The sequence below is a fragment of the Ovis canadensis genome, chromosome 15 (genome assembly GCF_042477335.2).
Source record: "Ovis canadensis isolate MfBH-ARS-UI-01 breed Bighorn chromosome 15, ARS-UI_OviCan_v2, whole genome shotgun sequence".
Classification (NCBI taxonomy): domain Eukaryota; kingdom Metazoa; phylum Chordata; class Mammalia; order Artiodactyla; family Bovidae; genus Ovis; species Ovis canadensis.
In genome coordinates, this window is record NC_091259.1 from 8237451 (window position 1) to 8298398 (window position 60948).

At 38.3% G+C, this 60948-nt stretch overlaps 1 pseudogene; it reads right to left on the minus strand.

Annotated features, from left to right (window-relative positions):
* Positions 1-37045: 37045 nt before the first annotated feature.
* On the minus strand, positions 37046-37959 carry LOC138421041 (olfactory receptor 9G19-like; annotated as a pseudogene).
* Between the last annotated feature and the right edge of the window lie 22989 nt (positions 37960-60948).

Sequence of the window (60948 nt, forward strand, 5' to 3'; positions counted from 1 at the left end):
TTTCTAGCAGGATTTGGGAGGTAAGAGCCTGTTCTTAAAGCAAATCTCAGAAGTACTTAGCAGCAGCAGAAATGAGTGTGTCACTGGGAATCAGCCCTTTGGGAATTCAGTGTAACATTGTGGGATCAAAGAGCTAATCGTGTGTTTCAGACATTTTTCATATGTTCTAATTTATTATTTGCCCTGAGAGTTATGTGGAAGGCAAACAATGATTTCATGTTCACATTTTAAAGATGGTCTTATTTTATGTTTCTTTTTATTTTATACTGAAACTTCCTCTTCTTCTAAAATCCAGAGCTCTTAACAATGTCCTTCCTAATGGATACCCATATTTTGGGCAAGGTTAGGCATAAGCAGGACTATGAAATAGACAAGGTGTTTGGCAATCAATTTATTGAGGATCTTTTATGTGTGGAGTACTTTCCCATAGGCAATGTAATTGATTCCTCAAAATGACACTTGGAGGTAGGGATGCCCTCCTGCTATTTCAGCTAAAGAATCAGACGCTCCACCAAAGGAACAGTAAACACTATGCCACCTGGCTAGACAGTGGCAAGATAGGTTTTGAATTTTTGCCTTCCTATAACCTATTGACTAGTTGTTATTTTTCTCTTTCTTTTTTTTTTAATTTTTTTAAATCCAAAAGTGTGATAACACATATACAGGAGACTTGGGAAATACAGAATGAAGTGACATATAGTTCCACTATATTTTATAATTATTTTCAAGCTGTAAAAATAAGATTTTTAGTTGGAATTTTAATATCAAACTCTCAAAAATTAATAAAATTAATATATAGGAACATAGAAGAATATAGTAGACCTGAAAACACCATGAACAAATTCAACATAATTAAGATTTATACAATTTTAACACAAGAGTAAGATACAAGTTCTATTCAAATTTCCATAGACTATAAACGAAGAGAACATATCCAGGGACATAAAAGAAGGTACAGAGTCTGTTTTCTTATCACTGTATAATTATGTTAAAAATTGATATCAGAAGATATTTGAAAATAGCCCACATATTTTCAAGTACAATGTGACATTAGCATATAAGCATATAAGCATTTCCTAGTGTCAAGAAAGATCTTTGACTTAACCATTGAAAGCTTCATTAAAATTAGAAAACTGAAAAAATAATAGAGGGTACAAGGCTTGGAGAACTGCACTCTGAAAGGAACATTCAGGGACAGCCTCTAGTGGACTGACAAAGTTTATTATCCAGCTGCACAGTTTTATGGTCTCAGAGAACAGAGCACAAAGCAGACTTGCACGTAGCCTTTCTCGATAAACAACAAAGCATTCAAGCATAAGATACAGTTCCCACCGCCCAAGACATAACATAGCTTTGGCGAAACTCTAAAGGGAGTCTTATCATGAAACAACAGTCCTTGCTCCCAAAAACAGGTGGTCAGAAGGAAGCCTTCAAATGCTTCAAGGCTGGGTGTATAGCACTTCATTATCCATTCCCAGCCTCAGGCACTCGGTGAACGCTCATAACCGTTTGTTATAGTCATTCCAGCTTCCAACCTTCGTCATGAGTGGAGCAAATACATTTTCAGTATTTGCTCAAAGCCTTCCAACTCCTCCACAAGAGGGTAATTGCTGAGAAGAAAGTGTTTAAATGAGAAATGAATGTCAAAGATACTTTCTAAACCTTTTTCAGTTGTGGGAAGGGAAGCTGCCTTTCCTCAACCTGAAGTCAGTTGTCTGCTTTCCTTCTCTCACCTTTTTTAAAATCCTTGTTTCAGTTTCTTTCCAGTCAGTGCTTTCATTGTTCTCCTCTGGCTCATGTCAATCTTGACACTAGGAAATGCTTATATGGAAGTATTCTCAAAGGATGCTTTCTTGCCTCGACAGAACTCAGTTTGACATCCATCCTCCACTCTGTCTAACCACTGTGGCCCATCCTTGGCCGACACACAGTTTTCATTACCTACTATACTTCTGTGGCTACCACTAGACTGCAAGCTCTTATCTCATGTTTAATTAACTGTGATCACCACAATTTAGCACGTGCCCTGGAGATTAATATGTAATGAACAAACATTGATGGGAAGAATCAAGATCCCGCATGCCATGTGTGTCATGATGTGGCAAAAAAAAAAAAAAGTTAACAAATATTGATGAATAATTTAAGGAATGTGTGCAGTGTATGATTCAGTAAATATGCTGCACTTCTTGTCTTCTTGTATAATGATTCCCAGGTACATTTGCACTTATTGAATGCACAACCTCATCCCTCACACTTAAAATTATGTAGGGAGATGATGTGGCATGAGTCACTCTCTCCTTTAAAACCTTCAGAAAAAAAAAAAAAAGAAATGAATCGAAATAACTAATTGTGGGTTCAGTTCAGTTCAGCTCAGTTCAGTCGCTCAGTCGCATCTGACTCTCCACGACCCCATGAATCACAGCACGCCAGGTCTCCCTGTCCATCACCGTCTCACAGAGTTCACTCAGACTCACGTCCATCGAGTCCGTGATGCCATCCAGCCATCTCAGCCTCGGTCGTCCCATTCTCCTCCTGCCCCCAATCCCTCCCAGCATCAGAGTCTTTTCCAGTGAGTCAACTCTTTGCATGAGGTGGCCAAAGTACTGGAGCTTCAATTTAGCATTATTCCTTCCAAAGAAACCCCAGGGTTGATCTCCTTCAGAATGGACTGGTGGGATCTCCTTGCAGTCCAAGGGACTCTCAAGAGTCGTCTCCAACACCACAGTTCAAAAGCATCAATTCTTTGGCGCTCAGCCTTCTTCACAGTCCAACTCTCACATCCATAATTGACCACAGGAAAAACCATAGCCTTGACTAGACGGAACTTAGACGGCAAAGTAATGTCTCTGCTTTTGAATATACTCTCTAGGTTGGTCATAAATTTTCTTACAAGGAGTAAGCGTCTTTTAATTTCGTGGCTGCAATCACCATCTGCAGTGATTTTGGAGCCCCCCAAATTAAAGTTTGACCCTGTTTCCACTGTTTCCCCATCTATTTCCCATGGAGTGATGGGACCAGATGCCATGATCTTCGTTTTCTGAATGTTGAGCTTTAAGCCAACTTTTTGCTCTCTGCCTTCACTTTCATATAGAGGCTTTTTAGCTCCTCTTCACTTTCTGCCATAAGGGTGTCATCATCTGCATATCTGAGGTTATGGATATTTCTCTTGGCAATCTTGACTCCAGCTTGTGTTTCTTCCAGTCCAGCGTTTCTCATGATGTACTCTGCATATAAGTTAAATAAGTAGGGTGACAATATACAGCCGTGATGTACTCCTTTTCCTATTTGGAACCAGTCTGTCGTTCTGTGTCCAGTTCTAACTGTTGCTTCCTGACCTGCATACAGATTTCTCCAGAGGCAGGTTAGGTTGTCTGGTATTCCCATCTCTTTCAGAATTTTCCACAGATTATTGTGATCCACACAGTCAAAGGCTTTGGAATAGTCAATAAGGCTGAAATAGATTTTTTTTTTCTGGGACTCTCTTGCTTTTTCCATGATCCAACGGATGTTGGCAATTTGATCACTGGTTCCTCTGACTTTTCTAAAACCAGCTTGAACATTAGGGAGTTCATGGTTCATGTATCGCTGAAGCCTGGCTTGGAGAATTTTGAGCATTACTTTACTAGCATGTGAGATGAGTGCAATTGTGTGGTAGTTTGAGCATTCTTTTGCATTGCCTTTCTTTGGAATTGGAATGAAAACTGACCTTTTCCAGTCCTGTGGCCACTGCTGAGTTTTCCAAGTTTGCTGGCATATTGAATGCAGCACTTTCACAGCATCATCTTTCAGGATTTGAAATAGCTCCGCTGGAATTCCATCACCTCCACTAGCTTTGTTCATAGTGATGCTTCCTTTTTTATTTTTATTTATTTTTATTTTTTAATTTTTTTTTTAATTTTTAAAATCTTTAATTCTTACATGCATTCCCAAACATGAACCTCCCTCCCACCTCCCTCCCCATAACATCTCTCTGGGTCATCCCCATGCACCAGTCCCAAGCATGCTGTATCCTGCATCAGACATAGACTGGCGATTCAATTCTTACATGATAGTATACATGTTAGAATGCCATTCTCCCAAATCATCCCACCCTCTCCCTCTCCCTCTCCCTCTGAGTCCAAAAGTCCATTATACACATCTGTGTCTTTTTTCCTGTCTTGCATACAGGGTCGTCATTGCCATCTTTCTAAATTCCATATATATGTGTTAGTATACTGTATTGGTGTTCTTCTTTCTGGCTTACTTCACTCTGTATAATCGGCTCCAGTTTCATCCATCTCATCAAAACTGATTCAAATGAATTCTTTTTAACAGCTGAGTAATGCTCCATTGTGTATATGTACCACAGCTTTCTTATCCATTCATCTGCTGATGGACATCTAGGTTGTCTTCACATTCCAAATTGTGGGTAATCGGCATTAAATCCTTAATATGTGCTAGGCATTGGCCTCACCACTTTGGGTAGGTTCATTTCAGTTCAGTTCAGTTCAGTCGCTCAGTTGTGTACGACTCTTTGTGATCCCATGAATGGCAGCACACCAGGCCTCCCTGTCCATCACCAACTCCTGGAGTTCACTCAGATTCATGTCCATGGAGTCAGTGATGCCATCCAGCCATCTCATCCTCTGTTGTCCCCTTCTCCTCCTGCCCCCAACCCCTTCCAGCATCAAAGTATTTTCCAATGAGTCAACTCTTCGCATGAGGTTGCCAAAGTACTGAAGTTTTAGCTTTAGCATCATTCCTTCCAAAGAAATCCCAGGGCTGATCTCCTTCAGAGAGAGTTAGTTCAGTCAATTCTCACAAACTCTTTGGGTCCTTGGTATTATTATATTCACTCTCCAAAAGGGAAACTGAGGACAGTGGAGGATAATTAACTTTCTCTGTCATATTGCTATTAATTAATTGTGATATTGTGTTTAAACAGATTAATTGTTTCAGCTTCTTTACAACTGAATAATTATTTTATTTCCATGTCTTACCTATTCTTGTATCTTTGGCTGTGTCTTTAGATAAGTATGCTTCTAACCATAGCTATGTTCACAGTCACAATTGAGCTGCATATTTCCTATCTCCTGCACTATTTTTTATTCTGCAACTCTACTTATCTTATAAAGCCAACTTCAAAGCTGGTCCCTTGTGAAGCATTTCTCACTCTTCTCTCATTATACCTGAGATTGAATTAATCCCCTTCTGCTTTATACTTCTAATTTATTCCTTAGCACATTACATCCTCAGAGGAGATCCACTTTCTACTCATGTATTAGTTCTCCAGGGGTAGAGCAAATTTTACTTCATTGATGTACTGTGATTTCTAACCACATATTTACATACTACTGTTTATAATAGCCAGGACATGGAAACAACCTAGATGTCCATCAGCAGATGAATGGATAAGAAAGCTGTGGTACATATACACAATGGAGTATTACTCAGCTGTTAAAAAGAATTCATTTGAATCAGTTCTGATGAGATGGATGAAACTGGAGCCGATTATACAGAGTGAAGTAAGCCAGAAAGAAAAACACCAATACAGTATACTAACACATATATATGGAATTTAGGAAGATGGCAATGACGACCCTGTATGCAAGACAGGGAAAGAGACACAGATGTGTATAACGGACTTTTGGACTCAGAGGGAGAGGGAGAGGGTGGGATGATTTGGGAGAATGACATTCTAACATGTATACTATCATGTGAATTGAATCGCCAGTCTATGTCTGACGCAGGATGCAGCATGCTTGGGGCTGGTGCATGGGGATGACCCAGAAAGATGTTATGGGGAGGGAGGTTGGAGGGAGGTTCATGTTTGGGAATGCATGTAAGAATTAAAGATTTTAAAATTTAAAAAATAAAAAAACTAAAAAAAATAATAATAAAGGTGCTCAAAAGGTCTATAATTTTAAAAAAAAATAAATAAATAAATATGTAGTTTTGTAAAATGTACATTTTAAAAAGAAAAGAAAAAATAATATGAGTATGAAATACCATACTCCTTACAATCTATCACCTCTGAAACCCCACAAATCTTTTCACAATGTCATACCTCCATAGGAAAATTAAGAGGTTTGAACTTGTATCAGAGCAATTGCTTGAGAAGCTTATTAATATAGGTAATCTACAGAAAGTCTGTATCAGAAAGTCTCATGTAGGATACTGGAACCTCACCTCTAACAACTACTGTGTGATTCTAACATGTATGTTCCCTGAATCACAGTTTAAAAATGGACAGTCACAGTGCTTCCATAAACGTGATGGTGGTGGTTTAGTCACTAAGTTGTTTATGAATCTTGCAAATCCATGGACTGGAGCCTATGTGGCTCCTCTGTCCGTGGTATTTCCCAGGCAAGAATACTGGAGGGGTTGCCATTCCCTCCTCCAGAGGATCTTCCCAAACCAGGGATTGAACCTGGTTCTCCTGCTTTGCTGACAGTCTCCTACATTGAAGGCAAATTCTTGTCCATAGACATATGACAAATAAATGAACAAAGAATAGTCAGATCAAATGAATTCTCACACAGTGTTTTGAGAATGGTCTACAGCAATGATAGAATGGTTCATAAAGAAAAATAATTGGTTTCACATAGTTCGTATTTAAGTTGCTAAACACCACTCCATCTGTATAGACAAATTATTAATACAACATCTATAGATTTATTAGCTGTTTTCACTTCTAAACTAGCGCTGAGTCTTTTATTCCTTACACTCCAAATGTTTTTATACCTTTCCCTTTCTCTCATATATCATATTTTTTAAACTTGCTCCAATATTTTTATTTCAAAGTTAGTCAGAAAAGCTTACTTTAGTTATATTTTAGAAATATGTATTTTTCAACCTATAGCTCCCTACCTTAGCATTTGAAGTACTTAATAGACATCTGTTGAATGCACTAATAATAGTTCTTGATATTAGGTAATGATTCTTACCCATGAGGTACTTCATTCCCTGTTTGTAAATGGGAATAATATTGGTTCTGCTTTCTTCTCAAGTCATTGTGGACATCAAACTCCTCCAAAATATATTTATTAATACATAACACATCATGTGTTTACTTCAATGTCAAAATGAACCAAGTTCAAAACCCCTGCCATTTTGTCCACCTTCCAGTGAACACAGAAATATAATAATGAAATAAGCACATCTTGTTTCAGATGACACTGATATAAAGGGAAAGACAGAAAATGGAGTCAGAGGAAAGGTGTTCAAAATTTAAACGGGAACATTAGCAATAGCACTGAAACATATACATTACCATATGAAAACAGATGACCAGTGCAAGTTCGATGCATGTAGAAGAGCACACAAAGCCAGTGCTCTGGGACAACCCAGAGGGATAGGTTGGGGAGGGAGGTGGAGGGGGTTCAGGATTGGAGGGACACATGTATGGCTGATTCATGTTGATGTATTGCCAAAACTATCACAATATTCTAGAGTGATTATCCTCCAATTGAAATAAATAATTTTTTAACATAAAAAATTTTCTTTCAAGAAAGAGGCAATGAATTCATATAAAGGTGATGTAATCATGCAAATGTGATGTGTTTAGCAACAAACTGATACAGAAAAAAGAAAAAGCCATAAAGCTATTTGAAGAAGGATATTCTACAGTAGGAAGGTTAAGGACCAGAAGCAAAGCAAGTCCTGTAACTTGCAGGAATATGTGCATGTATAGAATTCACACAGAGGATATCAGAAAATTATAGCTGAGATGTCCTCTGAAGCACAAATATTTCATTTTATTGAGAGATTGATTCATCTGTACCTATGAGACACTTAACAAGTTACTGGTGCTAGTGGTAAAGCACCCGTCTGCCAATGCAGGAGATGTAAGAGAGGCAGGCTCAATCCCTGGGTTGAGAAGATCCCCTAGAGGAGGGCATGGCAACCCACTGCAGTATGCTAGCCTGGAGAATAACATGGACAGAGGAACCAAGTGGGCTACAGTCCATAGAGTTGCATAGAGTCAGACACAACTGAAGGCACTTTGATATCAAAGATATCTTAGACAAAGCAAGATATCCCAATGTTCACTGGAAAAAAAAAAAGGATTTGTATTAGTGGTTATTTGCAGCTTCTCTGCAAGAAATGTCTAGCCAATAAATCAGCAGAAAGCAGGATATCTATTTCTATGCCAGAAGCAAGGCAGCTTAAGAGATATTTCCTATTGTTTAGCACCCAAGAAACCCCAGAGAGAATAGGTAGTAGTTACTAAAAGAGAAAATAATAGAAAAAGATCAGGATGTAAGAATTTCACATTTATAAAGACACAACTCGATTTGAGAAGTTCATTTGCAGAAGAACTCGTTGATGACATGTTACATATAATGATTGTCTATGGGATCTTAAATGGTGTTGACTCAATCCCAGTGGGTCCAGACATATCCCAACTGAAAAGGAACAGAAGAACTAAGTGATGAGATGCAAAAATATCTACAGACAATAAAGAAGTCATATCACAGCTGACCTGGCAGACAGAGTCAGACCAGAGTGACAGATGAACATCTGAAAGAGGTGTTTGTGGTTTTACTAGTTCACAACCAAGGAGAACTTCTGTTTGATGGAGGAAGAACCAGGAATGGGGTAGCTCAAGGACAATAGAAAGCTACAAATTTTAAAACCTGGAACTAGGGCATGGTACAATATAGACTGAATCCAGTGCTAAAGAAAATATACAGCATCACTTTTCAAAAATTATTAAGACAGAGCAGAAGATTGTACCTGATTTGAAGAGCTTCTGAAAATAGAGCCCTGTCAACTACACAAGCTGTATATCCATAAAGCCAGCTGTTCCTGAAACAGAGACCAGCAGATCTGACAATGCGAGTACATGGAGGAAGAAGGATAGAATCCTCACCTCTGCAAAAAGAAGTAGACAGAAAGGAAAAGAAGACAGACAAAGAAACTGAAAGCTTGGGTCCAGCTCTTGGGTGATTATCCGAAAGGGTCACTCAGCTCAATGGGCTAGTGTTCTAGATGAACTTTGTGGGCCAGTCAATTACAAGTGCCAGAAAAGAGATTTTGTTCCAGAAGAAAAAAAAAAAAAAAAAAGCAGAGGTAAAAGTAAGAGAAACGTTTAGCAAAATTCTTGGCCCCTAAGCTTCTACTTCTTCTTCTTCTTTTTTTTTTTTTTTTTTTTCCGAATTCCATAGAAAATTATGAAAACCTGTTGGAACTATAGATTCTCAATCAAGATCAATGTGCAATCAAAAAATCTTAAAAACAGCAACAAAAAATCTACAGAATATATAAAGGGCTAAGATTTCATCAGGCTACAAAGAATAAGAGCTCTTTTTTTTTTTCAGCATTAGTTTTTATTTTTTAAATTTTAAAATCTTTAATTCTTACATGCGTTCCCAAACATGAACCCCTCTCCCACCTCCCTCCCCACAACATCTCTCTGGGTCATCCCCATGCACCAGCCCCAAGCATGCTGCACCCTGCGTCAGACATAGACTGGCGATTCAATTCTTACATGATAGTATACATGTTAGAATTCCCATTCTCCCAAATCATCCCACCCTCTCCCTCTCCCTCTGAGTCCAAAAGTCCGTTATACACATCTGTGTCTTTTTTCCTGTCTTGCATACAGGGTCGTCATTACCATCTTCCTAAATTCCATATATATGTGTTAGTATACTGTATTGGTGTTTTTCTTTCTGGCTTACTTCACTCTGTATAATTGGCTCCAGTTTCATCCATCTCATCAGAACTGATTCAAATGAATTCTTTTTAACGGCTGAGTAATACTCCATTGTGTATATGTACCACAGCTTTCTTATACATTCATCTGCTGATGGACATCTAGGTTGTTTCCATGTCCTGGCTATTATAAACAGTGCTGCGATGAACATTGGGGTACATGTGTCTCTTTCAATTCTGGTTTCCTCGGTGTGTATGCCCAGCAGGGGGATTGCTGGGTCATAAGGTAGTTCTATTTGCAATTTTTTAAGGAATCTCCACACTGTTCTCCATGGTGGGTGTACTAGTTTGCATTCCCACCAACAGTGTAGGAGGGTTCTCTTTTCTCCACACCCTCTCCAGCATTTATTGCTTGCAGATTTTTGGATCGCAGCCATTCTGACTGGTGTGAAGTGATACCTCATTGTGGTTTTGATTTTCATTTCTCTGATAATGAGTGATGTTGAGCATCTTTTCATGTGTTTGTAAGCCATCCGTATGTCTTCTTTGGAGAAATGTCTATTTAGTTCGTTGGCCCATTTTTTGATTGGGTCGTATATTTATTAGGCTCTGCTGTGTTCCACAACTGAAAATGTACTCATATTTGTGAGTGGTCTGCTGACTGTTTGCTTTCCTGGTTCTTTTACATCTGTGCCAGGGCTATAAAATATTCCCAGGGAGCTCAAAAGAAATTTCAATAGATTTGTCATCTAGGAAATCAATTGAGGTTCAAATTCTGCTACTGAAAACATAAAGATTTGCATGTGCATATTTTGAGCAAACATGGTAAAAATCTATGGGCCTCAGTCTGAGTTTTTACTACAGCCTCTTCTTGACTAAGAAATAGAAAGAAAATAGATACACAAATACTTAAGTTTTGTTTGGATATGCATCTATTTTCTGAACATCTGATGAAGGAAGTTCACTGATGCTTCACTAAGCTGAGAAGCACAGCTCAATTTCTAGCAGAATATGGGAGTTAGGGACCAGCTCTTAAAGCAAATCTCTAGAGGACTTAGGAGCAGCAAAAATGAGTGTGTCTTTGGGATGCAGCCCTCTGGGAATTTACCAGAATATGCTTGGTATTAGAAAGCTAATCATATGCCTCAGTCACAATTTTCATATTTTTTAATTTACTATTTGCCCTAAGAGTATGGTGGATGGCACACACACACAAAAAGCGTGTTTGCATTTTGAAGGTCTGATTTCTTTTTTCTTTTATACTTGAAAGAGCCTCTTCTCCTAAAATCCAGAGTTCTTAACAATGTTCTTCCTGATGGACATTGAAGTCTGGGGCAGAATTAGGCATAAGCAGGACTGTGAAACATACAAAATGATTGGAAATCAGTTTTTGAGCAATTCTTGTGTGTTGAGTACTTTCCTGTAGGCAATTTAATTGATCCTTCAGAATAACGCTAAGAGGCAGAGACTCTCTCCTGCTCTTTCAGCTGAAGAACCAGACCCTCCACTAAAGGAACAGTAAACCCTGTGCCACATAGCTAGGAAGTGGCAGAGTGTGACTTGAATTCTTGCCTTCACATTCCCAATTGATTACTTTTTCAATTGTAGTTAGTTTCCATTTAAAGTCAACGTGATGCTTTTGAACTGTGGTACTGGAGAAGACTCTTAAGAGTCCCTTGGACTGCAAGGAGATCCAACAAGTCCATCCTAAAGGAAATCAGTCCTGAATATTCATTGAAAGGACTGATGCTGAAGCTCCAATACTTTGACCACCTGATGCAAAGAATTGGAAAACATCCTTATGCTGGGAAAGATTGAAGGCAGGAGAAGGGAACACGAGAGGATGAAGTGATTGAATGGCATAACCAACTCAGTAGAGATGGGTTTTAGTAAGTTCCGGGAATTGGTGATGGACAGGGAAGCCTGCATGCTGCAGTCCATGGGGTCACAAAAAGCCGTACACTACTGAGTGACTGAACTGAACTGAACTCACAGGTTGTCATCTTTCCTTCATCACTTTTTCAACTTTCCCTTAGTTTCTTCCAGTCAGTGCTTGTATTGTTCTTATCTTATTCAAGTTGATCCTGATAATAGAAAAAGCTTATGCAGAAGTCTTCTCGAACAGTTTGTTGTTGTTGTTGTTGTTGTTGCCTCCACAGAACTTGGTGTGACCTCCATCCTCCATACCATCTTACTGCTCAGGCCCATCTTTGGCTGATACACTCTATTTCCATTACCTACTAATATTTCTACTGCTACCACTAGAGTGCAAACCGTTATGAGCATAGACTATGAACTCAGCAGCTAGCACAGTCTCTGGAAATAACAGATGGACAAACATGTGTTGAATAATTTGAGAGTGTAATATGTATCTAATTCAGTAATTATACAGCAAATCCTGATTATCCCCTCTCAGATAACTTTGCATTTCATTGAACACATATCCTTACCCCTTAAAACCAAAACTCTAACTAGATGATATGCCATTGATCTCGGGTGACCTCAGCCTGCAGCGGCTTGAAGCGAGGCTTTGGTTCCCTGGCCAGAGATTGAGACCAAGTTCCGATGGTGAGAGCAGCAAATCCTAGCCACTTTACCAGTGGTCAGTGACACGTCCCTGGTTCTTCAGTTTTGCAGAAAAGAATTGCCACAGAGATTTAAACCAGTGAAACAAAATGTTTATTAGGAGGAAAAAGAGTACAGTACACGTGAATAGACACATGCGCAGACTCAGGAGATTTGTACCCTGACAGCGGTCTGAATCACTTTTATGGGCCATTTCTTCTGGGTTTTCTTTGGTCAGCTATTTTGATCTTAGTTTCCTTTGACTAATCATTTTTATTTGATATGGCAATACTCATAATGAAATATACCATGTTGGGTATATCTCAGGATCCTTCCATGTGTTTGTGTACCCCTCTCTTAGTCTAGATGGATTCTAATGAAGAGGCCTATGAGTAGTTGCACCATTTACTGTGAAATAATGCCCCCTCTCCTTTGAACTCCTGAGCATTTATGCACATAGATAGTCAGGGAGGTCTCCTTAACTTGAAGAATGAGGAATGTGTGGTCTTTTATCTCTAATCTGGGCAGGGCCCATCTCCTCTATCATCCTTGTTTTATGGAGTTCCTGTCCACAGGGGAGAAACTGTTCAGTCCGGGGCCTCTCTGTAGTATGAGTGACTCCTTTACCAAAACACACACACACACACACACACACACACACACACACACACACACACAGGAAACAAAACAAAATGGGAATAATTATTGACAGGTAATAGGTACTGATAGTTAATATGTGCCAGCATTAGGCTTAGCACTATAAAGAATTAGATCAATTAATCCTCACAAACTCCATGGACCATAATTTTTTAGTGGGGAAAGTGAGGCAAGTAGAGGGTAATTAACTTCCTGGTATAGGTAACTAATAAATTGTGAGGCTTGTATTAAAACAGTATAGTCAAGAGCATTTGATATCACTTCATTTAGGAAAGAAACATGACAAGCTTATAAAACACTATGTACTCTATGAGTATAGGAGAACATTTATTCAACCATCAATGTATTAATTCATCCTTATAATTAACAAGTATTTAGGGAAAACCTTCTTCATGCCACCATATGGTCAATCAAGAAAATGTAAGAGAAAGCCAAAAGACTGTGTCCTTAGAGTGTTTTTGCTTCACTATGGGAGTGATGAAGCATGGAGTTCATATAGTCAGATTTTAAATTATTAAGAATTAGTGAAATCATGTTGGAAAGTGGAAGGGAAGCAAGTAAAGCTTGCACTACTTAAGACTAAAACCTAATGACATAGTGATAGTTTATTAACTCAATAGATTTTTACCGAGAATAATCTGTGTTCTAGATTTGGGGATAAATGTTAACTTTAGTGAGCAGAAAGGAAATCGGATGGATTCCAGATGTGAAAATAGTACCACACCCTGTTGCTGGCCCTGAAATGTAGGGTCCCCTGAGCAAAGACCAGTAAGAAGCCTTACAGAGCTAACAGCAGACTTTGGCTGACAGTCATCAAGGAAACAGGACCTCAGTTCCACAAACATGAAGCAAGGAATTCTGCCCACAATGAGAAAAACCAGTTGAACATATCCAACTTCTGACCTGCAGAATTGTGAAATAATAAATTTGTATTGTTTTAAGTTACTAAAATGGAAAAGGCAATGGCACCCCCACTCCAGTACTCTTGCCTGGAAAATCCCATGGACCCCATGGTAAGCTACAGTCCATGGGGTCATTAAGAGTTGGACATGACTGAGAGACTTCACTTTCACTTTTCACTTTCATGCATTGAAGAAGGAAATGGAAACCCACTCCAGTGTTCTTGCCTGGAGAATCCAAGGGACCGGAGAGCCTGGTGGGCTGCCGTCTATGGGGTCACACAGAGTCAGAGATGACTGAAGCGACTTAGCAGTAGCAGCAGGAGCAGCAAGTTGCTAAAAATAAATAAATAATGAGCACAACCAGACGTGGACCTAGCCCTCATGAAGCTGACAATCTTGAGGAAAATATAACCATGAATGAATCACATAGACAATGTTAGGATTACAGTTGAAAACAGTTCTGTAAATTGAAGTTATATGATATTGTGAGAACATATCCTAAGAGGATATGACTGAGAGATAAGTCAAGAAAGCACTGAAAATGCAAAAGGATAAAATATAACTAAAACATGTATACTATCATGCAAGAATTGAATCGCCAGTCTATGTCTGACGCAGGATACAGCATGCTTGGGGCTGGTGCATGGGGATGACCCACAGAGATGTTATGGGGAGGGAGGTGGGAGGGGGGTTCATGTTTGGGAACACATGTAAGAATTAAAGATTTTAAAATTAAAAAAATAAAAAACTAAAAAAAATAAAAATAAAAACATAAAAAAATTAAGAAGTTAGAAAAATACTGAGAAATATCAAGTAATCTGGTAATACAATATATGTATAACAAAACTAATAGAAGACAGTTAATAATTAAAAGAAAATTAAAGCACAAAACTGTTAGAAAGTATTCCAAAGTATCAATATTTGCAACAAAATAAGAAAGTTAATGATTAGAGGAACTCATGGTATCAAGAAAAAAAAAGATATCATGTTTAGTGAAATGTCAGACAGAGAAAGACATATACTGTACAATATCACTTCTATTTGGAAATATAAAAAGTAAAACAACTCAGTGAGTATAACAAAAACAGAACAACAGAAAACAACAACCAGACTCACAGACATAGAAAATAAATTAGTGGTTGCCAGTGGGAAGAAGGAAGGGGGAGGGGCAAGATAAGGTTAGGGATGGACACACTAGAGACCACTATATATAAAATAAATGAGCTACAAGGATATATTGTACAGCTCAAGGAATATAGCTAATATGTATCATAATAACTATAAGTTGATCAAAATCACTATGTTGTACATCTGAAACATAATATGGTAAGTCAACTATGAAAAAAGTGAAACTGTTAGGTGCTCAGTCATCGCCAAGTCTTTGAGACCCCATGGACTCTAGCCCATCAGGTTCTTCCATCCATGTGATTCTCCAGACAAGAATAGTGGGGTGGATAGCTGTACTCTTCTCCAGGGAATCTTCCAGACCTAGGTATTGAACCCAGGTCTTCTGCATTGCAAGCAGAAACTTTACCATCTGAGACACCAGGGAAGACTTCAGCTTACAAAAGGATAAAAATAGTCATAATAAGCATCAATTACCTAAAAACAAAACAAAAAATCCTGCTGAAGAGCTATTAATATCAGAAAAAATTAAATTTTTAGACTTTATATATCATAGAAGGGATAGAAATTATCCATGATAAAAGGGAAAATACCAGTTCATTATTTGATGTGATTAATAATATAGCCTCAAGGTTTAAAGGAAAAAAAATTACAAAAAGAAATAGACAAATACACAAACATTTCTCTTGGTTTTATATATGAAAAAATAAAACGTTAGTAGGGATACTGAAAATCAGTAGAAAGAAACAAGCATAAATCAAGTATGTGAGTGTGCATTCTAAGTCACTTCAGTAGTGTCCAAACACTTGTGACCATATGGACTGTAGCCCACCAAGCTCCTCTGTCCATACAGATTTTCCAGGCAAGAAAACTGAAGTAGGTGGTCATGCCTACTCAATGCTCAAAATTCTCCAAGCCAGGCTTCAGCAATATGTGAACCGCAAACTCCCTAATGATCAAGCTGGTTTTACAAAAGGCAGAGGAACCAGAGATTAAACTGCCAACATCTGCTGGATCATGGAAAAAGCAAGAGTTCCAGAAAAAACATCTATTTCTGCTTTATTGACTATGCCAAAGCCTTTGACTCTGTGGATCACAATAAACTGTGGAAAATTCTGAAAGAGATGGGAATACCAGACCACCTGACCTGGCTCTTGAGAAATCTGTATGCAGGTCAGGAAGCAACAGTTAGAACTGGAAATGGAACAACAGACTGGTTCCAAATAGCAAAAGGAGTACGTCAATGCTGTATATTGTCACCCTGCTTATTTATTTATTTATTTATTTTTTAATTTTAAAATCTTTAATTCTTACATGCATTCCCAAACATGAACCCCCCTCCCACCTCCCTCCCCAAAACATCTTTCTGGGTCATCCCCATGCACCAGCCCCAAGCATGCTGCATCCTGCGTCAGACATAGACTGGCGATTCAATTCACATGATAGTATACATGTTAGAATGTCATTCTCCCAAATCATCCCACCCTCTCCCTCTCCCTCTGAGTCCAAAAGTCCGTTATACACATCTGTGTCTCTTTCCCTGTCTTGCATACAGGGTCGTCATTGCCATCTTCCTAAATTCCATATATATGTGTTAGTATACTGTATTGGTGTTTTTCTTTCTGGCTTACTTCACTCTGTATAATCGGCTCCAGTTTCATCCATCTCATCAGAACTGATTCAAATGAATTCTTTTTAACGGCTGAGTAATACTCCATTGTGTATATGTACCACAGCTTTCTTATACATTCATCTGCTGATGGACATCTAGGTTGTTTCCATGTCCTGGCTATTATAAACAGTGCTGCGATGAACATTGGGGTACATGTGTCTCTTTCAATTCTGGTTTCCTCGGTGTGTATGCCCAGAAGTGGGATTGCTGGGTCATAAGGCAGTTCTATTTGCAATTTTTTAAGGAATCTCCACACTGTTCTCCATGGTGGGTGTATTAGTTTGCATTCCCACCAACAGTGTAGGAGGGTTCCCTTTTCTCCACACCCTCTCCAGCATTTATTGCTTGCAGATTTTTGGATCGCAGCCATTCTGACTGGTGTGAAGTGATACCTCATTGTGGTTTTGATTTTCATTTCTCTGATAATGAGTGATGTTGAGCATCTTTTCATGTGTTTGTCAGCCATCCGTATGTCTTCTTTGGAGAAATTTCTGTTTAGTTCTTTGGCCCATTTTTTGATTGGGTCGTTTATTTTTTTGGAATTGAGCTGCATAAGTTGCTTGTATATTTTTGAGATTAGTTGTTTGTCAGTTGCTTCATTTGCTATTATTTTCTCCCATTCAGAAGGCTGTCTTTTCACCTTGTTTATCATTTCCTTTGTTGTGCAGAAGCTTTTAATTTTAATTAGATCCCATTTGTTTATTTTTGCTTTTATTTCTAGAATTCTGGGAGGTGGATCATAGAGGATCCTGCTGTGATTTATGTCTGAGAGTGTTTTGCCTATGTTCTCCTCTAGGAGTTTTATAGTTTCTGATCTTACATTTAGATCTTTAATCCATTTTGAGTTTATTTTTGTGTGCGGTGTTAGAAAGTGATCTAGTTTCATTCTTTTACAAGTGTTTGACCAGTTTTCCCAGCGCCACTTGTTAAAGAGATTGTGCTTACTCCATTGTATATTCTTGCCTCCTTTGTCAAAGATAAGGTGTCCATATGTGTGTGGATTTATCTATGGGCTTTCTATTTTGTTCCATTGATCTATATTTCTGTCCTTGTGCCAGTACCATACTGTCTTGATGACTGTGGCTTTGTAGTAGAGCCTGAAGTCAGGCAGGTTGATTCCTCCAGTTCCATTCTTCTTTCTCAAGATTGCTTTGGCTATTCGAGGTTTTTTGTATTTCCATACAAATCTTGAAATTATTTGTTCTAGTTCTGTGAAAAATGTGGCTGATAGCTTGATAGGGATTGCATTGAATTTGTAAATTGCTTTAGGTAGTGTACTCATTTTCACTATATTGATTCTTCCAATCCATGAACATGGTATATTTCTCCATCTATTAGTGTCCTTTTTGATTTCTTTCATCAGTGTTTTATAATTTTCTCTATATAGGTCTTTAGTTTCTTTAGGTAGATATATTCCTAAGTATTTTATTCTTTTCGATGCAATGGTGAATGGAATTGTTTCCTTCATTTCTTTTTCTACTTTCTCATTATTAGTGTATAGGAATGCAAGGGATTTCTGTGTGTTGATTTTATATCCTGCAAATTTACTATATTCATTGATGAGCTCTAGTAATTTTCTTGTGGAGTCTTTAGGGTTTTCCATGTAGAGGATCATGTCATCTGCAAACAGTGAGAGTTTTACTTCTTCTTTTCCAATTTGGATTCCTTTTATTTCTTTTTCTGCTCTGATTGCTGTGGCCAAAACTTCCAGAACTATGTTGAATAGTAGCGGTGAAAGTGGACACCCTTGTCTTGTTCCTGACTTTAGGGGAAATGCTTTCAATTTTTCACCATTGAGGATAATGTTTGCTGTGGGTTTGTCATATATAGCTTTTATTATGTTGAGGTATGTTCCTTCTATTCCTGCTTTCTGGAGAGTTTTTATCATAAATGGATGTTGAATTTTGTCAAAGGCCTTCTCTGCATCTATTGAGATAATCATATGGTTTTTATTTTTCAATTTGTTAATGTGGTGAATTACATTGATTGATTTGCGGATATCGAAGAAGCCTTGCATCCCTGGGATAAAGCCCACTTGGTCATGGTGTATGATCTTTTTAATGTGTTGTTGGATTCTGATTGCTAGAATTTTGTGGAGGATTTTTGCATCTATGTTCATCAGTGATATTGGCCTGTAGTTTTCTTTTTTTGTGACATCTTTGTCAGGTTTTGGTATTAGGGTGATAGTGGCCTCATAGAATGAGATTGGAAGTTTACCTTCCTCTGCAATTTTCTAGAAGAGTTTGAGGAGGATAGGTGTTAGCTCTTCTTGAAATTTTTGGTAGAATTCAGCTGTGAAGCCGTCTGGACCTGGGCTTTTGTTTGCTGGAAGATTTCTGATTACAGTTTCAATTTCCGTGCTTGTGATGGGTCTGTTAAGATTTTCTATTTCTTCCTGGATCAGTTTTGGAAAATTGTACTTTTCTAAGAATTTGTCCATTTTTCTTCCACGTTGTCCATTTTATTGGCATACAACTGCTGATAGTAGTCTCTTATGATCCTTTGTATTTCTGTGTTGTCTGTTGTGATCTCTCCATTTTCATTTCTAATTTTATTGATTTGATTTTTCTCTCTTTGCTTCTTGATGAGTCTGGCTAATGGTTTGTCAATTTTATTTATCCTTTCAAAGAACCAGCTTTTGGCTTTGTTGATTTTTGCTATGGTCTCTTTTGTTTCTTTTGCATTTATTTCTGCCCTAATTTTTAAGATTTCTTTCCTTCTACTAACTCTGGGGTTCTCCAACTCTTCCTTTTCTAGTTGCTTTAGTTGTAGAGTTAGGTTATTTATTTGACTTTTTTCTTGTTTCTTGAGGTATGCCTGTATTGCTATGAACTTTCCTCTTAGCACTGCTTTTATAGTGTCCCACAGGTTTTGGGTTGTTGTGTTTTCATTTTCATTAGTTTCTATGCATATTTTGATTTCTTTTTTGATTTCTTCTGTGATTTGTTGGTTATTCAGAAGTGTGTTGTTCAACCTCCATATGTTGGAATTTTTAATAGTTTTTCTCCTGTAATTGAGATCTAATCTTAATGCATTGTGGTCAGAAAAGATGCTTGGAATGATTTCGATTTTCTTGAATTTATCAAGTTTAGATTTATGGCCCAGGATGTGATCTATCCTGGAGAAGGTTCCATGAGCACTTGAAAAAAAGGTGAAATTCATTGTTTTGGGGTGAAATGTCCTATAGATATCAATTAGGTCTAATTGATCTAATGTATCATTTAAAGTTTGCGTTTCTTTGTTAATTTTCTGTTTAGTTGATCTGTCCATAGGTGTGAGTGGGGTATTAAAGTCTCCCACTATTATTGTGTTATTGTTGATTCCCCCTTTCATACTTGTTAGCATTTGTCTTACATATTGCGGTGCTCCTATATTGGGTGCATATATATTTATAATTGTTATATCTTCTTCTTGGATTGTTTCTTTGATCATCATGTAGTGGACTTCTTTGTCTCTTTTCACAGCCTTTGTTTTAAAGTCTATTTTATTGGATCTGAGTATTGCCACTCCTGCTTTCTTTTGGTCTCTATTTGCGTGGAATATCTTTTTCCAGCCCTTCACTTTCAGTCTGTATGTGTCCCTTGTTTTGAGGTGGGTCTCTTGTAAGCAGCATATAGAGGGGTCTTGTTTTTGTATCCATTCAGCCAGTCTTTGTCTTTTGGTTGGGGCGTTCAACCCATTTACATTGAAGGTAATTATTGATAAGTATGATCCTGTTACCATTTACTTTATTGTTTTGGGTTCAGGTTTATACACCCTTTTTGTGTTTCCTGTCTAGAGGATATCCTTTAGAATTTGTTGGAGAGCTGGTTTGGTGGTGCTGAATTCTCTCAGCTTTTGCTTGTCTGTAAAGCTTTTGATTTCTCCTTCGTATTTGAATGAGATCCTTGCTGGGTACAGTAATCTGGGCTGTAGGTTATTTTCTTTCTGCACTTTAAGTATGTCTTGCCATTCCCTCCTGGCTTGTAGAGTTTCTATTGAAAGGTCAGCTGTTATCCTTATGGGAATCCCCTTGTGTGTTATTTATTGTTTTTCCCTTGCTGCTTTTAATATTTGTTCTTTGTGTTTGATCTTTGTTACTTTGATTAATATGTGTCTTGGGGTGTTTCGCCTTGGGTTTATCCTATTTGGAACTCTCTGTGTTTCTTGGACTTGGGTGATTATTTCCTTCCCCATTTTAGGTAAGTTTTCAACTATTATCTCCTCAAGGATTTTCTCATGATCTTTCTTTCTGTCTTCTTCTTCTGGGACCCCTATAATTCGAATGTTGGAGCGATTCTTATTGTCCTGGAGGTCTCTGAGATTGTCCTCGTTTCTTTTAATTCGTTTTTCTTGTTTCCTCTCTGATTCATTTATTTCTACCATTCTATCTTCTATTTCACTAATCCTATCTTCTGCCTCCGTTATTCTACTATTTGTTACCTCCAGAGTGTTTCTGATCTCGTTTATTGCGTTATTCATTATATTTTGACTCTTTTTTATTTCTTCTAGGTCCTTGTTAAACCTTTCTTGCATTTTCTCAATCCTTGTCTCTAGGCTATTTATCTGTGTTTCCATTTTGATTTCAAGATTTTGGATCATTTTCACTATCAAGATTCAGAATTCCTTCTCCGGTAGATTCCCTACTTCTTCCTCTTTTGTTTGGTTTGGTGGGCAACTCTCCTGTTCCTTTACCTGCTGAGTATTCCTCTGTCTCTTCATCTTGGTTATATTGCTGCGTGTGGGGTGGCCTTTTTATATTCTGATAATTTGTGGAGTTCTCTTTATTATGGAGCTTCCTCACTTTGGGTGGGGTTCTATCAGTGGCTTGTCAAGGTTTCCTGGTTAGGGAGGCTTGTGTTGGAGTTTTGGTGGGTGGAGCTGGGTTTCTTCTCTCTGGAGTGCAGTGGAGTGACCCGTAATGGGTTATGAGACATCAAAGGTTTTGGGATAATTTTGAGCTGCCTGTATATTGAGGCTCAGGGGAGTGTTCCTGTGTTGCTGGAGAATTTGTGTGGTATGTCTTGTTTTGGAACTTGTTGGCCCTTGGGTGGAGCTTGGTTTCGGTGTAGGTATGAAGGCATTTGATGAGCTCCTATTGCTTAATGTTCCCTGAATTCAAGAGTTCTCTAATGTTTTCAGGCTTTGGATTTAAGCTTCCTGCTCCTGGTTTTCAGTTTTATTTTTACAGTAGCCTCTAGACTTCTCCATCTATACAGCACCGATGATAAAACATCTAGGTTAAAGATGAAAAGTTTCTCCACATTGAGGGACACTCAGAGAGGTTCACTGAGTTACAAGGAGAAGAGAAGATGGAGGGGGTAGTTAGAGGTAACTGGAATGAGATGCGGTGAGATCAAGAGAGGAGAGAGCAAGCTAGCCAGTAGTCACTTCCTTATGTGCACTCTATAGTCTGGACCGCTCAGCGGTATTTACAGAGTTATACAGGGAAGAGGAGAGGGAGGAAGTAGACAGAGGTGACCAGGAGGATAAGAGAGAGGAATGAGTAGGAGAGAGACAAATCCTGCCAGTAACCAGTTCCTTAGGTGTTCTCCACCGTCTGGAACACACAGAGATCCACAGAGTTGGGTAGAGAAGAGATGGTGGAGAAAAGAGACAGAGGCCACCTGGTGGAGAAAAAGGAGAGTCCAGAGGAGGAAAGAGTGGTCAAGCCAGTAATCTCGCTCTCAGGTAAACTGGGGTAGTGAAGTTTGGGTTTTTAAATGTACAAAATTGACAACAAAAACCCTAAGAGCATAGATTAAAAATCTAGAGTAGAGGTTGGATTTTCAAAAATATAACATTAAAGAAAAGCAGAAGGAAAAAGGAAGAAAGAAAAAAAAAGAATTATTAAAAAACAAACAAACAAAACAAGACAAAACAAAACACCAACAACCATCCAAAGAGTATATATGGTGTTTGCCTTAAAAAAAAAAAGTCTTTTTTTAAAAAATAGTAATACTAGGTTATAGAAATAAAAATTAGAGGAGAAATAGAAGACTTAACAATTAAAAAAAAGCTCGGGAAAAAAAAGAAAAAAGCAAAAAGCAAAAAAAAAAAAGAATGATTTTTAAAATATTAAAAAATTAAAAATATATCTGGCTCTTCTCTGATGTTATGGGCCGTGGGGGCTCACTTCCAAGGTGGTTCCCTCTGTTTAACTTCTTCTGTTTGCTGGTTTTTTAGGTTCACTAGTTCAGTCGCGCTGTGGGGAGGGGGGATGCTGCAAACAAATAGCACTGTCGTGTGCACACAGTATCTCTGCCCCGCTTGACCTGTCCTTTCTCACGGCGCACAAACCGCTCCGGCTCTACGATGCTCAGCAGGGAACCGTCTGGGGCCAGCCCTAGGCTGTGTGCACTTCCCCAGTCCAAGCCGCTCAGGTTCGGTGCTCAGGCAGCCCTCAGAGGCACAAATGCGGCTGGGACTGCGCTTTGTGCCCTTCCCAGGTCCGAGTAGCTCAGGAGTTTGGCGAGCGCAATCGCCGCGGCTTGTCACCTTTTCCGCCGCTGCCGCTCAGCTCTCTGGGTGGACCGCTGGCGCACCTCGTGAGGCAGACTGTGACTGTCCAGCACCCCCAGAAGTCTTAGCAAAGGAGCCTGATTCCAGTTAAATAAGTAAAGTCTCTCCGGGTCTGCAACTGCCCCTTTCCAGTCCTTACAGCTCTGGCTGCCTGTCCCCGGCGGGGGATGGTCTGCAGCCGGCTTTTTCCGTTCCGTCCTTTGTTCTGTGCTCGGTCCTGGCGGTGTCTTATGTTCGAGCTTTTCACGTGGTAGCTATCCCACAGTCTGGTTTGCTAGCCCAAGTTAGATCGTTCTGGTTGCGAGTGGGGCGTTCCTGCCCGATTCTTGCAAAGCACTGCAACCCGCGCCTCCCGCTCGTCCCTGCCCTGCCCCCACTTCCCAATGGCGGATGCAGGTGTCTGTGCTGCTTTTCCGCTGGGGGAGTTACTGGTGGGCTTGTAATCTCTTGGTTTTAATTATTTATCTATTTTTCCTTCCTGTCATGTTGCCCTCTGTGTTTCCAAGGCTCGCCACAGACTCGGCAGGGAGAGTGTTTCCTGGTGTTTGGAAACCTCTCTTCTTAAAATTCCCTTCCCGGGACGGGCTTCCCTTCCCGGGACGGAGCTCCCTCCCCACCTCCTTTGTCTCCTTTTTCGTCTTTTATATTTTTTCCTACCTGTTTTTGAAGACAATGGTCTGCTTTTCTGGTTGCCTGATGTCCTCTGCCAGCCTACAGAAGTTGTTTTGTGGAGTTTGCTCGGCATTGAAATGTTCTTTTGAGGAATTTGTGAGGGAGAAAGTGATCTTCCCGTCCTATTCCTCCACCATCTTTCCCTCCCCCCCCCCACCCTGCTTATTTAAAGTATATGCAGAGTACATCGTGAGAAACGCTGGACTGGAAGAAACACAAGCTGAAATCAAGATTGCTGGGAGAAATATCAATAACCTCAGATATGCAGATGACACCACCCTTATGGCAGAAAGTGAAAAGGAGCTAAAAACCTCTTGATGAAAGTGAAAGAGGAGAGCGAAAAAGTTGTCTTAAAGATCAACATTCAGAAAACGAAGATCATGGCATCCGGTCCCATCACTCCATGGGAAATAGATGGGGAACCAGTGGAAACAGTGTCAAACTTTATTTTGGGGGGCTCCAAAATCACTGCAGATGATGATTGCAGCCATGAAATTAAAAGATGCTTACTCCTTGGAAGAAAAGTTATGACCAACCTAGATAGCATATTCAAAAGCAGAGACATGAAGTGATACATCTGGATGCCATGGTCTTAGTTTTCTGAATGTTGAGCTTTAAGCCAACTTTCTTACTGTCCTTTTCACTTTCTTTTTTTTTTTAATTTTTATTTTTACTTTATTTTACTTTACAATACTGTATTGGTTTTGCGATACATTGACATGAATCCACCATGAGTGTACATGAGTGCCCAAACATGAACTCCCTCCCACCTCCCACCCCATATCATCTCTCTGGATCATCCCTGTACACCAGCCCCAAGCATCCTGTATCCTGCATCGAACATAGACTGTTGATTCGATTCTTACATAATAGTATACATGTTTCAAAGCCATTCTCGCAAATCATCCCACTATCTCCCTCTCCTTCAGAGTCCAAAAAGAAAGTGAAAGAGGACAGTAAGAAAGTTGGCTTAAAGCTCAACATTCAGAAAACTAAGATCATGGCATCCAGACTTATCACTTCATGGGAAATAGATGGTGTAACAGTGGAAACAGTGGCTGACTTTATCTTTTTAGGCTCTAAAATCACTGCAGATGGTGACTGTAGACATGAAATTAAAAGACAGTTACTTCTTGGAAGGAAAGTTATGACCAACCTAGACAACATATTCAAAAGCAGAGACATTACTTTGCCAAGGTTATGGTTTTTCCAGTGGTCATGTATGGATGTGAGAGTCGGACTATAAAAAAAGCTGAGCACTGAAGAATTGATGCTTTTGAACTGTGGTGTTGGAGAACACTCTTGAGAGTCCCTTAGACAGCAAGGAGACCCAAACAGTCCGTCCTAAAGGATGTGAATATTCATTAGAAAGGCTGATGTTGAAGCTGAAACTCCAATACTTTGGTCACCTGCTGCGAAGAGCTGACTCATTGGAAAATATCCTGATGCTGGAAAAGATTTAGTGCAGGACGAGAAGGGGAAAACAGAGGATGAGATGGTTGGATAGCATCACTGACTCAATGGACATGAGTTTGGGTAAACTCCAGGAGTTGATGATGGACAGAGAGGCCTGGCATGCTGCAGTTCATGGGGTCACAAAGAGTCGGAAACAACTGAGTGACTGAGCTGAACTGAATTTATTTAAATTTTAAAAGTTTCATTTGGTGCATAGCTTGCTTGTGTAAATTACTTTTTCTTAAAAGCATAGTCATGTAGTATTCTTTTTTTTTAATTTTTATTTTTACTTTATTTTACTTTACAATAGTGTATTGGTTTTGCCATACATTGACATGAATCCACCAAGGGTGTACATGCGTAGTAGACTAGAAATAAATTCTAAGAGGCCATGTCATAGAATACTATTGCAGTATTAAAGATATTTCAAATCTTAAAAAAAAAAGCATAGTCATTTCCAAAATAAAATAAAATAAAAATAAAATAAAATCAGAGAAATTACTTTGCCCACTAAGGTCGGTCTAGTGAAGGCCATGGTTTTTCCTGTGGTCATGTATGGATGTGAGAGTTGGACTGTGAAGAAGGCTGAGCACCAAATAATTGATTGTTTTGAACTGTGGTGTTGGAGAAGACTCGAGAGTCCCTTGGACTGCAAGGAGATCCAACCAGTCCATTCTGAAGATCAGCCTTGGGATTTCTTTGGAAGAAATGATGCTAAAGCTGAAGCTCCAGTACTTTGGCAACCTCATGAGAAGAGCTGACTCACTGGAGAAGACCCTGATGCCGGAAGGGAATGGGAGCAGGAGGAGAAGGGGACGACCAAGGATGAGATGGCTGGATGGCATCACGGACTCGATGGAGGTGAGTCTGAGTGAACTCCGGGAGATGGTGATGGACAGAGATGCCAGGTGTGCTGCGATTCATGGGGTCGCAAAGAGTCGGACATGACTGAGCAATGAACTGAACTGAACTGATAGAATCTATCATAAAGATAAGAGAAGAAAGGTTGTCTACAACATCATGTGTAAGAACCAATTAGTGTTAGTCCGCAGTCATGTCTGACTCTTTTGTGACCCTATGGACAGTAGCCCAACAGGTTCTTCTGTTCATGGAATTCTCCAGGCAAAAATACTGGAATGTGTTGCCATTCCCTTCTCCAGAAGAACAGATTAACAATCCTTACATATGCATGTAGTTATGGATACATGGACCATTCTTACCATCTGGATTGCAGAGAAAGATGTGATGCACCACAGAAGAGCGCTGTTCTTTTCACTTTAAGATTCTCACATTCTTGTTTCCCTAAATACCAATCTTGTGAGCTTGCTTATTATAATTATGAATTCCTCCTTCTTTACCTGAGTTGGATTAAATTTTTGGACTCATGGATCTCTTTGAGAACATATTAAAAGGGCTATTATCTTCTTTCCAGCATCCAAAATTTCCTGTGATTGAACAAATAAAAACTGGAGCAGACTGTGGCTCAGACCATGAAGCCCTTACTGCCAAATTCAGACTTAAACTGAAGAAAGGAGGGGCAACCACTAGACCATTCAGGTATGACCTAAAACAAATCCCTTACACTTGTACAGTTCAGTTCAGTTCAGTCGCTCAGTAGTATCCAACTCTTTGCGACACCATAAATCGCTCACGCCAGGCCTCCCTGTCCATCACCGTCTCCCGGAGTTCACTCAGAATCACATCCATCAAGTAGGTGATTTAATCCAGCCATTTGATCCTGGGTCGTCCCCTTCTCGTCCTGCTCCCAATCCCTCCCAGTATCAGGGTCTTTTCCAATGAGTCAACTCTTCGCATGAGGTGGCCAAAGTACTGTAGTTTCAGCTTTAGCATCATTCCTTCCAAAGAAATCCCAGGGTTGATCTCCTTCAGAATGGACTGGTGGGATCTCCTGGAGTTCCAAGGGACTCTCAAGAGTCTTCTCCAACACCACAGTTCAAAAACAGCAATTCTTCGGTGCTCAGCCTTCTTCACAGTCCAACTCTCACATCCATACATGACCACAAGAAAAAACATAGCCTTGACTAGACCGATCTTAGTGGGCAATGTCTCTGCTTTTGAATATGCTATCTAGGTTGGTCATAACTTCTCTTCTAAGGAGTAAGCGTCTTAAAATTTCATGGCTGCAGTCACCATCTTCAGTGATTCTGGAGCTCAAAAAAAATAAAGTCTGACACTGTTTCCACTGTTTCCCCATCTATTTCCCATGAAGTGAAGGGACAGGATGCCATGATCTTCGTTTTCTGAATGTTGAGTTCTAAGCCAACTTCTTTGTTTTCCTCTTTCACTTTCATCAAGAGGAATTTTAGCTCCTCTTCACTTTCTGCCATAAGGGTGGTGTCATCTGCCTATCTGAGGTGATTGATATTTCTCCCATCAATCTTGATTCCAGCTTGTGTTTCTTCCAGTCCAGCGTTTCTCATGATGTACTCTGCATAGAAGTTAAATAAGGAGGGTGACAATATACAGCCTTGAAGTACTCCTTTTCCTATTTGGAACCAGTGTGTTGTTCCATGTTCAGTTCTATCTGTTGCTTCCTGACCTGCATACAGATTTCTCAAGAGGCAGGTCAAGTGGTCTGGTATTCCCATCTCATTCAGAATTTTCCTCAGTTTATTGTGATCCACAGAGTCAAAGGCTTTGGCATAGTCAATAAAGCATAAATAGATGTTTTTTCTGGAGCTCTCTTGCTTTTTCCATGATTCATTGGATGTTGGCAATTTGATCTCTGGTTCCTCTGCCTTTTCTAAAACCAGCTTGATCATCAGGGAGTTCACGGTTCACGTATTGCTGAAGCCTGGCTTGCAGAATTTTGAGCAATACTTTACTAGCATGTGAGATGAGTGCAATTGAGTGGTAGTTTGATCATTCTTTGGCATTGCCTTTCTTTGGAATTGGAATGAAAACTGACCTTTTCCAGTCCTGTGGCCACTGCTGAGTTTTCCCAATTTGCTGGCATATTGAGTGCAGAACTGTCACAGCATCATCTTTTAGGATTTGAAACAGCTCGATTGAAATCCCATCACCTCCACTAGCTTTGTTTGTAGTGATGCTTTCTAAGACCCACTTTAGTCCACATTCAAAGATGTCTGGTTCTAGATTAGTGATCACATCATCATGCCTATCTGGGTCATGAAGATCTTTTTTGTACAGTTCTTCTGTGTATTCTTGCCATCTCTTCTTAATATCTTAGCTTCTTGTAGGTCTATACCATTTCTGTCCTTCATCGAGCCCATCTTTGCATGAAATGTTCCCTTGGTATCTCTAATTTTCTTGAAGAGATCTCTAGTCTTTTGCTTCTCTTCTTTTCTCAATTATTTGTAAGACATCCCCAGACAGCCATTTTGCTTTTTTGCACTTCTTTTCCATGGGTATGGTCTTGATCCCTGTCTCCTGCACAATGTCACGAATTTCATTCCATTCTTCATCAGACACTCTATCTATCAGATCTAAGCCCTTAAATCTATTTCTCACTTCCACTGTATACAGTAGAAGTGACAAAGAAATTCAAGGGATTAGATCTGATAGAGTACCTGAACAACTACGGACAGAGGTTTGTGACATTGTATAGGAGGCAGTGATCAAGACCATCTGCAAGAAAAAGAAATGCAAAAAGACAAAATGGTGGTCTGAAGAGGCCTTACAAATAGTGGAGAAAAGAAGAGATGCAAAAGGCAAAAGAGTAAAGGAAATATATTCCCATATGAATGTAGAGTTCCAAAGAATAGCAAGGAGAGATAAGAAAGCCTTTCTCAGTGACCAGTGCAAAGAAATAGAGGAAAACAATAGAATGGGAAAAGCTAGAGATCTCTTCAAGACAATCAGAGATACCAAGGGGATATTTCATGCAATGATGACCACATAAAGGACAGAAATGGTATGGACCTAACAGAAGCAGAAGATATTAAGAAGAGGTGGCAAGAATACACAGAACTGTACAAAAAAAGATCTTCATTATCCAAATAATCACAGTGGTGTGATAACTCACCTAGAGCCAGACATCCTGGAATGTGAAGTCAAGTGGGCCTTAGGACGCTAGTAGAGGTGATGAAATTTTAGTTGAGCGATTTCGAATCCTGAAAGATGATGCTGTGAAAGTGTTGCACTCAATATGCCAGCAATTTGGAAAACTCAGCAGTGGCTACAGGACTGGAAAAGGTCAGTTTTCATTCCAATCCCTCAGAAAGGCAATATCAAAGAAAGTTCAAACTACTGCACAATTGCACTCATCTCACAATTCTATGAAAGTAATGCTCAAAATTCTCCAAGCCAGGCTTCAGCAATACGTGAACTGTGAACTTCCAGATGTTCAAGCTGGATTTAGAAAAGGAAGAGGAACCAGAGATCAAAATGCCAAATCCTTTGATTGTGTGGATCACAATGAACTGTGAAAAATTCTTAAAGAGATGGAAATATCAGACCAACTCACCTGCCTCCTCAGAAATCTGTATGCAGGTCAAGAAAGTAACAGCTAGAAGTGAAATCTAAAAAAAAAAAAAAAAAAAAAAGACTGGTTTCAAACTGGGAAAGGAGTATTTCAAGGCTGTATATTGTTGCCCTACTTATTTAACTAATATGCAGAGTATATCATGTGAAATGCTGAGATGGATGAAGAACAAGCTGCAATCAATATTGCTGGGAGAAATATCAGTAACCTCAGATATACAGATGACACCACCGTTATGACAGAAAGGGAAGAAGAACTAAAGAGCCTCTTAATGAAAGTGAAAGAGGAGAGTTAGAAAGTTGGCTTAGAACTCAACATTCAGAAAATTGAAATAATGGCATCTGTTCCCATCCCTTCATGGCAAATAGATGGGGAAACAATGGAATCAGTGAGAGACTATTTTTGAGGGCTCCAAATTTACTGCAGATAGTGACTGAAGCCATGAAATTAAACGACACTTGATCCTTTGAAGAAAAGCTATGACCAATCTGGACAGCATGCTGAAAAGCAGAGACATTACTTTACCAAAAAAAAAAAAAAAAGTCCATAGAGTCAAAGCTATGTTTTTTTTTTTTTTTTCAGTAGTCATATATAGATGTGAGAATTGGACTACAAAGAAAGCTGAGCACTGAAGAATGTTTGCCTTTGAACTATGGTGTTGGCGAAGACTAGTGAGAGTCCCTTAGACTGCAAGGAGATCCAACCAGTCCATCCTAAAGGAAATCAGTCTTGAATATTCATTGAAAGGACTGATGTTGAAACTGAAACTCCAATACTTTGGCTACTTTATGTGAAAAACTGGCTCATTTGAAAAGATCTTGATGCTGGGCTAGATTGAAGATGGGAAGAAAAGGGGAAGACAGAGGATGAGATGGTTGATGGCATCACCAGCTTTATGGACATGAGTTTGAGCAAGCTTCAGGAGTTGGTGATGGACAAGGAAACCTAGCATGCTGCAATCCATCGAGTCTCAAAGAGTCAGACACAATGAGAGACTGAATTAAACTGAAACAGTCAAAAGTTTTGAGAGATGACAAATCCCTAGATATCTATTTATCGATTCAGTAGTTATGATTCTTAGGTTAAAAACTCAACCCCTAAAAGAAGCCTAAGTTTCTTTGCAATGTTAGTATTCTATAATTATGAGATGAGTGATAAATACTTTGAGCTTCATATGTTCACAGCTGAATCCCTAGCCCTCATTCCCCCAAACAGAGTGATCTGCTCATTTCTCTTATTATTAGTAAATGCTACTCAAGCCACACATTTAGAATCACCCTACCCTCCTTCTCTCCTGCCTCTTCTTCAAACTTCCAAAGAATTCTCACGTCCCTGCCTTCAAAACATGCCCTGAATCTGAGCCTTTCTCATCACCTCCACTGGTAGCATCTTGGTCAAACTACTAACATTTTTGCCAAAAATATTGCAAAATCCTTCAAATTGGTCTACACATTTGTTCCCCTATAGTTTATTTTCAATGTATCAGTTTGTATTGTTATTTACAAAAATAAGAAAGGAATTCATGTAACTCTTGTTCTTAAAAAAAAGAAAAAGAAAAGAAACCTACAAATTTATTTTAAGTTAAAGTCTGTGTAGTGTCCCTAATATCCTTCACAAGCAGGCCCTCCCATTACCTACAGATCCTTATCTTCTAAGACTCACTCCTCCTCCTTTATTTCTGTTTCAACCTCATAGACTTTCTCAATGTTTCTTAAGAATAACAGCCCTGGCTCAGCATCAGATATATTGAATCTATCTGTTCCCCACTGTGAACACTACTCTCCAGATATCTGCAAGACTCACACTCTCATCTTCTTTAAGTTTCTATCAAATAACATTTTCTTGCATTTCTGCCCATCCTCATCAATCTGTTTTAAATTTTATATCGCATTCCCACCAAAAACCCCCATCCTTCTTATTCTGCTCAGATCCTACTCTTTTTCCCCAGACATAGATTCTGAGGCTGGGAAAGATTGAAAGCCAAAAGGAGAAGGGGACAGCAGAGGTTGAAAGGGCTAGATAGCATCATTGACTCAATGGACATGGATTTGAGGAAACTATCAAAGATAGTGGAGGACATGGAAGTCTGGAGTGCTGCAATCCATGGGGTCGCTTACAGTCAGAGTCAACTAGTGACTGGACAACAACTGCAATCCTCCTCTTTTGCTTAAGTTTATTGTCTGTCTTTCTTCACGAGAATGTAACAACACTGATCAGAAAGACTTTTCCATTTTGTTTACTGCTGTGTTCCAAAGTATAGAACAGTTCTTGGCATCTAACTGGCACTTAATAAATAGTTCTAAAATTAATTAATGAGTAGTTACCTTTTTAATTTGAAGATGTCTACTTTCTAACCTTGCTCAAACTCCCCAGGGCACATTTTCCCTCCAGTAGTCAGTATATTATGTCACTAATGGAAAGAAAGAGTAACTAAAGAGAAGATTCATAACCACCAAAATGAGCTAAAATATTTTCTGAATTTGAGATAAATTGGAACTAACAAGAGAATAAAATAAGCAACAAAGAAAACGTCAGAGCCAGTCCTGTTGAGCCTCCCATATAGAAGGACTTCTCAAGTCGTGTGATCCCTGAAACAGCTCTGTCCCTTTCTCCCTTCACTGAAGCACTTAAAATTCGAAGGAAGAATGCATTCTTATAACACCAGACAATGAAGACTAAGAAGGAAAATATCACACACTAGCCGTTTGAACAGAACAGCATTATTAGAACCACTAGAGTCAAAAAAAACATGTCTTTTGTTGCCCTCTTATTTTCTCTACTGTGTACATGAATATATGATGACCCAGCATTGCTACCAGACTGAATTAGAACTCTAAATGAGGGTTACATATAACATGAATGCAATTCAAGTTAGAAGACTCTGTGTGTGTGTGTGTGTGTGTGTGTGTGTGTGTGTGTGTGTGTGTGGCATAAGAATGAGCCTTTGAGAGCCAGACCAGACTCTATCTGAGGTCATAGAAAAGCCAGACCACTGAGCTGACCCTGACCCTAGTTGCTTACCCTTGATTAGGAAGGACACTCCTGGAAGTGACATCCTTTGCCCTCCCCTCTGATGTTTTAGGGAGCTTTGTTAGATATAATATAAGTGTTTCCTCAATAGTCCTTTGGGATCTCTTCTACAGAGAAGCCCAGAAATATGTGCCTCCTTCTGCAAAGACACAATTAGAGCTCATTTGGAGCTGGGGATAACATATTAATTAGAATATGATGAGATGAGGAGTATTTCATTAAAAGCCCACTCTCAAAATGAGTATGTCAAATGCAATCAAACCTGTGTGCAATTCTGTGTGTAGGCTCCCCAGGTGGCACTAGTGGTAAAGAACCCACCTGCCAATGCAGGAGACTTAAGAGATGTGGTTTCAGTCTCTGGGTTGGGAAGATTCCCTGGAGAGGGGCATGGCAACCCACAGTATTCTTGCCTGGAGCATTGCATGGACAGAGGAGCCTGGCAGGCTACTGTCCATAGGGCTGCAGAATTGGATATGACTGAAGTGACTTAGCACACGCAGCATGTGTGTGATAATCAAAACTCCAAATTGTACTAATTGGACTTTTCTAGTCCATATTGTTTGGTGATTCATAGTGCTTTTTCCCTCTCCAGTTTTTCACTATCTGTCCAGGATACACTTCCTTGTCTCATTTATCAGGAAACATTATCCATTCTTGGTGCCATGGCTTGAATCACAACCCTCTAAAATTCATATATTAAAGATGTAACCTCCAATAATTTCGAATGTGACTCTATTTGGAGATAGAGCTTTTATGAAGGAAATTCACTTAAAATAAGATGGCTAGAATGAACCTTAATGCAATCTGACTGATATGTTTATAAAAATTAAAAAAAAAAGTGGAAACAGGAAAAGAGATACTAGGGATGCTTTTGCACACACACACACACACACACACACACACACACACACACACAAGATCGTGTGAGGAGAAAGTAAGTAAGTTAACACGTGCCAGCAAAGGCAAAAGACATCAGAACAAACCAACCATACTGACTCATTGATCTTGCCCTTTCAGCCTGCAGAGCTGTAAGAAATACATTTCAATTGTTTGTGACATTCAGTCTCTGGTATTTTGATATGGCAGCCTTAACAAATTCTAAATCCTCCCTTAGATGTAAAGCTTTTGAAATATTTTTACCTCTATAATTATATATTTCTATCTCCTTCTGCATTTCTGTCTGTTTCATACAGAAGCTCTTCCTTGGCCCTTCACTCTTTTATTTGTTTGGAAAAATATTATTTTGTTGGAAGCTTGCCATGACTCTAAATATAGTCCTTCTTTCCTATATATGCTGTCAAGGAAATTTTTGTGTCACAGTAAGCAAAAATACGAAAATCAGAAAAGAAACATAAATTTATTTTGAATGACATTTTACAGTAGATATTGTACTTAGGAACTACCAACTAGCACTAACTCATAACAAATGAATAAGTACCTCTGCAATAAAAAGATCTGTGTTTGCATTCTTTTTTTTCCTTACCTATGATTTCTCTGATTGAAACCAGATTTCATCTATCTAATCATGACAGTGATTGCATAAAAATATTATTCTTCTATATTAGTGATTATAATATTATACTTCCAATAATTAAAAAGCTGTCAATTATAATGAAAAAAAAAAAATTCTTAGGATTCCAGTAATACTATAAACTCTGTTCTGAGCTAGAATGCTTAGTACTTTTTCCAATTATTCCAGACTGATCTATTTTAAAAAATAATTAGCCTCCAATTAAAATAAATAAATTTGTTAAAGAGATTGTCTTTAACCCACTGTATATTCTTGACTCCTTTGTTGAAGATAAGGTGTACATAGGTGTGTGGATTTATTTATGGGCTTTCTATTTTGTTCCATTGATCTATATTTATATCTTTGTGTATTTGTGCCAGTACCATACTGTCTTGATGACTGTGGCTTTGTAGTAGAGCCTGAAGTCAGGCAGGTTGATTCCTCCAGTTCCATTCTTCTTTCTCAAGATTGCTTTAGCTATTCGAGGTTTTTTGTATTTCCATACAAATTGTGAAATTATTTATTCCAGCTCTATGAAAAATACCGCTGGTAGCTTGATAAGTATTGCACTGAATCTGTAGATTGCTTTGGGTAGTATATTCATTTTCATTATATTGATTCTTCCAATCCATGAACATGGTATATTTCTCCATCTATTAGTATCCTCTTTGATTTCTTTCACCAGTGTTTCATAATTTTTTTATACATAGGTATTTAGTGGTGCTGTGAAAACTGGTCAACCACTTGTAAAAGAATGAAACTAGATCACTTTCTAACACCATACATAAAAATAAACTCAAAATGGATTAAAGATCTAAATGTAAGACCAAAAACTATAAAACTCCTAGAGGAGAACATAAGCAAAACACTCTCCGACATAAATTAAAGAAGGATCCTCTATGACCCACCTCCCAGAATACTGAAAATAAAAGCAAAAATAAACAAATGGGATCTAATTAAAATTAAAAGCTTCTGCACAACAAAGGAAACTATAAGCAAGGTGAAAAGACAGCCTTCAGAATGGGAGAAAATAATAGCAAATGAAGCAACTGACAAACAACTAATCTCAAAAATATACAGGCAAATCCTGCAGCTCAATTCCAGAAAAATATACGACCCAATCTATAAATGGGCCAAAAAACTAAATAGACATTTCTCCAAAGAAGACATACAAATGGCTAACAAACACATGAAAACATGCTCAACATCACTCATTATCAGGGAAGTGCAAATCAAAACCACAATGAGATACCATTTCACGCCAGTCAGAATTTATGTGACCCTAAAGTCTACAAGCAATAAATGCTGGAGAGGGTGTGGAGAAAAGGGAACCTTCTTGCACTGTTGGTGGGAATGCAAACTAGTACAGCCACTATGGAGAACAGTGTGAAGATTCCTTAAAAAACTGAAAATAGAACTGCCTTATGACCCAGCAATTCCACTGCTGGGCATACACACGGAGGAAATAGGAACTGAAAGAGACACGTGTACCCCAGTGTTCATCACACAGCACTGTTTATAATAGCCAGGACATGGAAGCAGGCTAGATGTCCATAGCAGATGAGTGTATAAGAAAGCTGTGGTACATATACACAATGGAGTATTACTCAGCCATTAAAAAGAATACACTTGAATCAGTTCTATTGAGGTGGATGAGACTGGAGCCTATTATGCAGAGTGAAGTAAGCCAGAAAGAAAAACACCAATACAGTATACTAATGCATATATATGATAACCCTGTATGTGAGATAGCAAAAGAGGCACAGATGTATAGAACAGTCTTATGGACTCTGTGGGAGAGGGAGAAGGTGGGATGACTTGGGAGAATGGCATTGAAACATGTATAATATCATATAAGAAACGAAACGCCAGTCTAGGCTTGATGCATGATACTGGATGCTTGGGGCTGGCACACTGGGATGACCCAGAGAGATTGAATGGGGAGGGAGGAGGGAGGGGGGTTCAGGGTAGGGAACACGTGTACACCCATGGCGAATTCATGTTTACGCATGGCAAAATCATACTTTATTGTAAAATAAACTTTAAAAAATAATAATTAAAAAATAAAATAAATTTATAATTAAAAAGAAACTATTAAAAATACAAAAACAAAGTATTCAAGAACAACCATCAGTTCAATTCAGTCACTCAGTCGTGTCCGACTCTTTGCAATCCCATAAACTGCAGCATGCCAGGCCTCCCTGTCCATCATTAACTCCCAGAGTCCACCCAAACCCATGTCCATTGAGTTGGTGATGTCATCCAACCATTTCATCCTCTGTCATCCCCTTCTCCTCCTGCCCTCAATCTTTCCCAGCATCAGGATCTTTTCAAATGAGTCAGCTCTTTGCATCAGGTGGCGAAAGTATTGGAGTTTCAGCTTCAACATCAGTCCTTCCAATGAACACCCAGGACTGATCTCCTTTAGGATAGACTGGTTGGATCTCCTTGCAGTTTAAGGAACTCTAAAGAGTCTTCTCCAGCACCACAGTTCAAAATCATCAGTTCTTCAGAACTCAGCTGTCTTTATAGTCCAACTCTCGCATCCATACATGACTACTGGAAAAACAATAGCCTTGACTAGGCAGACCTTTGTTGACAAAGTCATGTCTCTGCTTTTTAATATGCTGTCTAGGTTGGTCATAACTTTCCTTCCAAGAACATCAATGCCAATTTAAAAAGACAAATACAGTCTGGCATTTCTACATTATTCAGTGATTTTCTCTTTTGCTTAATTTATTTATTTCTGAGATTTATAGACTGTTATCAATAACATAAAAACTAACCTTCAAAAAGCAAACCAATCAAACACAAACAAACAAAAAAGAATACCCTGTTTACCAAAGCCTTTGCTAAAGAAAATTTGCTCTATCTAACATTTTCCTCAAGGCTTCTTTAACATCTTTATTTCTTAAGCTAAGATCAAGGGATTCAACCAGGGAATCACCACTGTGTATAACATGGACACCAATTTATCCCTCTCTGGGGCATAGCTCATACTTTGCTGAGAGTATATGAAGAGAACTGACCCACAGCACAAGGTGACAGCTGTCAGGTGAGAATCACAGGTGGAGAAGGCCTTTGAGAAGCCTTGGGTGGAGTGGAACTTCAAGATGGCAGCAATGATGAAAAGACAGAAGGCAAGGATAAGCACGGTGGGAGTGATGATGTTGGGGGCAAGTATGAAATACAGCACAGCCTGGTAGCTTTCCTTCACATCACAGGCCAACTTGACAAGGGGGACAGGTCACAGAAGAAATCATCAATGACATTGTTCCCTCAGAAGCTCAAGGTAAATGTTTCACTGGTGACGATGGTTGAGTTCACGAAGCCACTAAAGTAGGAAGCTGCAACGAGACTGACACATAACCTTGGGGACATGGCTTGGGAGTAAAGCAGTGGGTTAGAGATTGCCACATAGTCATAAGCCATGGCAGCCAACAGGTAGCACTCAGTGTAGGCCAGTCAAGCAGAGAAGAAGAACTGAGCTAAGCAGCCAGTAAAAGAGATGCTCTTGTCATCAGAGATGCAGGTCATCAGGATTTTGGGGACATAGACGGAAACATACCAGAGATCCAGGAATGAAAAGATTCCCAGTGAAAAAATACATGGGTGCGTGGAGCCAAGAATCAGCACAGATCAGAGAAATCAGGGTGATGTTCCCTAAAAGGCTGCTAATATAGACGATGAGGAAGATATAATAGAGATCTCTCTGTAACAATGGGTCCATCATAAATCCTAAAGATATGACTTCCTTCACCGTGGAATATTTTTTTTTTCATCCATTGAGTTTGAGTTTTTTACATTGTTTTCTGTAAAAAATTGATCAATATGTCATGATTTAAGGTATTGGTGTTATCAGCTTCCCATTATATGTCATTTTAGATTGTTTAAATACTCAACTGATTCATATACCATGTTTTAAAAAAAAGATATTTACAATGAATTGGAAATTATTCCTGTTAGAAAACTATGAAATTTCTCTACGCTGCCGTGAAAGATCAGATTATGAACATAATATAGTTTGTCACCATACATTTTTACCTAGTCACCCTCCTTTTGAGAAATGGTGATTTGTTCATCTTCTTTTCTGTTTGCAGCTAGAGTGTTTGGAGAGCATGTAAGAAGACATGAAGAAAAGGAGTTTGTTTTTGAGTTCTTAAATCTTTTGTCTTTACTAGTGAATTACCTGAAGAAGCATACTTTTATTAGTCTAGCCACACTTTGGAATAACTTTGGAAGTGAACTTATGCCAATTTCTTTGAAGGCAATACTCATATTTTATTTAACTTTTTATCACAAAACCAAGAACACAGCTAAAAATAAAGTAAAAAATAAAATGTATAACTTAAATAACACAATAGGTTTACTTAAATAATAGGAATTTGAGACCATATCTATGTATGTATGACATACAAATGTATGCTGAAAGGAAGTGAAAATATTAATCAATGGATAATTGTGTTCAAAATGTGTATTAATTTCCTATAGAAATAAGAATTAAAAACAAAAAACTAAATTTATCAAACTGAGTCATTTGGAGGAATGTGGTAGGCAGAATATGGCCCATTAAGATGTTCAAGATTTTTTTTTCTTTAAGTTAAAGTTTAGTTGATTTACATTATTATATTAATTTCAGGTGTACAGCATAATGATTGAGCATTTTTACAGGTTATACTCTACTGAAAGTTATTGCATGATACTTGCTATGATTCTCTGTGGTATAGGTTGTATCTTTGTTGCTTTATCTATTTTATACATAGTAATTTGTATCTCTTAATCCCATATCCATAATTTGTCCCTTTACCTTCCTTTCCCATTGGTACCACTAGTTTGTTTCTTGTAGCTCTAAGTCTATTTCTGTTTTCAATATATATTCATTTGTTTTACTTTTTAAATTCTACATATGTGATGTCATACAGCATTTGTCTTTATCTTCACTTAGTATTTTGTAGATTAATATACATCTTTGTAAATAGCAGAATTTCATTAATTTTTGTAGCTAGCAACATTCTGTTGTGTACATACATATATTGCATCTTTACCCACTCATCTGTTGATGCGCACTTGAATTGCTTCCATATCTTGTCTTTTCTAAATAATGCTACTGGGAACATTGGGATGCACCTATCTTTTCAAATTAGTGTTTTAGTAATTCCTGGCACATGGGGATGTACTTTACGGGGAAAGGATCATTAAGTTAAAAATTAAGAATTTTGAAATAAGAAGGTTATCAGGGTGGGCCCTAAATCCAACCACAAATATCCTTATAGAAAGGAGAGTTTTGACTACAGACACCAGAGAAGGAAGAGTGTGACCAGAGAAGCAGAGTTCAGAGTGATATGACTACAGGGAATGCCAGCAACCTCAGAAAGCCTAAGAGACAAGACAGAGATATTCCACTAGAGCCTGTTTCATCATGACCCTGACTTTAACCCATTGTCATTGAGTTCTGAGATCCAGAGTTATGAGAGAATAAATTATTTCTGCTTTATGCCATCAAGTTTATGATAATTTAATACATGAAGCTATGAAAATCAACCTCTAATAGTCTTCTTTCCTTCAAAAGTAGAAGCATTTCTGTCGCCAGCAATGGGAGAAGAACCATCCCAGCTTGTCTATGGTACAACTCACAAGAACAGTAACACCACATAGCACTATCAAAAAAGGGCTAAATTAGGATTTTCAGGGATCTGAACAGGCATAGATATATTTCTGCTATTAGATCCAAGGCTTTCAAAACCTCTTATGCCCTGAGAAAAAAAATAAAATATATATTTTTAGGTAATGAATGCGTGTGTGTGTGTGCAGGCCTGTGTGTACTCAGTTGCATTCAACTGTTTGTGACCCCATGTATTATAGTCTGCCAGGCTTCTCTATCCATGGAATTCCCCAGGAAAGAATACTGGAATGGGTTGCCATCTCCTTCTCCAGGGGATCTTCCTGACCCAGGGATGGAACCTGCATCTCTTACATCTCCTGCATTGGCAGGCAGATTCTTTACCACTGTACCACCTGGGAAGCTTTTTGTGATGGACTTAAGCTAAAAAAAAGTATAAATAATTGCTCTGTTGGAACTGTATCTTTTTAATAAATGGAATCAATCACTTTTAATTTAAGAAAAGTTAATGCTGCATTTATTATCAAAGTAGAATTTATTCAGATTAATCAAATGAAGATTCTCTTAGAATTTCAGGAGTGTCAGGAGCTACGACCCTTTTTAACAAAGCATATTCCTGGAAGCTGCTTAAGATCAAGAATCAAGAAATCTAGATTCTGATCTGAGTTGGTTATTGCCATTTTAAATAAAACAATAACCTCTAAAACTTAATTTTCTCAGCTACCTTCCTCAATTCAGTGAGACTTTAGTGAAAGTGTTAGTCACTTAGTCATGTCCAACTCTTTGTGACCCCCAAGGACTATAGCCTGCCAGGCTCCTCTGTCCATGGAATTCTCCAGGCAAGAATACTAGTGCGGGTCGCCATGCCCCGCTCCAGGGGATCTTCTCAACCCAGGAATCAAACCTTTATCTCCTGCATTGCAAGTAGATTTTTTTACCACTGACCTACCAGGGAAGTTCTCATAATACATTACATGCTGCTGCTGCTGCTGCTGAGTCACATCAGTTGCATCTGACTCTGTGCGAATCCATAGATGGCAGCCCACCAGGCTCCCCCATCCCTGGGATTCTCCAGGCAACAACACTGGAGTGGTTTGCCATTTCCTTCTCCAATGCATGAAAGTGAAAAGTGAAAGTGAAGTCACTCAGTCGTGTCTGACCCTCAGCAACTCCATGGACTGTAGCCTACCAGGCTCCTCCGTCCATGGGATTTTCCAGGCAAGAGTCCTGGAGTGGGGTGCCGCTGCCTTCTCCAATATATTACATAGTAGTCTTATATGCAAAGACACACAAAAGATAGATTTTTTGAGATACCCTTACTTGACATTCATTCTTAGACTTAAAACTGATTGCATGCCTTGTTAGAAGGGACACTCAGAAACTTTCTTCCCACAGAATCTCTCTCCTCATCTCTCACACATCTATCATTATCAGGAGATCCATTTAAGAGGTAGATAGTTCTGGGGTGGTTATCCAAAAGAAGCTGAAGTCTTTGTGATCTCCTAGTCCTCCCCAGGGTTAGTGTGTTTGCCATCTGTGTCATTCAGTTTGATGCTTTATCAGGTACTTCTTGAGTTATAATTATAATAGTACAATATGATATCAAAGAAATGTCTAAATATATTCATCTATATCTATATTTTATATATAAACATTAGATATTGAAAAGAAAAGTGAAATATATATAGAACTATAAGTATAGATGATATATTATATATGCAAATAGATATAAATATACACAAAGATACAGATATACAAAGAGCTACATTGATAGACATATGAAATTTTGCTCTTTCTCTTAAACAGCTTCTATCCTATGAACTTCACAACATGGAAAAAGAAACATTTCAAAGTCATGAAAATATTGACCAATATTAGTATTTCTACACTCTTACCAACATTAACCCAAAATCACTGCAGATTGCAGCCATGAAATTAAAAGACAGTTACTCCTTGGAAGGAAAGTTATGATCAACCTAGCCAGCATATTAAAAGGAGAGACATTACTTTGTCAATAAAGGTCTGTCTAGTCAAGGCTATGGTTTTTCCAGTAGTTATGTATGGATGTCAGATGTGAATTATAAAGAAAGCTGAGTACCTAAGAATAGATGCTTTTTAACTGTGGTGCTGGAGAAGACTCTTGAGAGTCCCTTGGACTGCAAGGAGATCCAACCAGTCCATCTTAAAGCAGATCAGGCCTGGGTGTTCATTGGAAGGACTGATTTTGAACTTGAAACTACAATACTTTGGCCACCTGATGCAAAGAGCTGACTCATTTGAAAAGACCCTGTTGCTGGGAAAGATTGAGGGCAGGAGGAAAAGGGGATGACAGAGGATGGGATGGTTGGATGACATCATTGACTCAATGGATATGGGTATGGGTAGGCTCAATGGATATGGGTATGGGAATTGGTGATGGACAGGGAGGCCTGGCATGCTGTAGTTCATGGGGTTGCAGAGTCAGACACGACTGAGCGACTGAACTGAAGTGAACCGACATTAAGGATGGATCAGCTTACTACAAGATAAAAGGAGACATTGGGCCACACAGAGCTACATGCAACTACTCAGGGTTTATGAGAATGAAAACATCCATCAAGTACACATCTAATTATCTGTTCCCCTGAAAAGGAGAACAAGAATGAAAGAAGTCATTTGAAGGCATTTCAGTCTGCCTGCAGTTTGGGAGACCCGGGTTTAATCCCTGTGTTGGGAAGATTCCCTGGAGAAGGAAATTACAACCCACTCCATATTCTTGCCTGGAAAATCCCATGGATGAAGAAGCCTGGAAGGGTAGAGTCCATGGGTTTGCAAAGAGTTGAACACAACTGAGGGAATTCACTTCTTTCTTTCAGCTTTCTTCATTAAATATAACTATAGGAAAGAAAACCTTACTGTATTTCATGAAATGGAATTATATTATGATTTGATTATATTGAAAAGTGTTCTGTTTTTGCCCATATGGTGATTTACTGACCTTATTTGTCTGTTCAATTCAACAAAGTACTTGCTTTGTGAATTATAAATAGTTTCCTCATTTGAATTTCAACTAAAACCCCATTTTTTTCAGATTACCTTAGAATAAAAAATGCCTTCTATTCACTCCATGGGAATCCTGTTTCCAAAGGTAACAATACTGGGTGAAAATATAAGCCTGAGAATCCCTTTGAGATTTGCTGCTAAAAGCAAAGAACATGTCATGTGCTGTCCTGGTACCAAGAGACCAATTAAAGTGCCAGTTATCTTTCTGGGATAAAATAGCAAGATATCTCTCATCATGAATATAATTGGTCCAGTTAATCTGTAAAACCCTTTAGCTTGGTGGCTTTCATTCATGCATTTGTGATAAAAAATAATTTGGCAGAAAGGACTAGGTAAAAGAATAGCACACAACAATCACTCAATAATTATTTGGAGTCCATAATAACGGAGGATGTAACGGTTGGATGGCATCACCCACTCAATGGACATGAGTGTGGGCCAACTCTAGGAGTTAGTGAAGGAAAGGGAAGCCTGGCTGCTGCAGTCCATGGGGTAGCAAAGAGTTGCACATAAATAAGCTACTGAACAACAATAACAATAATATAATAGAAACTATACAACATCTTTCTTTGCTTCCAAGTACAAGAGATAATATACAAGCAGAACTTAGAAGAAGAGTACAAGGCATAATCTGGGATACACCTGAGAAGTGGTGGGATTATGCAGATTTTCATAACAAGATCTGGGAAGTTTCCCTGAAAGTTATACTAAGGGAGTTGAACACAGGGTGAAGGAGGTTAGCTAGCTAGAAGAGGGTAAAAGGCTTGTTCTTTTCTGTTTCCACTCCCTGTCCCTGTCAGTGTCACCTTAGAAATGCTTCTTCATTTAATTAGCAATTGTATTCCAGTAGTTTTGCATTTTGGAGAAGGCAATGGAACCTCACTCCAGTACTCCTACCTGGAAAATCTCATGCATGGAGGAGCCTGGTAGTCTGCAGTCCATGGGGTCATGAAGAGTCGGGCACGGCTGAAGTGACTTAGCAGCAGCAGCAGTTTTGCTTTCGGTTACAGCTTGAAGCTTTTCCTACCTTGGTTGAAACAGCCTTAATTCAGCAAGTCAGAGACCCAAAGCCTCAAATATGCAGATTCATGTCAATGTATGGGAAAAAGCCACTACAATGTTTTAAAGGAATTAGAATAAATAAATAAATTAGTGTAGAGGAATGCAAGGGATTTCTGTGTGTTGATCTTATATCCTGAAACTTTACTATATTCAGCCACTATGGAGAACAGTGTGAAGATTCCTTAAAAAACTGGAAATAGAACTGCCTTATGACCCAGCAATCCCACTGTTGGGCATACACACTGAGGAAACCAGAATTGAAAGAGACACGTGTACCCCAATGTTCATCGCAGCACTGTTTATAATAGCCAGGACATGGAAGCAACCTAGATGTTCCTCAGCAGATGAATGGATAAGAAAGCTGTGGTACATATACACAATGGAGTATTACTCATCCATTAAAAAGAATACATTTGAATCAGTTTTAATGAGGTGGATGAAGCTGGAGCCTATTATACAGAGTGAGAAGCATGTATAATATTATATATGAAATGAATCACCAGTCCAGGGTAAGTGCATGATACTGGATGCTTGGGGCTGGTGTACTGGGATGACCCAGAGGGGTGGTACAGGGAGGGAGGAAGGAAGGGGGTTCAGGATGGGGAGCACATGTATACCTGTGGTGGATTTTTGTTGATGTATGAGAAAACTAATACAATATTGTAGAGTAATTAACCTCCAATTAAAATAAATAAACATAATTAAAAATAATAACAATAAAGTAAATTTATTAATTCATTATTTAATTAAATATATTAAATAAATAAATTAATTTTAAAAAGAAAGTACTACATGAGTCTCAAGAGCTGCATGCCAGCGTAAGAGCGACATGTTTGATCCCTGAGTTGGAAAGATCCCCTGGAGGAGGGTATGGCAACCCTTTCCAGTATTCTTGCATGGAGAATCCCATAGACAGGGGAGCCTGGCAGGCTACAGTTCATGGGGACTCTTTGTTTGTCTTTGTCTAACAGAGTTAGACATGACTGGGCACACACATGCACAGTGTCTGTAGACATTCCAAATTAAAAGAAAAACAAAAGCAAAATCTTGCTGGAGATTGCTTTCATAATTTCATAACAGCTTATAATAATATATTAAAACTTTATAAATGGAACTGCTTTTACTTCTACTTCCCCAACTGGAGGGGAGGGGCTGTTGTTTACCGGTTTTTACAATATCCTATATCGAAATCTAAGTAGAATATTTACAGAAAAACAGCAGGATTTGTCTGATTTCTCCTCAGAATTTTATCTTATATTTTTTTTCTTTCCGTTTTCAGTTTCTACATCTCTTGTTAAACCTACTGCAATACATTATCTCAAAAACACCCTTACCATCTGGCTGCTGCCTGCTTCATGCTTAGACTACTGTGCTGGCACTAAACTTCTGGTTCATGATTCTTCCTGTTCTGAATCCTTCCTCTTCACAGCTACTCTAATAATTATCTAGAATCTTGTGTCATATTTTTACTCCAGTGCTTTAAAACATATCACATTGTTTCCTCATTTCCTCCAGAATTGGAACGTGTAGGACTATGGGTAAGCTTAGGCTGTGTGCTTATTTTAATTCTAGCTATTTCAGGAAGCACAAGGATAAACAAAAATGTGGGCACATAAATGTGAATTTACGCAAAGAACCAGAGAGCTTCCTTGGACAACACTCAAATGTGGAGGGAAAAATAGATTATTTGTGCAAATCTGATCCAAGAGTGTGGGAGCAGAGGTGATTTGTAGAATATTGTGGATCAAGTTTATTATTCTTCAGCCATAGCGAGAGGGAAAGCTTGCTATCTGGATAAACCTGGAGAGCATATTGCCAAGTGAAAGATCCAGTCACAGAAAAAAAAAAAAATACTGCAGAAACTCACTTATATGTTAAATCCAGACAGTAGAACTCAAATGGTGGTTGCTTGGGGCTGTGGAGTGTTGCAAAAGGGAAGACTTTGGTCTAAGAGTACAGATTTTCAGTTTAAAGATCCAGAAGCTTTGGGGATCCAATGTACAGCATGATGAGTGTAATGAATAATAGTGTAAGTACACATGTAGCCCAGTGTTCATTTCAGCGCTATTTACACTAGCTAGGACATGGAAGCAACCTAGATGTTCATCAACAGATGAATGGATAAAGAAGCTGTGGTACATATACACAATGGAATATTATTCAGCCACAAAAAGGAACAGATTTGAGTCAGTTCTAGGGAGGTGAATGAACCTAGAGCCTGTTATGCAGAGTGTAGTAAGTCAGAAAGGAAAAAACAAACATTGTATATTAACGCATACATATGGGTTCTAGAAAAATGGTGCTGATGTGCACCATATGTGCTCAGATGTTCAGCCATGTCCATCTTTTTTTTTTTGTGACTCCATGGAATGGAGCCCACCAGGATCCTCTGCATCTATGCAGAGGACAAACTTGTGGACACAGTGGGGGAAGGAGAGGGTGGGACAAATTGAGACAGGAGCATTGAAACATATACATTACCATATGTAAAAAAGATAGCCAGTGGGAATTTGCTGTATGACATCAGGAGCTCAACCCAGTGCTCTGTGATAAGCTAAAGCAGTATGGGACTCTGTGACAATGTAAAGGGATGGGGGGGATGGGGTGAGGAGGCGTGATGGGGTGGGGAGGTGGAATGGTGTGGGGAAGTGAGAGGGAGGTGCAAAATAAGGTAACTTTGGTATACCTATGGCTGCTTCATGTCCATTTATAGTAGAAACAAACAACACTGTAAAGCAATCATCCTCCAATTAAAAATAAATTTTTAAAAAAGCACTGTAGTAAACAAGTATATCATATACTTGAAATTCGCTAAGAGAATAAATCTTAAGTGCTCTTATCACTCTTAAAAAATGGTAACTATATGAAGTAATGAATGTGTTAATTAGTTTAATTGTGGTAATAATTTCCCAATGTATGTGTACATCAAAGCATCATATTGTACATCTTAAATATATAGAACTTTTTATCAATTAAAAAAAATGCCTTTTGATGATGTACTCAAGTATTCACATCTGAATGCTGGAAAGAAAAGGAGGAAATAGTACTTGGTCAGGCAAAGTGCTGTTAGAGTCTCTGCAAAACCTATGAGTCATTCCTATCCTGTGACTTGGAGGCTTTCACCACTACAGGTGGGATAAGAGAGCCCTTCCTCTATCCAAATAATGCCACAGTGAATTCTACACATGCCCAATCTGGAAGCAAAGGATGGAGGGGAACTAAGGCAAAGGAGAAAAAAACATCACTGTGCACCTAGGATTGCTAAGGACCACTCAGAGAATGAGACTTCCCTGGTGGCTCAGATGGTAAAAAATCGGTCTGCCAATGCAGGAGGTCCAGGTTCTACCCATGGATTGGGAAGATCCCCTGGAGAAGGAAATGACAACCTGCTCCAGTATTCCTGCCTGGAGAATTCCAGGGACAGAGGAGCCTGGTGGGCTACAACTATGGGATTACAGAGTCAAATACAACTGAACAAGTCACATTAATACACTCAGAGAATGCAGGAGGGCAAAACTGCTTAAGTGCAACTGTGTCAGGCACAGGAGCCATTTTTGGGAAGGAGAGAAAAAAGGAACAAGGTCATAATAACTGACTGGTTTTAAATTTATGAAATACTCTTGAATAATAGAGGAAAGTGAAAGTGGCTTAGTCGTGTCAGACTCTTTGTGACCCCATAGTCCATGGAATTCTCTAGGCCAGAACACTGGAGTGGGTAAACTTTCTTTTCTCCAGTAGATCTTCCCATCTCAGAAATGGAGCCGGGGTCTCCTGCATCACACGTGGATTCTTTACCAGCTCAGATGCATAAAGGAGGAGCTCCCCCACAAAAGCCTGGACAAATTAAGGCTGAGTCATTTGCACTTCTATAAATAGAACCTCAATCAAAGAAAAATGTTTCCGTTTATGACCCTACTGTAAATTATAGTCCCTCTAAGTAACCTCCGACCAGTATTGGAACTTGACAAGATAATAGTACAGGCTTCTCTACATGATACAAAAAGGGTCAAAAATTATACCCATCCTCTCCAGTCACATCTTCTGCTAGTCATCAGCACCATGCTTTCAATGGTACAGACCTTTAGAACTCTGTCTTATTACCTGGAAAAGCCTCCACCATGAGCGCCTCTCCTTGGATTTGAGCATGCTGTTCCTTGAGCTTGCAAAATCTTTGCAGACTACTCCACCTTGCATGCTTCTAGTCATGCCACATAATTCAAGTCAAGAATTAGCCTAAAACATTCGGCATTCCCCCACTGTCTTGCAAAAACAGTATGAATCACTCACTGTTCTTTGTGATGGTGATCCCCAATGAGGTGCACTCTGTACAAATTACTGACAAGGTATTCATCTCCAATATATACAAAGAACTCATGCAATTCTAAATTTAAAAACAAACAACCAATCAAAAAATTGGCTGAAGGTCTAAGACACACAGATGGCCAAGGGATACAGGAAAAGATGCTCAGCATCACTGATTGTCCAGTTCAGTTCAGTCACTCAGTCGTGTCCCACTTTTTATGAACCGATGGACTGCATCACGCCAGGCCTCCCTGTCTTCACCAACTCCCAGAGTTTACTTAAACTCATGCCCATTGAGTTGGTGATGTCAGCCAACCATCTCATCCTCTGTCATCCCCTTCTCCTCCTGCCTTCAATCGTTCCCAGCATCAGGCTCTTTTCAAATGAGCTGATCCTTCTAATCAGGTGGCCAAACCATTGGGCTTTCAGCTTCAACATCAGTTCAGTTCAGTTCATTTCAGTCAATCAGTTGTGTCGGACTCTTTGTGACCCCATGAATTGCAGCATGCCAGGCCTCCCTGTCCAACACCAACTCCTGGAGTTCACTCAGACTCACGTCTATCGAGTCAGTGATGCCATCCAGACATCTCATCCTTGATCGTCCCCTTCTCCTCCTGCCCTCAATCCCTCCCAGCATCAGAGTCTTTTCCAATGAGTCAATTTTTTGCATGAGGTGGCCAAAGTACTGGAGTTTCAGCTTCAACATCATTCCTTCTGAAGAAATGCCAGGGCTAATCTCCTTCAGAATGGACTGGTTGGATCTCCTTGCAGTCCAAGGGACTCTCAAGAGTCTTCTCCAACACCACAGTTCAAAAGCATTGATTCTTTGGCACTCAGCTTTCTTCAGAGTCCAACTCTCACATCCACAGATGACCACTGAAAAAACCATAGCCTTGACTAGATGGACCTTTGTTGGCAAACGAGTGTCTCTGCTTTTCAATATGCTATCTAGGTTGGTCATAACTTTCCTTCCAAGGAGTAAGTGTCTTAATTTCATGGCTGAAGTCACCATCTGCAGTGATTTTGCAGCCTAAAAAACTAAAGTCTGACACTGTTTCCATTGTTTCCACATCTATTTCCCATGAAGTGGTGGGCCCAGATACCATGATCTTCGTTTTCTGAATGTCTTGCTTTAAGCCAACTTTTTCACTCTCCTCTTTCACTTTCATCAAGAGTGTTTTTAGTTCCTCTTCACTTTCTGTGATAAGGTTGGTGTCATCTGCATATCTGAGGTTATTGAAATTCCTCCCGTCAATCTTGATTTCAGCTTGTGTTTCTTCCAGTCCAGGGTTTCTCATGATGTACTCTGCAAAGAAGTTAAATAAGCAGGGTGACAATATACAGCCTTGACGGACTCCTTTTCTTATTTGGAACCAGTCTGTTGTTCCATGTCCAGTTCTAACTGTTGCTTCCTGACCTGCATACAGGTTTGTCAAGAGGCAGGTCAGGTGGTCTGGTATTCCCATCTCTTTCAGAATTTTCCAGTTTATTGTGATCCACACAGTCAGAGGCTTTGGCATAGTCAATAAAGCAGAAATAGATGCTTTTCTGGAACTCTCTTTCTTTTTCCATGATCCAGCAGATGTTGGCAATTTGATCTCTGGTTCCTCTGTCTTTTCTAAAACCAGCTAGAACATCTGGAAGTTCATGGTTCACGTATTGCTGAAGCCTTGTTGGAGAATTTTGAGCATTACTTTACTACCTTGTGAGATGAGTGCAGTTGTGTGGTAGTTCAACATCAGTGCTTCCAATGAATACCCAAGACTAATCTCCTTTAGGAAGGACTAGTTGGATCTCCTTGCAGTCCAAGGGACTCTTAAGAGTCTTCTCCAACACTACAGTTCAAAAGCATCAGTTCTTCAGAACTCAGCTTTCTTTATAGTCCAACTCTCACATCCATACAGGAGAAATGCAAATCAAAGCTACAATGAGGTGTCAATCTACACCAATCAGAATGACCATTATCAAAATACCTGCAAACAATAAATGCTGGAGAGGGTATGGAGAAAAGGGAACTCTCTTACATTGTTGATGGGAATGTAAATTGATACAGCCACTTGGAGAACAGTATGGAGATTCCTTAAACAAACAAACAAACAAACAACAGCAACAAAATGTAAGCTAAAAATAGAATTACCACTACTGAACATATAACTGAGAGAACCATGATTCAAAAAGACACATGTGCAAAGCACCGTTAACACCAAGAACTCAGGATTCCGTCCACATCTGTCCTCCACTCTCAATACTTAATAAAAAAGAATGGTTAGTATGGCAAGTGCTTGCTGAATTCCTGGCACAGTGTTGAAAATTTTATGGATGTTATCTCACTCAAACCTCAAACAATTCAAGAGACAAAAACCTGCCTAAGACAGTGGGAAACTTTCTTAAACCTAGATCACTAAAAGAGAAAGTGCATAAGATATACATTTCTCTAAGAAGTACAATTGTTTTTAAAAATAGCAAATACACAGCAACTGTGTCTAAACATACTATGAATAATTTGTAAAATGTTAAAACACATAAAGTGTTTAGAATCTTGTTTACATAGATAATACATAATTTCAAAATTAATAATATTGTTTGATTTCTTTATTTTGTACACTGAGATGCTTTTTGTATCCTTTAGGGAATATAGGCATAAAAATCTCAGAAATTGCAGCTTTTCTGGTAATGTGAAATTCCTACCTAATTCCATAAATTTTATCAAGTAGTGTTCTGGCAAGAATATTAGAGATGTCTGAGTGGTGAGACCAATAGGCATTGCTGTTTTTAAAAATCAAAAGCAAACAAACATGCAGTCCTTGCCTTCAAGAAAGATAATGTAATCATGGAAACATAATTGAAAGCAAAGATTATAACACCTGGGTTCCCTAGTTGTTCAGTGGTGAAGAATCTGCCTGCCAGTGCAGAAGACATGGGTTCAGTCCCTTGGTCAGAAGATCCACTGGGGGAGGAAATGGCAACTCACTCTAGTATTCTTGCCTGGACAATCCCATAGACAAAGGAGCCTGGCAAACTCTGCTATGGGGTCAGAAAAGAATCAGACATGCCTGAGTGACTAAACAACAACATTACAATACTCTATCTTTTGCAGGCAAATATAAATGGAAAAAAAAATCTGTTAAAAGGCATTATCTTCTGTACTTTCCAATAATTATTTTCCTGAAATTACACTTAACCTTAAAAAAATAGTCTATTTAAAAAGATGGAAGGGGGTGATGTCTGAAAAGAAAGTTGAACCTGAAGAAGGTTAAACATAAAGGGGTAGGTTGAATGGAGTTTTAATTTTCCTTCTACATACTTTAGGGATTTTGACTCTTTTTAGTAACAGACATGAATTAATATAACCTTCTAATAGAAATTTAAGAGAATTATTTCCTTCTATTTATAAACATATTAAATACAATTAATAACATCATTTATGAATGATTTTTTTTTAATTTTTCTGTATAATGATTTATGCCCATATGTGTACCAAAAAAAAAAAAAGTACAATTTCAGCATAACAGGGAAAGATGTTTTTCTTGGATAAATTTTGCCATCTTGTGGTGTATAAAAAAAATACTGTGCTTAAAGTATTCACACATGTGTTCAACAAGAAACACTGTCCTTTAGCCAGGTTCTGCTGCCCTAGATACTTACAGAATCATTACCCTTCCAAGTGTTCATAATCTAGAATCCTAAATTTGTAGCATTTATTATGCTGAATAATTTACATATATTTGCAGTTGTATATTTCCCTGTCTCTTCTCTAAACCTTAAAACCCCAAGAACACTGGGTGATTTTTGTCCTGAGTCACATATGACTGAGCACACGTGCAAGAAGTAAAACACAATGCTTTGATACACATATATATAGTGCAATGAGTACTATTGCCAAGCTAATTAACACATCCATCTTCTCACATCATCATCGTGTGTGTGTGTCTTTAAATCACCTGAGATCTACTCTCTTAGCAACTTTCCAGCATAATAAAATTATTAGCTATGATCACCATGCAACATTTTGGATTTCTCAAACTTATTCATCCTACAAAATTGAAACTTCACACACTTTGACCAACATCTCCCTGTTTCCCACACCTCCTTGTCCCTGATGACCACTACTTTACTATTTCTATGAATTTGACTTTTTTTCAGATTTCACATGTAAGTGAGATAGTGCAGTATTTGTCTTTTTATGCCTGGCTTATTTGCTTCAGATAATGTCCTCCAGGGGCTTACTAGGTGGCACTAGTGATAAAGAATCCACTTGCAATGCAGGAGACACAAGAGGTGAAGGTTCAATCTCTGGGTCGTTAAGACCCCTGAAGGAGGAAATGGCAACCCACTCCAGTATTCTTGCCTGGGAAATATGGACAGAAGAGCCTGGTGGGCTAAAGTTGATGGGCTTGCAATGAGTTGGACACAATTGTGCTCAGACTGAGTACAATATCCTCCAGATTCACCCATGTTGTTGCAAAATACAGGATTTCCTTTATTTAAAAATTATAGGTATAGAGATAGATATATCACAACTTATTTTTCCATTCATTCATCAATGGACATTTAGAATATCCAATGTACTGATTTCATTTTCTTTGGATACATATTCAGAAATGAAATTACTGAATCATATGGTAGTTCTGTTTTCAGAGAAATCTCCAACCTCTGTTTAATAAAGCCTATGAAAATTTTCTTTCCCTAAAATGCATGAGGGTCTTTTTTCTCTACATCTTTGACTACACTTGTTATCTTTTGTCTTTTTGGCAATAGTCATTCCAACAAGTATGAGTCGATAACTCACTATGGTTTTAATTTGCACTTTCCTGATGACTAGTGATGTGGAGTATATTTTTATACACCTATTGGTCATTTGTATGTCTTCCTTGGGAGAAAAAATGCCTATTCAAGTCCTTTGTCCATTTTGTAAATTAATATTCTTTACTACTAGGATGTTTTAGATCCTTACACACTTTCGACATTAACTCCTTATCAGATCTATGATTTGCAAATATTTTTCCAAACACAAGTTGTCTTTTCATTATGATGATAGTTTTCTTTGCTGTGCAGAAGCATTTTGATATAGTATGCTTGTATATGTTTGTTTTTGATTTCTGGGCTTTTGGTGCCACTTTCAAAAATCATTGCCAATGTCAAGGATATTTCCCTCTATGTTTTCTTCTAGTTTTTACAGTGTAAAGCATTACATCTAAGTCTCTAATCCATTTTGGGTTGACTATTGCATGCGCTGTAACAGCAGGGTCCCACCCATATTTCTTTTTTGCATAATTACTCATGGCTTTTTATTGCAACCCTCTCACTTTTATCTTAAATCTTAGCATTGCTATGCCTTACAATACCTATTTGAACTTATTTCATCAATTCAGAACCTCCCCCTAAGCTAGTATAATGCTTGCTCTGTCATATATTTACTATAAGTGTATTTATGTGTGTGTATACAGTATATGCACATACAAAGTTTACATACATTGAAAATATATAAAATATACTGGCATATATTTCCTATATCCATTCAGCAGCTTATCTCTATCAACTATCTCTAAGAGAAAAAAATCAATATTTTTTAATAAAAAAATATTGCTGGCCAAAAAAGAAAGCAAAGTTGATTTAATTGAGAGCAAGTGTCATTATTTCCCTGAGTGCTCAAGACTATTTCCTTCCCCTTATTGCCTCTGTCAAAAAGTGCCAGGAAGCTCTGACTTTCTTTTAAAACAAAATTCTCCTTTACTTCTCTATCACATATTTCTAAAATTCCACAAGAATATGTTTGTCTCTTTTAATAAAATGCCCTTTGGAAATAGTCATGAGTTAATCATAAAATGTTTAGTATTCTCTTTCACTGTGATTAGTTATTTAAGGTTTCTTCCCTTCTCTCCTTGCTTCTTTCCTCTGTGTTTTATAAGTATCATGGGACCCTACAAGGAGTAACTGTCCTAACCATCAGGAGGACCAGTTTCTTATTATTGCACTTCTACCTCCATGACCTTAAGCCAATCGATTCTTTAGTTATTAGTTCCCTCATCTCACAAACAGAAGGATCATCCCAGATTACTGCTAATGTAGTTTTCACTTCTAACATTTCTGGGATTTAAAAACAAAACAAAACAAAAAACTTTGAATGAGTTTCAAGCGTGAGCAATCAGTAGTTCAATCTTCAGAGAAGTTATTACAGCAAAGAACTAACTAAGATCTTCATGCCAGTGTGAGACTTAGACTCCAAGACCCAACATTTTTACTAATCTTTCCAACAAGATGCTTTGGGCATTATTAAGACTGATTGAGTGTTCAGAGATGGGCAATTACTAACCTTGAAAGAAATTATTTGCCTTACTCCTAAACAAGTTTCAGAGGAACTAATTAATGAAGGCAGTTTTAAATAAGAAAACTTCCTGGGTGATAATTGCTGTTCAACTCTGAAATATAGCTCTTGAGGTCTGATACAGTGATTTGGCAAAGAAGAACTGACCCCGGGGGAATCACAATGCTTTTTTAAATTAACGTAAGATGGGGGGTAGTTCTTTCTAGCACTGTAAGGTTATTGATTGTTATCTTGATTTCTTGAAGTTAGATTATTTGCCCTACAAAACAAACAAAAGAAAAATATATCCCCATTTATCAAAAACTGGCAAAGCCAGAAGATTAAATTACTTTATAAAAATCAGAAGCTATAGGAAAGGATGTAATTCAAACTCTTTGCTAGTTGAAGAACATAGGTCCTAATCTTCAAAGGCTACATATTTTGTTATTCCCATTACATGACATTATAGAAAAGGCAGAAATATGTAAACAGGAAAAGAACAGTGATTGTCAGGGGTTTGGAGGAGGGTAGATACATAAAGTAGGTGAAGCAGTGGAGATGTTACACTAGACAAATTAAGTAAAAAGTGCATGGGATTTCTCTGTATTATTTCTTACTGTTGTATGTGCCTATACAATTATCTCAAAATAAAAACTTTATTAAAAAAAAAAAAAACAGTGCGTGTACTTCAGGAGGACACTTTTAGGTTGGAACACCAGCTCTTGATCTTGAGCATGCTATTTAAAACCCCTGAATTTCTGTTTCTTCAAGCATAACAGCAAGTTAGTGGTACCCACAGTAAGGAATTAAATAAGACAGTGTATATAATATGCCTAGAAGATAATATGTGCTTAATAAATACTAATTCTCATTCTTGCTTTACTATCACTATTATTCTCACCCAGGCTATTGCACTAGCTCCTATCAGGTCACATCCCCTGTAGACACTCTGACCATCCTACATAAAGCCACCTTTCCAACAGGGTAGCCCTAATAGGACAAAAATTATCCTCTTCCCAGAGAGTAATGTTCCAACTCACTACACCAATTAGATCATAATATGACTCCATCTATTTTTCTATACATATCCCATACCACTTGACTTTACCGTTCCCATAATCTCAGCTAAACGTAACCCCTTATTGGGCACATCACCAGGCCCCTCCTTGGGTCATTCCCTTACCTGCTATTCTTCTCATCACAGCTGAACATCCAAATCCTACCTTCAGTGTCAGTCTCAAAGGTCACCTCCTTCACAATGGTTATTTACTGCCTAATCTAATATACATGAATATTCCTTCCTTCTTCTCTTCTTTCCTTTGAGTCTTCATCAAACCCTGTGTTTCCTTCCTATGACTATTAACAACTCTGTCATAAATTTTAATCATTATATATTAGCCATGCTTTATTCAACTGGTACTTTCCTAAGGATACAGACTGTATTTTTCTGGTTATTTTTATTAATAGCAACAATAAAAGCCAACAAACTATAGTATTTTAACTTTAGTAAATAACCCCTACTTTGTTGCTCATATATACTTGTAATTTTATTTTACAAATGTGAAAATGAAGCCCTCCTGGGAGCAAGGTAGCTTCTGGAGGTTAAAGAAAAAATTAATGAAAATTAATTTAAAAGTAAAATTAAAAATGAAAATTAATTTAAAAAAATAAAGTTCAGTCTGATATTCTCCCTTTTGACTTCTTACCCAGTAAGATTCCCAGACTAATATCTTCTTAACCTTACCTGGACAAGATCACCAGCCCTGTACTGTCAACGTTGTCAACAGTCTGTATGCTCTCAAGCTTCCCACATAAACACTTACACATTTGCCAGAGTATTAGAGTCATCTCAATTTTACAAACAAAATTATAGAAAAATTATAGTCATTTAACTTCCCAGTCGCATCTTCTATTCCCATTTTTTTTTCCCACCAAAGGGTCCACAAGCCCAGAATCTCCTAAAAGTCCTTAGAAGTACCTCATCAAGGGGAAAATTCATGCTACAGGGGCCTCAAGTTTAAAACCAGGTAAATCAAAGTATGAAATGAGAATGGTGAATGTGTCTTTTATACCAAGATATAGTATATTAAAAATTGGAAGTCTGTAAATTGGCAAGGGAATGCTTAAATCACTGTTATTGACTGATACTGAATAATAAATATATTACACAGGCTTATTTTCAAATCCCAATCTCAATTAAAAATAAATGAAAGGAGACTTAATACCCTTGAAAAGGATAATAGTGAATTAAGTGGACATTCTTAAGGGTATTCTAGGATTCTTTTTAAGTAGATGTTATAGAAATATACTCATTATAAAAAGCTCAAACAACACAGAAACATAGAAAATTGTTTTCAATGATCTCATCACACAAATATAACTGCTATTAAGTTAGGTGGTTCATTTCTGATCTTCCTTGTTTTAAACCTTTCTCCTCTGTTTAGTGTTTTGAAAACATCTGTATCACATTTTATTTTTACTACATATTTAGCCAGAGAATAATATATTCATGGTTTATAAACACTTGCTTAAGACTGGTAATAGCTGAAACATAGTTTTCTATATAGGACATAATGCTATGGCTCAGTGGGATTTAATATTAAACAGAAAAATGATTATTTTAGTAGTTGATCATTCCATCTGTAGCTAAGTGCATCTGGGCCTAAAGCTTGTGCTTTTAAGGATGACATTCATAATAATAATCATCATCATCATCATCATCATTTTGAGGTTCTCTTTTTTAAATTTGTATCTTTTTTTTAAGAGAAAAGGTCAAGACCTGGATACTTCTTTAAGGCAGAATATAAACCCTTATTCTGTACAAATCCTATCTATCAACTTTTTTAAAAAATCATAGTAAAATAACATAAGCATATATAAAATTGTCACTTTAACCATTCAATGTATAATTGACATTATATGTAATTGACAATGTATAAGTGACATTAAGTAAATAACACTCATTCAACCATTATTGCAACTTCAGAACTATTTTTTTAATAATTTGAAACTAAAACCTGTACCTATCAAGCAATAACTGCATACTGTCCCCTCCCCTACCTGCTGGTGACCACTATTCTATTTTCCAAATCTGTGAATTGGACTACTCTTAGCTTCCCAGGTGGCGCTAGTCCTAAAGAACTTGCCTGCCGATGCAGGAGATGTAAGAGATGCGGGTTTGATCCCTGGGTTGGGAAGATAACCTGTAGAAGAAAATGGCAACCCACTCCAATATTCTTGCCTGGAGGATCCCGTGGACAGGGAACCTGGCGGGCGACAGTCCATAGGATTGCACAGAATCAGACACAACTGAAACGACTTTGCACAAGTACTTCGCATAGGTGGAATCATACAATATTTGTCCTTTTACATCTGGCTTATTTCACTTAGCTGAATATTTTAAATTTCATTCATGTTGTAGCATGTATAAGGATCCCATTCCTTTATAAGGCTGAGTAATATTCCACAATATGAATAGCCACCTGCAACGCCGGAGACCTCAGTTAGATACCTGGATCGGGAAAAACCCTGGAGAAGGGAAAGGCTACCCACTGCAGTATTTTTGGCTTCTCTTGTTTCTCTGCTTGTAAAGAATCCGCTTACAATGTGGGAGACCTGGGTTCAATCCCTGAGTTGGGAAGATCCCCTGGACAAGGGAAAGGTTACCGATTCCAGTATTCTGGCCTGGAGAATTCCATGGAATGTATAGTCCATGGGGTCACAAAGAGTCGGATACCACTAAGCAAATTTCACTTTCATTTTCACTATATGGATATATCACTTTGATTATCCATTTGTTTGTCAATTGATCTTTGTTTTTTTTTTCCCCCCCACATTTTTGACTATGATGAATAGTCCAGCTATTGTCAGTAACTTTTCTAGCCATGCAAGGACAAAGCAAATATTTTCTACTGAAATTAGGATGAATATACAATATTAGTTTATGAACATTCATTTAACAAATATTACTAAGCTCCTACTCTGTAGCAGGCATTCTGCTAGGGGGACAGTGCTGAATGAAAAGACTTTTTCGATTAAAGCACAAAGTACAAGTGTGCCTAGATATATCGGGACAAAGATGGGGAGCTGGCCACACAGACCTGGCAGCCTCCTCAGGTACTATACATAAGGCAGTTTGCAGAGGGTGCTCTGATGGCCTGCCCACCAGGACCCCAGGGAAACTAACCCAGACGTCCTCTGCTCCGTTCTCCACTTTAACATCCTATGTTAATCTGGTTAATCCAGGCACCTGAACAACTGTCTCCACGGTCCCATTGTGGATAAGAGTCATGGTACAGCAGGATAGCTCTGTGGAGAGACAATCAGGCAGGAAGTGGTGAATATTGTGTCTGGTGAAGTTTGCTGGCAAATACAGGACCACCTGGGCTCCCAAATCTGTCTTCACATTCATCAGAAACATGTACATCTTTAGCTGACTTGTCATTTTACTGGCATCTAGGCTGCATCATGACTATCTAACACCATATGAACATTTATCAGTTTAGAGATTCATTAGCTTTAGGAATACTCTATATGTGAACATGAGACTGGATTTGAAATTCATTTGCATTGTAACAAGAAATCTCAAAACTATGTTTCACAAAAGGAGAAAATGAAAGATAGCTTTAACATCATTTCTTTAAATTTAATGTCAGGCCCTTTAAGTATCTGAATGAGGCAAAAATTAAATTTCAAATTATTATTACGGATAAAATTGATAGGGCTTCCTTTGTGGCTCAGATGGTAAAGAATTTACCTGCAATGCAAGAGACTTGGGTTCGAAGCTTGGTTTGGGAAGATACCCTGGAGAAGGAAATGGCAACCCACTCTAGTATTCTTCCCTGGGAAATCCCATGAACAGAGGAGCCTGGCAGGCTACAGTCCATGAGTTCACAAAGTTTCTGACATAGCTTAGTGACTATACAACACCAACAAATAAGATAGATAACTGATGAGAACTGACTACATAGCCCAGGAAATGCTACTCCATGGTCTGTGGTGAAATAAGTGGTAAGAAAATTTTAAAAAAAGAAGATATAATATGCACATGTAGAGCTGATTCACTTTGCTGTATAGCAGAAACTAGTACAGCAGTGCAAAGCAACTAGACTCCAATAAAAACAGTAACTATATATTTTTTAATTTAAAAGATTATTCTTCAGAAAATTTTCATTGTCATTTCAACTGAAAAAGCTGAGGTAAACTGTTGGAAGCAAACTCAAGTTTTCCATTCAAAAATTTGGAAAAATATTTGCAACTTTAATACAAGTTCAAATCACCTTTCTTATGATTTTGAATTGTATTTGTTTCATTAAAATATGATGTTTGAAAATGATATAATATCTCACTTGGATACCCCAGTCTTTTCCCAGTGTCTTCAGTGTGCTGAACAATTAACATGTTTATTTTACCATGATGTGAAATATTATATATGCAAATTTGGTTGGATCACAATGCCCATCTGTGGCCAAACATTATTCTAGATGATTCTGTGGAGGTGTTTTTTTGGATAAGAATAACATTCAAATCAGTGAATTTTTAATCAGATTGCCCTCCAGCTTGTGGGTATGCTTCATCTAACCAGTTGAAGGGCTGAATAGCATAAAACACTGATTTTTCCTGAACAAGGGAGAATCCTGTGGCAGACTCCATTCAGATTTGAAATTTCAGCATTGGTTTTTCCTGTGTCTTTAGCCTGATGCTTGGGCTTGAACTATAACATCAACTCTTTCCTGAATCTCCACCCTACAGAATTTGTACTTGCCAGCCTCCATAATATCACGAGTTGATTACTTAACATAAATGTCATTTTACTTATACATACATCCTATTGGTTCAGTTTCTCCAGAGGACCGTGACTAATACAAACACAAATGATAATAGCAAACAACTAGTGCTCCTTATGTGAAGTGAAGTTGCTCAGTCATGTCCAACTCTTTGTGACCCCACGGACTGCAGCCTACCAGGCTCCTCAGTCTATGGAATTTTCCAGGCAAGAGTACTGGAGTGGGTTGCCATTACCTTCTCCAGGGGATCTTCCCAACCCAGGGATCAAACCTGGGTCTTCCGCGCTGCAGGCAGACGCTTTAATGTCTGAGCCACAAGGGAAGCCCAAGTGCTCCTTATGTAACAAGACACAATTCCAATCACTTCACACACAAAAAATTATGTAACTAATATTATTATCATTTTCACTCTATATATGCGGTTATGGAAGCTCAGAGATATTAAGTAACTTGCCCAGGTTCACAAAGCTATTAAGTATAAAAGTAAAAATATAAACTCATGTTATGTTTTAATGTATATGATCTCAATTAATATGTACTAATGATACTCTAGATCTGAGTAAGAATAGCATTTTCAAACTGCAATTTAAATTCTATTAATGGGAGTAAAATCACTGTAGATGGAGAATGCAACCATCA